At 41.6% G+C, this 72,089-nt stretch overlaps 2 protein-coding genes across 3 annotated transcripts in view; both read right to left on the bottom strand.

Annotated features, from left to right (window-relative positions):
• MAB21L3 (mab-21 like 3) overlaps positions 1–16,485 on the bottom strand; it is a 16,862-nt gene extending 377 nt beyond the window's left edge. Inside the window, exons 1-7 of the mRNA XM_064702674.1 lie at positions 16,365–16,485; positions 11,979–12,119; positions 9,837–9,908; positions 7,158–7,449; positions 4,632–4,813; positions 3,662–3,856; positions 1–896 (exon numbers count right to left, since the gene is read on the bottom strand). The exon at positions 1–896 is cut by the window's left edge and continues 377 nt beyond it. Of these exons, the coding sequence (XP_064558744.1) occupies positions 663–896; positions 3,662–3,856; positions 4,632–4,813; positions 7,158–7,449; positions 9,837–9,908; positions 11,979–12,119; positions 16,365–16,412 (1,164 nt within the window). The 5' untranslated portion in view covers positions 16,413–16,485 and the 3' untranslated portion in view covers positions 1–662. The remainder of the gene's footprint in view (positions 897–3,661; positions 3,857–4,631; positions 4,814–7,157; positions 7,450–9,836; positions 9,909–11,978; positions 12,120–16,364) is intronic.
• An 8,299-nt stretch (positions 16,486–24,784) lies between these two features.
• Positions 24,785–65,774, bottom strand: SLC22A15 (solute carrier family 22 member 15). Of its 2 annotated transcripts, XR_010441611.1 has the most exons (13): positions 65,517–65,774; positions 51,749–51,961; positions 48,516–48,648; positions 47,346–47,510; positions 45,760–45,889; positions 43,788–44,003; positions 42,289–42,429; positions 41,425–41,510; positions 39,868–39,988; positions 38,935–39,007; positions 36,205–36,393; positions 26,190–33,169; positions 24,785–26,135 (listed from the first exon to the last, which is right to left on the bottom strand). XR_010441611.1 is itself a non-coding variant. In XM_064722454.1 (12 exons), exons 1-12 carry the CDS (start codon positions 65,601–65,603, stop codon positions 33,083–33,085), a joined length of 1,641 nt encoding a protein of 546 aa, XP_064578524.1. In that variant the 5' UTR covers positions 65,604–65,774; the 3' UTR covers positions 24,785–33,082. The 2 variants fall into 2 exon arrangements, 1 of the variants encoding a protein (XP_064578524.1); XM_064722454.1 differs by having other exon boundaries at positions 24,785–33,169.
• Positions 65,775–72,089: the final 6,315 nt, after the last annotated feature.

Here is a 72,089-nt window from a genome sequence, read left to right as displayed (position 1 = left end):
TATTTGAAGCAATTGGAAGAAAAATACAAGTGGAGGAGAGAAAAATGAAGAGGCAAACCCCACTGTTCCTCTTTTTGCTTCCATTGAGCTCTTCAACACTAGCAGCATGTTTAAATCCCTACTGGATTCCTACTGGAGCAGGATCTCCCTGAACTGAATTTCCTCTGAGAAAGCTTCCAGCTTCCAGAACACCTCGGAAATGTTCCTCTGCCCGTCTGCAGAGCTGGCCTGTGAGGTAAGCAGGCAATTAAACCCGCTGTCCTTGTGAGAAAGGTGAGTGCAGCAACAATCCATGTGCTGGGTTACAGAGGCAGCAGAGCGAGACTCCTCTGCGCTGCCTTTCAGCTTAGGTGCCACAAGACTGGAGACACAGAACAAGGCAGTTGCCTGCTCTGACTGACACACAAAGTTGGGTTTCACTGGCTGTAGCTTCCAGGCAGGCTGTCACTGTTGAAAGCAAATTAGATCAGCTGGGCATCAAGTGATACCTCCCATCAGTTTTCACCGCCCACCGCTGCCAGCTCCACACTTCTCTTTAGCGCTGCATGTGCCAACTGTCTCACGGAGCCAGCTGCAACACCGACTGGAGGACACAGGGAGCAACCACAGGTGGGGAGAGGAGCTGGGCATCCACTCAGGGCTGGGGCATGACTTTGCCTGCCTTAGTCCAGGCAGAAAACAGGGTTCTCCAAGAAGACTGCCAGCTTGCTGGCCACCAGGTCCAGGTCACTGGTGTTGGCATATTTGAGCAGATTGGTGTTCTTGAGAAAGTAATGCTTGAGGAAGTGCTGGCTTACACACTTGTGCAGCTTCTGTACCAGCCTCAGAAAGGCTTCAGGGAAGCAGCGCCAATCCTTGGTGCGTGGGTATTTTTCACACGTCCAGAATAGCACTGTCTGCAAGAAGCAGATGGGAGAGAAGATGTGTTAGAGGTTCTGTCGAGGGCTCACACAGCTTACTAAGGCACTTTTAGTGCTGGTAAGTGGCTGGCAGCCTTGGAAATCACAGAGACTCACGCTGCTACCTCCCTGTGTTAACGTTTCTGCCATGGAGGGATCCCAGCTGACCAGGAGGAGCAGCTTGGAGGTGCCTGGTGAGGATCTCTCCCCAGAGGAGCCACTCTCCACTGACTGAGCCAGGAGCCCAAGGAAGATTATCTCACTAAAATAATCTTGGCCTATTTGCCATCCTCCAGAAGGAGGCTCTGTAGAAATGCCAGGCATTTTAAGCTTTAGAAAATGGCCTATTATGCAAGGGTAGAAGCCAGTAGATGCAAGGAGGGACAGAGCATAATGAGATCAACATAATTATTTGTTAGCTTCAGCTGTATTTGTGCTGAAGATACATGAAGATCTGCATCCTAAACAGACTGAGATTCCAAGAAGCCATTGCAGGTGCAAGGCTTGCTTTCTAGTCAAATGCTGCCTGGTTTATTCTGACATGTGATATTTCATGTCTTATGTCCTATTCATCTAAAATTATTTTATGCAATTTAACATTTGAGAAATACATAGTTAAAATAACAGAATGCATATGATTATTGCTGTTATAGTATTATTTTTACACCGCCTATGTTGCATTTTCTCAGACTTTCCCATGACTGAGAAGAATTTTCTCGAGGAACTTAGACTTACTGTACTAAAAAAGCCATACTAACTGCCTTGGTCAGCCTGAAATAACTTTTTAAAGTTCAAAATCACCTATTCTGTGTTCAATAATTCTGCTAAGTCCCTTAACTATCCTCTGAATCCCAATTTTATTTTGCAAATTCAGCTACCCAAAAAGAGACCTCAGACATTTTGAGAGGTGACAGAACCACAGCCTTCAACTTGTCTCTTTCTACAGAGGTAGAATTTCACCTGTAGTTGTGAATTTCACTGAATTTCACTGCAGACAAATTTCTTCTCAAACAGTTTTTCAAATGTGAAAAATTTTTTGTTCACAGCTGCAATAACCACAAAGCCTTTTCTTGAATGTCACCAGGGAATAAAGACATAGTAAGGAATTCAAGCTATAACTCTCTGAGAGCTGCTCCTTGAAGACTTGCAGAGCAGTTGCCTTCTGACACACTAAAACTACTTCAGCAGGCAGCAGTTGCAATGGAAGGAAAACAGTGCTGCTTTTTCAGTCAGGAGCCCAAACAAGTGATTTATCCCCAGCATTTATGTCCCTAACTGCCAGCTCTCTACCTACAGCATAGAGTTGGCTTTCAGAATGTACCTAGATATTTTTGAAATTCCAGATCTCAAACTCAATTTCTATGCAGGTAAGCAAAAGAAGGGCAATTATGTGGTCATTTCTGGCTTTCAGAGCTTCTGGGATACAGATTTCCTCTGTGCTAGAGGATCTTGTTTAATCCTAATTGCTGAATTCCTCTGACAGGGGGAACCTGAGGATGTGAAGAAACCTAACACTAAGCCTCTGCTCAACTGCTGGTTTAACCACTGACTGTTTCTCTCATTTTTCTTTTCTTTTTCTCCTGTTTTTCTTTTCAATGTGAGTAATTTTGAAAAGTTCTTTCTGTCTGGTAAACCAATCCTCTCTTGCCGTAAAAGCTGGAACTATAGTTACAGTCAAGAACTGAAGAGCTTCTGAATAGTTTCCTACTTTAATCAAAAGTCCATGCAACAGCCCTTCCTGCACATCTGCTCCTTCAGCCAGGGAAAAAACATTGTTCCCAAGGGTTAAATGGTTTTCCACTTTGTCTTACATATGACAGTTTCCCCACCAGGTTGTTCTTACAGGCACTGAGGAGTTTTGCATTCAGCTAAGCTATAATCAGTGTCATCAAATATTTTTTTACTCCATCTTGACTTAGAGTAGTGCCATGACTGTAACAGCATTTGATGGTCTCCAGCTTTTTCTTTAGGAGGAATCTTAGCATTGCATTTAGTTTTGGACACCAAAAGATCAGTAACTACTGTAGGAACCTAATGGCTTGAGGCTTCAAGGTGGGAAAAGTACAGACTCTCCCTGGCAACTCCAGGAGGAAGAAGTCCCAGAAAACAGGATTTTAAATCTATAATCTAACAAATGGTACTGCCTGTGGCCCATTGGTGTCTGCAGCTGTCAGATGTGGGGACACACTCATAGCAGAGTCTTCTCTCTCTTCTTCACAAATCTTGCTGGAAGTCATCTTGAACCCTGAAATATGTGCAGGGAGGATGCCACTACCCCTTTAACTCTTTCTTCCCTTCCTACCCCAAGTGAAACACCACCAGAACTGTAGTTTGCATCTAATTCATTAATAATGCTTACCTAAGACAGTTTTGTTTGGTGCATATCCATAAAGAAAAAAATCACTATCTTTCACCAGAGAGAGAGGGATGGATATAGATGGATGGGATAGTCAAGAAGCAGGAACTAAGTGTGCAATTACAGACAACAGTATAATGTAAAGTCAGAACAGAGCAGGGGCCTCGATTCCATTTATGTTGCTGCAATCATAATGTTCCTACAGGCCTTAGTTTCTTACTGAAGTTTGGAACACATATTTAGAGAACTCCTTGCCACCACAAAGCAGTGAAAAGGTCAAGCAGTTTTGAGTTACCTTAGAAGTTACACAGGTTCTACACTGATTTACACAACATTCTGGCATTACTGGACGGAAGCCCCTGCAGCAGATCCCATGACTGTAGGTAGGTATCAGGGTGATGCCTACCTGCAGGTGATAAGCTGTGATGACAGGCTTATTGCCAGCACACCAGACATCTTCCTTCATCTGCCTCATGACCCTGAAGCACTTCCTGCGACAGCCACCATCTTCATCAAGTCCCTCCATGAGGATGTGCTCAGCACGGGAGAAGCACAGCTGCCAGTGATAATTAGAGCGGGCTAGGAGGTCGAAACCCAGCGACTGTGGAACGACAGGGGAAGTGGGACAGCAGATCAGAGGCAAACTTCTCCCAGCAATGCAGGTTACAAAAGCATGTGTGACATCTCTCAAAGCCTATTCTAAACAGGGTTAGCAGAGGCAGCAAACATGAGGTGCGCTCCCATCTTAATTCTTAGTTGAATAAACATGCATTTTGCATTGTTTCCTTGTGTGCTGGTATCAGTTACTGCAGGGAGATCCTGTTCCAGAACCATCAAGCACAGTACCAGGAGTGCCACTGAAGCAGAGGTGCAGCTCTCCAGGCACTTTGCTGTGGAGCAGGAGCTTGTGCATAACAGGGGAGCAGGACTGGAAGGTGGAATGGGACCTGCAGGAACTTGGCAGCTGGGGCTGGACTGAAGTGCCAGAATCCAGCCATGAGTGTTGTAGGGAAAGATGGGATTGAGCTGGAAGGAAAACTGCAAGACACCAGCCCATTTGCTGAAGTCTTACATGAGGCAGAGCAAGAATAATGCATGTCAGAGCTGTGTGATGCAGGCAGAACTGTTTGCCAGAGACTCACGCAATAAAAAGCCAACTCAGACTTTTTTTCTATAGAATTCACCACTGTAAGGGGGCAGAAACAAAATCCAAATAAATTTTGACAGAATATTTTGAAACATTGCTTCTCTCTTTAGAGAATACATCTTCTAACCCTACTGCCATCACCATGCAGTTCTTCCTTTGGTAAAACACTGTCAGACACCTGAGAGGTAAGTTCCACCCCAGAGTTAAGGGTGTTTTTTACACTGTTTACCTTGATGCATTGCACTTTTTCCTGAGAAGGCCAACGCTTAAGGCAACGAGGCCACCGGGCTTTCTCAGGCCAGCACGTTGGAATCTCCACAGCAGGGACCAGCTCCACCTCAACCTGGGATTCTGACGTCTCCACAGCCACACGGACCACTGAGCTGAAGCTCTCCAGCACTGTCACTTTACCTGTGAAAGGACAACAAGAGAAAAAAATATAGATAAAAAGGTCCTTTTCCACAAGCCAAGCAAGAGGCTGTCTAGGACCTTGCAGTTCTATTGGTCTGTCTTAACACTTTCTCTTCAATAATGCATGAAGAATATAAGAAAAACCTAAATTAATGTTAGTCTGTCCTGGGGAATGAGAATAGGAAGATGAAAGAACAAAGTTCTTAACTTTACACTCAAAATTATCATGCTTTTTTTCCCCTTTGTTGATCCTCTTAAACCCTAGGATCAGGTTCTTAAAAAAAAAAGCTAGACAAGTAGTGCAACCTAACATTTCTAATGGTACACTACAAGGAGATCACTGCAGATTGGAGAGGACCAGATGAACACTTCCTATCTAAAGATGTTCTTCTTCAGAGAACCTGAGATCAGACCTTTGCCAGATCACACTTAGCACTGCCAGTCATTCAGAATGTTTTGTGGGGTATCTGTAAAGTTTGTTTCTGGAGATGCACTTGCACAGAAGACACTACCAGAATTTATGGTCTGTTGTGCAGAGCAGTCACCCAGAAAAGGCTAACTTATACATCACTGTGAGTGCTGAGTGTTAAGAAAAGTTAGTTCCAAGGTGATTTGGAGGAAAGAAGTTTCCTCAGTGTGAAAGAAGAGTGGCTCATCTCCAGGAACAGCACAATCTAAGAGTCCAGAAAGGAAAGCAAGCTGCAACTAATGGACTTTGTGGGATGTTTCCTGTTAGTCCAGTTGAGTTCATGGATGAAATTTCTGTCCCAGTCACTGAGGGAGAATCATTGTCCCTTCAGCTCTGCCATCTGAGCCAATTGCATGTTCATCCTCTAACCCACTGAAGTGAAAGCCTGAGCAGATGAACATAAGCAGTTTAAAAAGCAGAGTGTTATCCCACCTCATTTTGAGTGGCATGGGCTAAGGAGCAATTCATGGGGTGAATTACCTTGCAAAGAGTAGAGTCCGTCCCAAACAGAGCTTCATAAACCTCAGAAAATCTATGTGCTATTTCCCTGCTGAGCCAAGCCTGGCATCAAAACAGGAACTGTTCTGTTCCCAAGCTCCCGACAAGGATCTCTAGCAGCTGAAAAGTGTTAGAGCAACCACTGTGTCAGGATGTTAATATGTTCATGACTTTTCCAAAAGCATTGCAATGCTTATACCTATTTTTCCCCTAATGAAAAGTGAGACACCTCAAAAACTGATTTTGCTAGTGCTGAAAGAATTAAAAAACAGGGAAGCAAAGAAATCAGTGAAGTTTTTCTGTAACTTTAGCCATACTGTGGGATGAAGGAAGTCCATTCTTCACAGAGACAAACAAAAATGGTAATTGCTTCTCCTGACTTCATCTTAGCCCATCTCCTCCCAGCGGACCTTACAAAAAAGGCATCAGAATAATCAACCTAAACTCCACTCTCTGGGGTCCTTGCAAGTACCTTTCCTGCAACACTCAACTTTCACTCAAGAACTTGATGTGACTGTGAATGTGACTGCTACCCAACACAAAAACGTTCACATAAGTGAAGCCTCAGAAGCAAGCCTGTTCCAGCTGGTCTTTCCAGCCTCAATGGTGAAATTTCACACCTATCCACGTATCCATTCCTATGATAACAAGTATTTCCTGAAAAAAATGCCATTATCTAGCAGAGCTTGACTTAACATTTTTTTTTCTTGTGACTACCATTAAGAGTGTGATTGGATGAGTGGAAATAGCTTCTACTGCTCTGAAATACAGAAGACTCATTAGGCTACTGATGAATAAAGTAATTCTGGAAACATGCCATGGGAAAAAGCACCACAGGAGTAGCTTGGACACTGGAGAAAAGAGCACTTGTCCAACATACTTTGCTTCAGTAGAAGTCCTTCTACTTAGTTCCCACCATCCTATGCTGGAAAGCTGTGGGTAGCTAAGGTTTCCCCAGAGCATTATCTGCCCTACAAATATCTTCAAACATATTCTTCTCAGATGTACACATCTTTCCAGTATACAATTTCCCTATATTACCTTCTTTAATAATTTTAATATATTGCAGGTGCTGTAGTAGAGAAAGATTTTTTCCCCCAACAAACTCCTAAATGTTCTAAAAATCTGGGTTGCCTCTTAGTTGAAGAGGGTGATGTGGCTGGAGACTCTACCCAAATTCCTAAGGAAGGAGTAACACCTTGGTACAAATTGCCCAAGAGCTACTGCATTCTATCTTCAATGCAGGTCTGTGTCTGTCAATGCAATCGCTTGAAGTTTTCCTGGTTTGGGAGAGTTTTGCTCAGCTTCTGACCACACAAGGCAAACACTGTGTGTGTGTGTGATGGATTCCCTCACACCTGTCCCCACCAAACTCACTGGAGAGGTTACAGGAGACAATCGACTTCTCCACCAGCTCCCGGAAGACGATAAGGACCTTGGCTGGAACCAGATCACCCTCGATGTTCACATCCTCTTCATGCCACTGCTGGAGGCTTTTTGAGAACTGCTCCACCTCCAGCCACTGGTGCAGTTCCTCAGGGTCCCGCACGGAGGAGAGGAGCTTGGCTCCGTGCACGGTGTAATAGCGCCAGTGCCGTACCTGGCACTCCCTGTAACCCGTCAGGCCACGCAGAGGAACTGTGATGAGGAACTGGCTGGGTGCTAACACCTGGGAGAGTTCAGAGACATTGAGAGAGGAGACAAGGGCAGATCCATGAGCCAAAGTAAGGAAAACAGGGTTGAGGAAGTACTAGGTCAAAGTGGGGGCATGAAAAAGAAGGACAAACCATGGGACTAACTGAACACAGCCAGGACCTGTCTAAGGGTTACCTTGGAGGCATGCAGACTAAAAGGAAATTGTCTTAGAAGGCATTTGATGTGAAGCTCTTAGAAGATAAGAGCTCACTGGCTGATTTGCCACCACACCTGCCGTGTTTTCCCCTTCTCTTGCTATTTCTAGTCTGCAATTGCATGAGATGTAATAACCAGCAGCTTCCAAGGAGCAGAAAGGCATGAGAGAATATGTTTTGAGATCCAAGGGAAACACAAATAGTGCTAGTTATTTCAGAATTGTTATTTGAGATAAGCCCAGAGTCCAATACTAGTAATAACTGTGGCAAAAAGTGCACCTTTCTGATCTCTTTCAAAATGCTCTACAGACATTAGCAAAATAAGGCTATGGCCCATTAATTTTACAAGTGTTTCACTCTGTTTGACTGACACTTAAAGGGACAGAGACATAAGGCAAGTGACATGCCTGAGCCTACAGAGGCAGCGTCACCCTCAGAAACAAGTCCAGGTCTTGGCCTGCTGTAATGTTTAGAAGTGCATCTCCTGATGAGCATGACAGAAACAGTGTAAGGATGGAGGCAGCAACCAATGGACAAGTAAGCCTTAAACAGGCTTGTTTGCAAGCCAGTTCATTTGCCTCACTTGGGGAGCAACCATTTTCCAATAAGAACAGCTCTGAGACACTATTTGCAAGGAAAGAATGAGGCGACTCAAATACCACAAAACATGATTTGTCTGGCCCAGGGCATAGCCAGACATGTCCAAGTGCTACTTTGGAAGCATCTGGCAGTTGTGGCTCCAGAAGGGGTGTTCAAATTCCTTCAGATTTTTACCATGTTGGCTTAGGAGCTTTTCAAGTCCCCTTGCTACCAAGCCTAGCTTGCACTGGCATAAGTAAAGTGAAGCTGCTGCATGAGCAGGATGTGAAGTGACAGCCACTGCTGTGAGGTGGTTACACCCACGGTGAATGAAACACGCTTGTCACTCTCCTGTAACAATCCAAAACACTCTGGTAGCCTTCCTCAGCTCAGCTCAGCTGATTTAAAGTATTACCACAGAAGTACCAGGCCCCTGAGGGCACTAACAAGCCTTCTTGTCCCTAAGCAGCCTTTCTGGGACTTCTATCCACACCTACTGCCCATGGGTCTGGGCAGAACCCCAGGTTAATAACCCATTTCAGGTTAGCCCTGGGCTCCAGTGAGTGGGGCAGTGGCTTGACCTCAGACCTGACTTACCAGCAGACTTCCCTGATGATGCAGACTCTTGGCTGGCCCAGCTGCCCTCCTTGTGTCTGTCCCACTCAGGGATCACAGGGCAGGGGCTGCCTTGCTACGCTCACCTCCTGCCTCTCTCTCTCTCCCACAGGGAGCAGCTGGTCTTCTCTGCTCCTTGGCAAGAGATTTGGAAAATAAAAGATGGCCAGCCAGAAGCACAGAAATAGCAAGGAAAACACCAGGATGCTGCTCTTTTTTAAAATATAAACCATAAAGGCAGGAGGATGCTGAAAGGATGACATTGAAGATGAAGCTAATTTGCACACATCAGGTCTGGTGGGACTGTGAAATCCTGTGGGCAGCTCAGAAACAGAGCAGTAGGCTCCATAAGGAAAAAATACAATGGCTGTCATGCAGTAACTGCTCCTCTCACTGCCTCAGCCACATTTGCAGGTAAACAACCATTCCCCCCAACCAAAATGCTGTCTTGTGTGCACTGGCCCCCAATAGATTGCAAAGGGAAGAGCTGCACATGTTATGTGAGTGCCTACAAATGCAAGGGTTCTCCACTTGGGGCTTACCAGAAAACAACAGAATGTACAAGGCTGGGATTAGCGCTGTAAAGCTGGGCAGCTGGTGTCTTCTTGGCCTGAACAAATCCCAGTCCCACACCTATGCTCTGTCACACGATGGTCTCACACACCATGTACAGGCCACGGGCCCCAGAAAGTTACAGGCTTGAGCAGGAGTCTCCAGTTCTGGGCTGTGTAACTTGTGGCCACTTCTGCTGTATTAAAATCCTGTCTAGAGTATGCTGGGCAAATTAAATACGACCTCATCCTTGTGAACCTGGTCAGGCTGTTCCAGGGAGACAGAAACAGTAGGTTGGAAAGAAAATAATTATGCTTTGAGGGGAAAAAAAAGCAAGCTCTTGTGCAAAAGACAAAACAGTCATGGAAGGATCAGTTTGGTGGGTGCAGTTGTCTGGAGAAGGGGGTGTGTGAGGAGGAAGCAAGCACAGGGATTGTCAGGCACCAGGAAGGCTTTGTACCTGGATGGAAGGGTGGAATGGGCGCTTCCTCCGAAGCATAGCTGACCACTTGGCCAGTAAAGCTGGCTGATCCTGAGAGAAGCAGAAAGGAAGACAAGTACACAGAACAGAGAGAAAGCATGTGCTAGGTCACTCATTCACAGAGCAAAGCTGCAAGCTTCCCTGGATGCTTGGAGTTTGTTAAAGGAAAATCCCCCCATTGCCCCCACCTTGATTAAACACTTGGCTATGCCACTGGGCAGTACAGTACCAGTGATCAGTCTGGACCTCTTCATTATAACTTTACTGAAGCCTCCACAGCTTTTGCATCAGCCCTGCACAGTTGACAGCTCCAAAAATGGTGGGCCACAACAAAAACAAACACTTAGAACTTTTAAAAATTAAATAATCTGTTTTGTTCTTCTGAATTTTAATTCAGGTTTTTCATTAAAGCACGACTTCTTGTTACATGGGTCACAGGAAAACACTGAATACCTAGAGACTTTTCTTAACCATTCTCCACTCAGTCCTTCATATTTACAAGGGAGCTTGAGGCTTCTCAACAAATCTAGATGTCTCAGCATGTTAAATTGATTTCTTTTAGCCAGAAGCTCAAAGTTCTGAAAAATCCTGTAGATTTAGCCAACAGAAAAAAAAGATGTTGCAAAATGAAACATGGAATAATGAATATATGAATACATTGACTTTCCCTGAACACAAGTCTCCTCTATGTTGAAGTATGTCAGCAACGGTATTAAAGTTTCCAATTTTTGGAGGGAGACAGCCCAAACCAAAATAATTTCTCATCAACTTGTTCTTTGCTTCCCCATACATACAGGACAGTTAGTCAGATCCTCTGAGTGTAACCTCCACAGATTTGTAACACTGGGCTCAGTTAAGCATGAAACAACAGATCTGCCACTTTTAAGGAAACAGATTTTGAGGATTTCTTTCAAGCAGAATTTGTTCAGGTCTGCATATTGTAATACCAAGTTACTGCTCATAATAGATTGCCTTGGTGGTTTTGTTCTGCTTTGCTTTCCAGAACAACAGTTTTACCCTGACCCCGGTCCTGTCAGACCTCATTAGCCAAGCAGGTTTGTTCCAGCACAAGAGGTGGCTGGCAGAGCCTGGCACTCAGGAACTCGTGGACCAGGATGTGGCACTGTTTTACGTCACTGTGGCCATACTTCCTGACAAGACCACATGCTCTGGGATACACGAAATCCCAGCAAAGCTAGGAATCTCAATGTCTTTATCCCAGGGCACAATATTTTGCCTCTACCTCCATACCCTTCCAGCAGCTTCACACAAAGACTTCTTCCCTTTCAGTCCCAGAGAGCTGCAAAAGTTGCCTCGTGCTTTTGTGTATTTGCTGTGTTTTGATCTGTAAATGGCTGTGGTTCAGCATAATGGTTGACATTAGTATTTCAACTAGTTCAGATCAAAAAAATTGTTTTCACCTGAAGTTGTCATTGTTGTGATTGTTTCTTGTGTCTTTTCTAGTTACTTTTGTGGAATGGAGTCACAAGAAATAAGCAGCCTTCTTCTGTCACAGCTGGGACAGGGCATTATTATTTTCATGTCTGAAGGTCTAAAACAGGGAGACATTTCACTTCTCCCACTAATAACCTTTTTTTTTTTTTCCCCAATAAAAAGAAATTCCGATTCATGACAAGGAAAAAACATATTTTTCAGAAGAAGCTTTCTAATGTTCATAGCAGAAGAAGGACTTCTAATTTTTCTTTCTTTTGTTTTAGTGAGTTGACAGCTTTTCCACCTGTGAAAAATACAGATCATAGCTCATGAAGACATGAGCATTTTTTCTTACATTACTGCTGTGTAACTTTCTTTCTGTCTCCCAAAGAGCTTTGGCTTCTGTTTGTGGATTGACAGCTCTGGCAATAGATGCTGTTTGTAAACACAGCAACTCTAAGAGGCTCTGCTTGATTTACCCATCTCTCTTGAATGCTCCTCTGGCTCTGAGATGTCCATGAGTGAGTGCCAATGACCCAATCTCTAGAACTCCACAGTGAAGAGTCAGCACATCGTCTGTGGTGTTTTGGGTGAGGTACCTGCCCATACAAACACTTACATAATGGAGAAATCACTTTCTGGTTGCCTACAGGCTGCCAGAGAGTGCATTAGAGCTCTGGTTCATACCTTAATGTTCTCATTGTGAATGCCAGAGTTGGAGATGGCCTGGAATCGCACGGCCTTGTAGCTGATTTCTGCAGTCAGCTGCTGGATGATTTTCTGCACCTCCTCCACTGCTTTGGAAACCAGGTAATGCCGCCTTTCCACCTGTCAGTTCCAGGAAAGACACTTCATGTTGCAGGTAATTGCAGTCTTTGTCTCCAGTGGGAAGAAGACAAATCAGCTTAAAGCATCCTGAAACATTTGTGCTTGTGCTGCACTGAGAATAAAAATTGTTTCCCTGTGTATTGGAACCAATTTACCATGAGACAGAGCTGCGAACAGCAAAGGGTCAATATTGAGCATTAATTGATATTTCCATGCCAACACCATTGGAGGGAAGGAAAGGGGTTCATTACACAGATAAATTTGTTTTTCAACTACAGCTACAGTCTCAATTCTTTATCCATTTGATGCAGAATACCAGTTACTCCCCTGCATATGGTCACCATTCTCAAAGTCAGGACATGTTCCATTCCAAGAGCTGACAGGACATCAAGAGTTACAGATCTGTCCATTAGTCAGGTGGCAGATGTATGTGGCATCATTTAGATGCCTACCTTATACACTGAAAGTATCCACACTGTCTTTATGGCTGAAGTACAGATGAGACTCTACTCCTAGATAGTGTGAAAGCATCTTTCCAAAGCCGGTCCCATTGGGAACTAGGTGTTTGTGTGGCTTAAAGGGTAATTCTTCAAGAAGTAGTAGCATAATGAATTATTGGAAATTATTTCAGTGAAATGTCTGAGTCTTGGGAGAACTGAAGTGAGGGGTAGACAATTCAGAAAAATATAAGATGAACCTGAACCTTCACTTATGACTAAAAATGAAGCACCATAGGGGGGACCGTCACAATCTGAACAAGGAGATTCAACAGGAAGAATGTGAAGGAACCATGTTAGTAAAGGGCATTTAATATTTCCCAAATATCCTTACACATGTACCAAAGTGAGGTGATTCAGCTACTGTTAATGAAGTTCATTAACATATTTGTCATTACTTATGCAACCAGAATTACTTATGCAGAGTGAAATATTAAGACTGTTTACTGCTCTTTTTTGCATCCTACGCTTCATCTCATTTGGTTGCAGCTTTTGCTTTCTTCTTGGTTTTTCTTTTTCTTCACCATATTCTACTAAACCTTATTGTTTGCAGGCAAGAAAAAAAAATCAGAAACAGAGTTCATCACCCGACTGAAGTGAATGATAAAGCGTAATTGCCAGTCAACATAATTGCTACCGTCTTTTGTTATTATCAAAGACCAAAAGGAAGCAAAAACATAAGTTAAAAATTCTGTACTGTGAGGTGGTGAGGCCTTGGCACAGGCTGCCTGCAGTACAGAAGAGGATGTGGATGCTCCATCCCTGGAGGTGTTCAAGGCCAGGCTGGACAGGGCTTTGAGCCATGGTCCAGTGGAAGGTATCACAGTCCACAGCAGGGAAATTGCACTGTATGATCTTTAAAGGTGCCCTCCAACCCAAACCAACCTATGGCTTTCCAAAATTCCTGTGTCCTCTTCACTCAGCATCTTCTTCAGCACCTAAACAACTCTCTTTTCTCTTTTAAAAATATCACTGAAAAGTACTTCTTTAGAAGTCCTTTTGGACACCTTTATGTCAAATGTTGAACTATCAGCCAAAAACACTCAAGTGTGTTGAAATGTGTCCCCAGGGCCTGGAAGGGGACAAAGAGATTCACTTCTTCACAAAAAGGGACCATTCAATGGGCTAAAGCAAACCAGTGCTTGCCTCACATCCATTAACCATGAACAGCAACTGACTAATACTGAACTTGAAGACAAGCAGAGTTTGAATACCTTCCTCCCTCAGCCAACAAAGTTAAGGGTATTTTTACTAAGCTGAATAGCTGTTGGAAGTGGGAAATACATCAGACAACAGCACCGTACTCCTTTGACTGGGCTCTCATCCACTCTTGACATCCTGCTTCTTTGCTATCTTAACACCATGTAGTCCTTTATGTTTATATAATGCCCTTTAATTTCCCTAGCAGTTCACCCTCCCCCTCATTCCAATTCATCCTTTTCTCTAAGAGCAGTTTTAGATACTTACATGTACTTAAAAAAAAAACCCACTGAAATATTTTAGCCCATATTCATTTTCACCTCTTCATCTCAGATTTCATTTATGGCACTTCTCCATCTGTATCTATACTGTATCTATTTTCTCCACCTTATTTTTGTTCATCCAGAACAACTCCTTAGAAGAGTCCAATAAGCTTGACAAGATACCTAATGGTTTCTCCAGCAAGTGAATGGTGAGTGCCAGAGAAAGTTGTCCATGTCTAAGAGCTTTTAGACTCAAACCAGACTTTTTTTAGACCAAAGAGTGTAAAAAGTATACACAGTGGGTCAGCTCAAAAGACCTAGAGTGCCCTCTGAATGCATTGCTCATGCTCTGTTCTCTCTAAGGGGCACCTGCTGGGAACATTTCTTGCCACCTCCAATATCCAGGGACAATCCATTCAACCCAGCCTGGCCTCATTTAATTCTGCCTTCATCACCTACTGGCTAGGCTACAACAATTGTCATGAATTCTTTATAAGAGTATATACTCAAAAGAACAGTTGAGGGAGTACCACTAAAGTCCACTTTCAATGTGTACTCCCCATCACTGGAGCAGGGATAAAAGAACAATGGGCATGTGACTGACTGAGGCTGCTCACTATAATTAGCTAACCATAATTAGCTCCCTAATCATCCTGTTGGAAAATATAACCTTCCTACAGAAGGGAGGGCAGAAACTCAGAAAAGAGAATGCGAGTCTGAAGAGCCAAGGCATTTATCTCAGATACTTTTACTACCAGCACAGACGCATTGGGAGAAGAGACATTGTAAGGTCTTTGTTGGACAGTCACTTCTGTGACTTACTGGTATTCCCCTTACCAGTCTTAACTCAGGGAATTGTGCTAAAACAAATGTACAAAACCTGAATAATTAAGGTTTTATTAAGGGGGAAGGAAGCAGGATTGGGATTTATTATGAATTGTTAAGAACATTTGGGTTTTCTCTTATTTACCCAGCCACATCCACTCCATACGCATTCGAATTTTTCCCTTGATGAGTGGCTTAAGGATGAAATCCATGGTATTATAGAGATTCATTGCACCAGGTGGTTGACCTGTTTCCAAAAACAGGCAGCATTTGACAAGCTGAACTGCCTGAAGTTGGACAAGAGACTCAGGAGCAGGCAGAAATAAGAATCCATCAGAGCTGGAGGGCTGCTAGAAAACAGACTTCCAGTATAACCTAAAATATTGGCAACTATGAGCCTCACTGAACTACAGTCTGCTTCTGTTCCTTGTACTTATGGCTGTCATATGAGCATTTTCCTGTGCATGGCTTCCCTCTGTTCCCTCCTTTGTAGCTCTTCTTTTTAAATCTTCAGAGAAGCATTCACTGTTATAGCTCACTGAACAGATTCTCATGGAATGATTTTCCTGTGCACAACACCCCATGCCTGAAGAAGGTATATTTCTGGGAGAACCTTCATACTTGCCACTAAAACATTTCCATAGAGAAAACAAACCTTTCTTACTAGCCCCTTCATTGTACCAGAATATGCTATCCTTTACAGAAAATAAAACCTTATACTTTCTGATTTTGAAATTGTCACTTTGGTGTCTTGCATTTTGTTGGGAAAAGCAGACTATAAAACAGGATCTAGCTAAGTACTACCATGAAATATGTCAGCTTTAAAAAATGTTATGGCTCACTTAGAGCTTTTATTAAACAGTACTGTTTCACAGAAGATTTTATTATGTTTTATTTCATTTCATAATGGGGGAAAAATTGAGGGCTGGAATATCTTATAAAATAGAAAATGAGATTCCAGTCTGCATGTGCTAATGAGACATGATATTTTAATCATGGTATATAGAGAAGTATCCTAAGCTGAGGTGACAGACTGATGACTGAATTCTAACAATATTGGTCTGTCTCTGCTGTTCCTACATGAATCTTTCTTAGAGGCAACGCCTGGTGTTGATCTTGTTTCAGTCAAGCCAAGACCACCAGACAGGGAGAGAGGCAAGGACACTTCCTTAGATTTAAATGCTGGCAATTACAGCTCACATCTGGAATTCCAGATCAGGAACAAAAATTCAGGATACCTATAAGAAGAGGACAAGCACCTTGAAAAATTAGACTACCAGCAGATAAGATTCTGCAACAAAAACCTAGAAATCTCATTAGGAATACAGTTCTCATGAAACTTCACCCAGTCTTGTCTCAGAAATGAAGACAGCAGGCGAGCAACTAACTGTCAAATTTGGCACCCTTCAGAATCAACACCTAGTGTGGGAGACAGAAAATCTGGTCAGATAAAGTCTTACCTTGCTCTGGATGTAGATTTCTACATCTTCATCTGTGAAGGGTTTCATGGCAAGATGGTCTTCGCTGCTCTTTAAAGTGTGAATTTACTCCTCACTTGTTCACCTGCCTCTGGAAGTAGAGGAACACTCAGAGAGAGTTGCTCAGAGCCTTCTTGCCCTGTGAAGCTCAAGTCACCTAATATCTCTGTGCTGTGGATGAGTAAGAGAAGAGAGAAGCAAGGAAGCATGCCTATTTTTAATAATTTTCTTTTTCTGGTCTGAGCTACAATGGTGACATCCAGCTCATTCAGAAAACTATCTCCAAATATTATTCTCTAAGTTCAATTGTTATTATTCATTGCATTACTTTTAAATGGTGGATCTTGCATGCAGGCATACACAAAAATACCCCAGCAACTGCTCTGTCTCAGGGCAGGTCTGGAAGTGCTTTTCAGATTGCAGTGCAGCTTCAGTACATTCATGCACAGCATTATTACTCTGCATGCCACAGTTCATCCCTGCCTTGCTAGACCTTCACTACATCCTTTCTTAAATGCTCTCAGTTATTCCTTGTTGACTAATCCACTCTCTTTCCATCTGAAAATGCATGGGTATTTTTACACTCAGATCACTCACTGGGGTTGCAGTCTGCAACCCCTGCTCCCCTCTCCTCCCCTCTCCTTTTATCTCCTCTCTCTCTCTGGCTGTATTGACAGTAAATACTGTGCAGCCTGTCGCCTCCTGTAGCTTGCTTCGCTTTCTTTACAGTAAACAGACAGAAAGCTGCCTCTCGTTTTCTGCCAGCAGCTCAGCTAACAACCCCATATGGATGATTCAGAGGCAAAAACAATTGATCAGGCCTCATTGATCCAGTGAAGCTTGCTGGCTTTTAGAAAGAAGGGTACATCAGCACATGGAAGGGAGTGACAGAGTATAGACATGAGATCCTATGGTGCTAAGCATTCCTTATTAAGAAAGGCACACTCCACTTTTGGGTAAGATCACTATTTCCCCCTGGAAAATGAACTTTGACATCCCTTGACCAATTTACTGCCTCTGCAGCAGCTGGCAAAGGCAGCACCTGGGTGGGCACTGGGTACTACCTCAGGAAAGGCACTGTTGTTGCTAGTTATCCTTCATTATGTCCTTCATTAAGTCAAATAGGAAGTACATTAATTTAAGTGATTGATTGGAGCACAAATACCTGCAGGACATCTGTTTCTCCAGCACCTACAAAGCAAACCTTCCTATGCCAGACAGCTGCCACTGTCTTTTTGCTGAGGGACTTGAGGACTCCTTCACAAAGACATGCAGCCATTTACTTCCCAAACCAGCTTCCACTAGAGTTCAGCGCTGACAAAGATTTTCTTGGTTCCCCAATGTTTAGTGACCCAGGCCACATTCTTGCTCACTTCAAGACTTACTGGCTACCTTTCCTCTGAGGAGCCAGCAGTTTATGTGAACTCTGGTAGGGAAACCAGATAAAATGCAGGGTCTGAAAGAGAGTAAGTGAAAATTACAGGTTGGAACAGAACTTGTAGAGGCAGGTTGGATGGGATTATATCCAAGCTGAGTGTACAAGAGGGGAGAATTAGCCTTTTAAATGGTCAGATTCCATTATAAGCATGCTCCTAAAACATTAAGTGCCCCCTCAGATAGTCAGCTGCACATACAGCAGACAACTTCCTTAACACTCTTGACACCACCACACATTAATACTCAGAACCTTGAATATGTATTATGAAGGAAGAAGAGATTCAGGGGTCTCTCTTTCTTGCACCTGTAAGGTCTCTTCTCATGACAGCTGTCCAGAGACATTGTGCTGGCAGAGAGATGAAGTGGGTTTGGTAATCTTTCTTTTATATAATAAAATACCTTATGCTTATAATCATTATTATTATAATGCAGCCATTATTTCCATCCTGTCAGTAGCACATATTATGCTACTATTTGGCTGACAGTAAATCCTACAACTGATAAAGGCCTTAACACCACCAGCAAAATACAGGTTAGAGTGGTATGGGAGGCAGCAGCCAGTCTTGACCTCACAAGAACTTGTGTTAGTGACATGAGGACCAGATAGCACAGAATGCAGCAGAAAAGTAGAGGCAGATGGCCATGTGTGAAGAGAGAATGTTTCTGTGGGAAAAGCCTGCATCAGAAGGAAAGAGTGAAGAGAAAGGACAGAGCAGAAATCAGAACATCTGCAGAGATAAAAGTGGATGTAGATACAAAGTGGGAAGAATCCAGGCTTCTCCAGTGAGGTCTACTGAGCTGATGTAGAGGTACTGCAGAGAAACCTCCATGAGATGTGTCCTTCTTAGGACCTTCTACCATGACAGTGCTTGTATAAAGTAACACTAAGGTGGAGAAAATCTGAGATGGATCCAAGCTCCAAAAGCTAATAAACAAAATCTCCTGAGAAAATATTTCCTCTGAGCCTACAACAACTTAATTCCCCAGGCACACCTGCAAGAGAGAGTGAAGAATGGCTATTTCTTATTCCTTGCTCTTCAAGAAGCAGAGAAGGAAAGAAGGAGACCATGAAGAGGATGAAGCCAGGCTGTTCTCAGTGGTTTCAAGCATCAGGACAAGAGACAATGGGCAGAAACTGATGCACAGGAAGTTCCACCCGAATATGAGAAAGAACTTCTTGAATGTGGGGCTGATTTAGCACTGGAACAGGTTGCCCAGAGAGGTTGTGGAGTCTCCCTCACTGGAAATATTCCAGAACTGTCTGTATGCAACCCTGTGCCATGTGCTCTGGGATGACCCTGCTTGAGCAGGGAGGTTGGACCAGATGACCCATTCTTTTGTGAAAAGCTCACAACAGCTTCATGGAGATAAAAAGCACTCTGCTGAAGCCAGGCAACCATGTGAAGTTCAAACCACAAAAGGTCTCTTCAGTTCTAGTTAGCTCACAATCCATCAGATATCATGGACATGAACACTGTTGAGAGCTTTTGAACTTGATTAATTTGGCAAATTTAACTCCCAAGTATACTTGTTTCTAAGGAGATTCCCATCCACACTGAGAATGGCTATCTTTTTGACACCTCCGAATCCTTTTCTTTTCTAGTGATTGTTAGAAGTGTCTTAAGTCCCCGCTAGGGTCTGGGCATATTTTTGTGAGAGTTTCTCCAGACAGATCTTGCTGAAGCACTGCAATCTTCCTTCCCTCTTTGGTGGTGTCTCTGAGGAGGTTTTCAGCATCACATATCTAATTAGCCAACTACAGACACCCAAATTCTGCTTGATGACCATCCATTGATTTATACAGCTTCTCTCAAATATTTTCAAGCCACACTTCAATACTTTGGTTTTCTCAAGTCACAGTTCCCTGCCTGCTGATCTGCACAAGAGCATATGGAATGACTCAGGTGTATTACATCACCCCATTTATATTATTTCAGTTCCCATTTCATAGTACCTTGTAATGGAGTTCAGATGGTGGCTAATTTCCTTTCTACCTGCATCTTCATTTACTTAGCAGTACTCTTTTAAGAGGACTTAGAAATTTCCTAGTATCTGCAAAAACACTGAATCTGGGGTATATAATTTTCATTCATGCTGTTGGCAATGTGCAGGACTGAATATGATTTTGGATCTGTGAAACCCTTGTGAAAGTATTCTGTGAATACATGCCTTGAATGGTATTAGATTGGCTCTTGTACGTTCTGAAGATGCCAATTACTGATGCTTTCCATCCTTGCTTGGCTTTCCTTTCTTCACTCTTCAGTTTCACAGATATGACAAAGGCATTTCAAATTTACAATCAAAAGTAATATGAACTGTGAACTGCACAACAATAAAGAAATCACCAACATCTTGTAAATAAGAGCAGCAGTATTAACTGCACAGGGTTGTCCAATGTTGTGCCTTTTTCTGTTGGGCAACTATTTAGAAAAACTATTCATACGGAACAGTGAGCATGTATTAAAAAGCCTCTGCTAAATCACACAAATGAGTCAGACCAATGTACCACTTGTGACTCACAGATGATCTGCAGTGGCAACAAATAAGCCCTGCTGAAGATGCTGCCTTCCAGATGAAATACAACCCTGAATTTCTAGTTGCTAATGATGACCCATCTCTTCTTGCTCTAATTACCGGAGGCATTAAGTCTGTTGCATTAGCTGAAGCATGTACTTGGGTCAAGACAGACTGCTAGACCAAATGATCCCAACAGATTTAATAATCTCTGACAGTTCTCTTGCCTTCTTAAACTGTTGTCCCATTTCTCCCCATTAGTGGATTAAGTGACTGTGCAAAATGAGTAATTGTAGCTTGAATCCCCTATACCATTTATGCTGTGATAGTCGTTAGAACTGCTCAGCCTCCATTCAGAGGATAGCAGCATAACACAATCGGGCTTTTTGGGGGCAAAAGTTCTGGGAATTTATTTGGGTTTTTTTCCACTTTGTCTTTTAACAAGTTGATAAGAGCAAAGGGGATACTTCAATGACAAAAGCCTGGGCTGGACTAGAGGGAAAAGAAAGTCCTGCTAATTCACTGTGACAGCACCAGAATCACATGTGGGTGCCAAATTGAAATGCTTCTCCACTCATTCCCTCCCATTACCAATCAATACTTGGCAGGCTCAAAAATGCTCCAAATGCTTATGCTGCTGTTCTCACTGCCACACATTCTCACATTAGCCTTGGGCCTGCACTTCATATCATGCAAGTTAAAGGTTTATATCTTTTCCAAACTAAGCACAGGATTGGATCAGGTCCAGTCATTTATAAAACCTAGTACCTTTTTCCCATTTGTGGTCATACCAGACACGTCAGAAAAAGGCAGACAGCTTTTGCTAGAAATTAGTTCTCTTAATCTGGGAAGAGATTTTAAACCCCAAATTGTTTACAACCTGAATGTTTTCAGGCTGCAGTCTAATATTTCCAAAGCAAGTGATCACTCCAGGATCACCAGCTGAGGATGTGGGGAATTCTGAAAAATGCTGAGATTATAATGCTGCTACCCACCATTGACCAGCCTCAACTAGGAAATCCATCAGAATCCAGTCCATTTTGCTGCTATTATGCATCAAGCCACTGGGCAACAAATATAAATCACACAGCAGTGCTTCTAGTATTGCCAGCATCACTGGGACCAAGTGTGGTGATGTGCCCAGGGTCTGGAAATTTCCAAGTTTAAAATGGTCAGCTCAGAAGATGGCAGGAGAGACAGGAAGCTGGGAGTCCTGGCTGCATCAGCTCTGAGGCTTCCAGGAGAGTTCACTGAGATGTGGGACAGGAAGACTGGCATTTTGGGCTCTGAATCCATGTACTGTCCTCTGAAAGTTCACTGAAATAGTCTAATTTCAGTGCATCATAATTTAAACATAAAATATTCCACTAGACCATTTCTAAGGATATTTCTCCTCTGTGTTTTATCCATCACTAAACTACAACTACTGTTCTACTGTTTCAATCAGGATGTCCCACCATCTTGAAAACCTACCTGCAGCCAACATCCACAAAAATGAGAGACTTCCAGCACTTTTATTTATATGCCTACATAAATAGCCTGCATGCCAAAAAGGAAATACTTGATACCACTGATTTAAGCACATAGTTAGAAAAACAGCATCTGGAAAAAACATGTTTGGCAGAGCACAGTGCAACTGGGAAAACTTTTAGCACTGGAAGTCTTTCAGGTGAGAAAAAGCTGCCTCACTTTTGATGTCAGCATAGGGTTGCTGGTTTATTTTCAGGTGTCAAAAAAAGGATTTTAAATTTAGGGTCACAGTAACTTGGGACAGAGAGACCAAGTCCAAGATTTAAAAGAGCCACACCAAGAAGCATGCTTGCAAAGATGCTCTTTCAACAAGAGGGGCTGAATGAGACTGGATCACTGCATTTCCAGGAGCTGGTATTTTTTTTTCATGACTGCTCTCAGAGCACAATGTTAGTTTGTATTATTTTTACACTTTGCTGTTGTGTCCAAATTGACCCGATTCAGAACTTATTGCTTGAGTCCACAGCAGTTTGAAGTAAATTGAGTAAATTACCAGTGCTAAGTGAGAACAGTCACTCCAACACAAACTCACTTGGGAAAGAGAAGACTCAGACTGGCATCCCTGTTTATGTGCTTCATCCAGTCACTGACTAATAAAAAATGTACAAGAGTTCACTGGAGCCAGAGCTAGAAACTAGGTCTCATATATCACAGACCAACAATAGCTACACACCCGTTAAGATCTATTGCCTTCTTTTGATCAAAATACAATTACTGCAGAACAAACAGGTCAGCTTGAGCAAGGAAACTGAGAAGGGTCTTCAGGCCCAAAAAAGCCTGGTCCCTGGGAGCTATTTTAGAGTGCTGGAAAAAATACTTGTGTGGGAGGAGTGTGAGATTAAATAAAAAGCTAAACCAAACAAATAAAACAACAAAAAACCCCCCAACAACAATGAAGCAAACCACCCCCATCCTCTCCCACCCAAAACAAACAAAAACCCACAAAAAGCCCCCAGGAGAGTGAAGACAGCTGACAACCACATTCTGTCTGAACCACATGAAAAGCAGATGTGTTTTTGTATGATCTTGCTTAACTGTATTGCCAATCTACTATAAAAGCTGTCTGATCAAACTCCTCAGCTTGCCACCCTATATACAAGGTCAAAGATACCAAACTTCCCAGGTGATCCTTAGGATATGTCAACTTGGACACTGTGTTGTGTCCTGGGGCTAATGTGGCACTGTGGAGAGGACAGAAAGGAGAAGCTGAAGAAGCAGTCAGGATTAAAGGAAGAGTTTACCAATATTCCTGCAGAAGTGTCTCAAGAAAAGCACAGGGGAAGGCCCAGACAACTACATGCTTTGTGTGGGAAGAAAGCAGAGGAGGAGAGTCACTGGGACTCTGCCATGCATGGGCCCAGAGGGTAACAATTCCCATGCAGGAACAATTACTGTACAATAAGAGCACCAACAGAAGTGAGAAATAATTTGCTTTTTATTGGAAGCATGATGTATGTACCATAAAGTAGACCAAGATAATCCGCAAATTAATGAGAACAAGCGTTGTCACAATCTCTACAGAGGTTTCAGGCAGGTATTTTCAGAGAATTTCTAGACAGATCAGATAATGACCTCCATAGCTACACACTCCAGCTTCGCTGGAAGATGAGCTAACACAGCCTCCAGTCCAAGCTAAGTCTGGCTAATACATATGCTATTCTTTTAGTCTATAACTTCTGAAAATGTGTCATCTGAAGAGCAGGTAGCAGGAGAAAGCAAGCAAGCAAGCAATTTAATTCTCAAGCAAACACTTCCTCCTTTATCTCAGACCAATAAAACTATACAGCATCAAGCTAATTCCCATCAGCTGCCCAGCCCTTTCCCCTTTATTGGCTGTTTGTGCAGTCAAAGCCAAACTGCCAAAGGGAGAGGGTCAATCGTTTGTGCTGTATCTGCTCCAGGCAGTGACAGGCCACGGGACTGACATTCAGGGCTAGAACTAGTTAAATGCAGATTAAGGGCACTGAAAACAGGAGTGGGGGAGGAGAAACCATAGTGGAATAAAACCAGAGCAAGTTGCTTGGCCAGGCTAGTGCAGAAAGGAGCAAGCCATCTCTGCTCCTTGGGTTTTCATGGAGGGAAGGAAACAAGCAGATGTGCTTCAAATAGAAAATGGGGTGAATAATGCTACCAGTCATCTGGTGGGACAGGGACAGTTTGGGGCAGGAGGGAAGAACAGCATTCAGAGGAGCACAGAGCTATTCAGTTTCTGCTACCAGGGACTCCATGAACTGCTCTCTAATCAAGCAAAGGCTGGCAGAGAAAACAATCAAATGGCAGTTTAGAACAGAGCAGTGATCCCTATTCCCCTACAGTCACTTTCTCCAGGTTCTGACAATATTTTCTTTGCTACTGGACAGGGGACAGGAAATGCAGTCAAGCTATTTATCACCTCATTGCCAGGTAATGAAGACAAATGTTCAAATTTTGCCATTCCCTGACGAGATGCTTTGGCAGGAGCACTGAGGACAGGGACCACAGCCTTGTGAATCTGCATCCACTTTAAGAAGGGCTGTTTAAGAGACAACTAGAGCTCATGGGAACCCCCCCAGTATGTGTTAGTAACACCACCACAGACATTTGGCTATGCTAAACCCCCCAAAGTGTTTCCAGTCTTTCAACATTAATCAGCACAACTGAAGCCAGTAGTAAATTGATTCTCACATTCCACTGGTGCCAGTTTTTGTTAGAAATGATTTGTGATAGATATGGTGGAATATATTGATTAGTACTGACAGTCCCAGTTTCCCAGGCGCTTTGTAGCACTGCCTTTCCAAAATGACCTGCTTTCCACCTTGTCAATTTTCTTCTGCAGAGTCCAATAGAAATATCTATTCTATTCTGAGAGCTTCATGTCCCTCCAGAAAACAAACAAAAGGGTCAGGCAAGTAAAAAATCGGTACAATAAAATAGGTTTGTGGTGTTGCAAAAGAACTTGTTTTTATTGAGACATTTTCTGTCATGGGAAGAAAAGGCACAAAATAAGTTACAAAGACATTGGATGAACTGTACGAGTCAGAGGCAGTATCAGAGCTGTTACAAATCACCTAAAAGTTTGTTTACTAACATAAGTTAGCCTCTACAAAATTCCTAAAATATATGTATTTAAAATTATTGAAATAATTCAGAAATTAAAAGAGAAAGTAAAGACAACCAATATTAACTTTTTGACTAAATTCACCTGGGCTTACCCATCATCACCCTCTCTTAGCAGACAGATCACTGGAAAATATTTAGTATTACAGAATTATTTTAAAAACTCATTAACACATTCTAAATTAAGAACCTGATATTAACTTTTCGTACCGCCAGTAAAGTACAATACATACAGGTAAGGCAGTATGCATAGGAAATACATTAAGAAAACAGAATAGATAAGTGCAATTATTCTGAATATTTCAACATTTGTTATGGCCCCTCACTATGGCAAAGAACATCTTAAAAAGATGGATCCAACAGCTGTTCACAGAACATATGAATATATCACCATAAAAGGTCTACTGTGGAAAAGCTTACGCTGTCTTCAGTTGTGACTTCTCAGATGAAGTAACAGACTTTCCAGCAGTACAGCTCTGAGTTAACAACAGCACATTAATACAGTTAGAGAAGAGAAAGTACTTCTGAAATACATCAGTCCTCATTTTAACATGGGAATGCTTGTAACACTCAGTATTCCGTTAATCCAAATTAAATACTTAACAGTACACACATCAACTATATACAACTTCATTTTTGAACTGAATCTGCTCTCCCTGCCCCCGTTACCAATTTCCTGTTACTCAGCTCTCAACTGGCAAGGACTTTTGATTGTTAGTTCACATTAAACAGGAATGAGAAAACAATGCAAAAGTCTACAGCATACAGAGAATACATAAAGATTTGTTTTCATGACAATGAAAGGTGGAGCAGCAAAAAAAGTAATTTACCCCTCTGGTCAAGAGGAGGTCTAAGTTCTGTCTTCTGAAATCAGGAAAGATGTAAATGCACACAGACAGAGCTTGGCTACAAATGTCTGTTCATGTCCTTAGGAGTTTCAGTTACTTGACCTAAGACAACAGCAACACAGGAAGGCAAGACAGTACCAGCCACCTGTCAGCCCAGGCCAAGGACTTGACGTGCAAGAAACCCCTGTGGAGTGATGTATGAGCACGGCTGTCAGGGCGTGGGCACGGTGTCCTGTGAGGGAAGACGCCAGGGACTGCCTGTGCTGGTCCCAGACAGCTCAGCAGCAGCCAGCACAGGAATCCCAGAACAGCTGAGGATGGAAGGCACCTCTGGAGGTGGCACCTCTGGTGGTGCCCTCCATCCTCAGAGGAAGGCAGGCACCTCCTCTGCAGGTCACCTGGCCCAACCTCCCAGCTCAAGCAGGGCCAAGCACTAAAGCAGACTGCCTAGGACCATGTCCCAGTGACTCCTGAGTATCTGCACACATGGAGACTCCACAACCTCTCCAGGCAACCTGTGCCAGTGCTCCATCTCCCTGACGTTAAAAAGGTGCTTCCCTGTGTTCAGATGGATCCTCCAGTGTTTCAGGTAGTGGCCACTGCCTCTCAGGCCCAGTGAGCACTGACCCACTGCACTCCAACACTGCCAGAGGAGCTGATGGCACTTGGACAAAAGCATGTTTAAGATAAGGCTCTAAATGCCAAGAAAAAGAGATTACAGTGCTACAACAGGACGAGGAAAAAGGATAAGCCTACATCAGCAGAAGACAAACAGAGAGACAGCTGAGCAGGAGAAACAGCACAGGAAAATCTGGCTGAGCAGAGGCTGAGAGTAGACTCAAAAGGAGCTACAACTCTAAATGGACTGTGGCTGGTGCTGGAACCCACAGGAGAGCAGCAGAACAAGAAACAAAGAGCAGTGAATAAACAGAAGCACAACAGACTGATCCCAGTCTCCTGCGCCGCCTGTTACCTTGCTGAGGGGACTGAGCATGACAAGCAGCCAAGGAACAGGAGGATGGCATGGGGTAGAGAGAAGGAAGACCAGTGTCTGGAGAAAAGCAGCAGTATCTTTCTTAAGTGTTTTCATTATTTTTAATTCCAATACCAAAGCAGTAACATAAAAACGCTAATTGGCAATAAATTAAATTGATTAAAGCCCCCTGACTCAAAACTTACTGTTCCTGAAAAGTCATGCCTTCAGCTGACACTAGTATAGAATTAAAGGCTTTCTGTCCCTTTTAAAGGCAAACAATAGATACAGGAAAGCCATTTCCTAACTGTGTAATTATGAAGATCCTCAGAAGTTTTAAGTCTTTTAATTAAATTTTAAAAAGCCTTTGACAAAACCTTTAAAAGGGAAGGATGACTTGAGGACTAAGTAATGGATTCCCACACAAATAAAAAAAAGGAAATATTTTGTCGTTTCCCCAAAATCAATTAAATACAAAAGTGACAACAAAAAGCTCAACATAAAAGAGGTAGCCTAAAAAATCAAAATACCATTTGATTCAGGAAGCAAAGGTAGTGCAATAAAAATATCCGTATGAAAAACATACTTCTCATTTCCACATTACTCAAATTTTAACAGGAATAAAATAAAATCTGGGTTGGATTTTGAGGAGCAAAAGGGATCAAATACTAGAAACCAGTATTTTAGAGGCCTATTTGAAGTCAAAGCATACACAACTCTCACCACAAATCCTCTAGCAGTTTTTGCTCTGTAACAGTTTTCATCAGTATCTGCAAAACTGAGTTTTCCTACAGACTAACATTAGAAATGCAGAAATGCAAGTCTCCTAATCAGGCTTCCAACATTTAAAAATTTTGTTTGGAAACAGATGTACCAGATACCTCTCCGAGGAGATTTTTTAGTAAATACAACTTTCAATACTGGCAAAGGTTTTCTTACCATCATACTTTTGCCTGGCTCCTGACAAAACAGGTACAAAATGAGCACCTCAGATGTGTTGGTGGGATGCAGAAACATGCATGATAAAGACAGATTTACTCTAGAAACCTTTAGTGAATGAGGGCAGGCAAGTATTTAAACATATTCCATCCTACAATCTTACTGTACACACCCCATGGTCCCCCTTTATTGTGTACACATAGCAGAGAATGGTTTGAAAGAAATAATCTTTCTTCTGGGCCTAGTCAGCCCTCGTTGTATAAAGTTTTATCCACCTGCTTTTTTGCTGACAAATATGCAGCCATTACAAGGCTGACTTGCAGTGAATATTAGTTGTAGTAGGGATTTAAAATCCATATATTATTATTTAGCAATGCCTCAAACAGAGTGTGCATTTTACAAAAACCTGCTAGATCCCAAGAAGCTCCAGGCAAACTGTTTACTAGCAATGCTAATTTGTAAGATTGATGAATGAAATAACAAATTCCAGTGTACAGTTTTTAACCAGGTTTCATCAGTCTAAGAGAGTAAACTTTGACACTTGCAACTCAGAATCAAAACAGGTTCTGCAGATTTCTCTGCAATGGCTACATGGTATAAACTCTGAATGTTCTACAAAAAGAACACTTTAATCCTTCATTTAATTTCTTTGGTTTCTCATAAACAAAAGCTACTTAAGTGAACCAAGCAATGAAAGACAAGCAAACAAAGGTAACTCTCTGTTCCTATAGTTTCAGGGATGCTTGTAAATACCAGTTCTGCGGACCAGTTCTGCATGGATAAAGTCTAAATAAAGGCAGCTCAAACTAGTTTTGGACTATTGCTCTCCAGCAAAAACTGTCTTTGGCACACATATAATCCAATTCTGTGATGCTACTTTACACATAGTCCCATATAAAATTGACGGAGGGAAATTAAAGACTACTTTCACAAAACAGGCACTTCAAATAAGAACAAAAAATTCTGTTCCCTCTTAGGCAATACTGGGATGAGAAAGTTCAGTAAATTCAGACTACCAGGGTAAAAGTTTTACCCAGCTCTACTAGCCTTAAATAACAGTAGCACCTGGAAAATCTGAAGGCTACAACAGACTAGACAAAATTAAAATACATTAAAATACACAGCATGGAAAAATGATGTATAAATTTGTTCACCCTCCAATTCCACATTTAGATCTGCCAGAGAGGTTTTCTTATGTAGATGTCTTTCTACCACATATCTTGCAGCAAGATACAACAAATGAGACTCAAAATACAGCTATACCCTAAGTCTCCTGTTTGGTAAACAGCTGAATATAGACATTTCTGATAGAAACACTGTGTCAGATCAGACTAACTTCCACCATCAAATGACAGCACTGCTCTTGGGCTTTTCTGACATCTTTACTGCAAGGCTCACAGTCTGCAGTCACAGATTCTGCCGTGTCAAAGAGCTGGACCAGAGAAGCGCTCCTGGGGTGGGAAAAAGGATAAACATACAACCTTCAGCTAAAACAAAATACTGCTCACCCAGTCTGCATTCCTGATTATTATCTGCATTGAGAAGACTTTAGAACAAGAGTTTTAGTGCTATTATTCCATTTAACACACTCCAGGAAAATTTCCTCACTTTCCCTTTTTCCTGAGTGCAAGAAAAACATTCTTGCAAACTGCTTTTACATGCTTAGGTGAAATACGCCGTAAAAAGTATGGCTCAACTGCATTCCCCATGGCTCTGTAAATCATGTCCTACTAAGAACATCCACACAGTTTGGAAAAGCTGGCATGGATTGCACACTTTGAGCTAATGAACACTAATGATGGCTCCCACCCTTACTGCCTTGACTGTAACTATGGTGAAAACAAGCTGCAACCTGCTCCATGTTAGCTGGGGGTCTCTGGAGGGGCTCCTCACTCAGCATCCTGACCTGAACACACAGTCACCTCTGGCACTCCTTTAACACAGAGCTTCTGGTATGTCAGGGGGTCTCTGAACTTTCCCAATTCCTAATTAGAGAACACTATCTTTGTTTTCAGGAAAAATTTAAAATTGTATTGTATTAAAGGGTATTTCTACCCAACAGCTGTTCTGTATTTTCACTTACCCTTGCCCTAAGGTGCTACAGTTGAATCCTCCCTTTTTTTTTTTCACTTCTTCCAGCTCATTCTCCTCCATGCTGCCTCACATGACCTGTCACTCTCCTTCACTCTTAGATGTATTCACTTATCACTTGTGAGCTCCCCAGGTAAGTGAGGTATGTTTGGGATTCTGTTCAGACCTGACTAATCAGCACCATGGGAAAAAGCTCTATTCTCTCTAGCATAATCCCACTAAGTGATCTACCTGAAAAAAAAAGAAAAAGAAAAAAAAATCACAGCCAAAGGAATCCAGAGAAGAAATTCCACCTTGGGAAAAGTGGTATCTTAGTGCCTGCACAACATGAAAATGGCTTTACAGTACTGGCTACTCTAGCAAAAAACATGGCAGAAGATTATCACACTGCAGTAAACTATAGCAAGAACCTTAGTCTCAGAGTCCTAGCACTACAACATGTAGTAGAGCGATGTACCCAGTGTTCTACTTTCCAGTAGCTCCTCATGGCAAACTTACTGCTCACACACTGAGATACAACTATCTCAACATTGTAAAGCATTACATATCATGGGTAAGAGGAAAAGTGATCCTATAGGTTTCTGTACCAGAAGGCCAGCTCATACTAAAAATGAATAGCCTCAGAAAGGAAACTTAATGCACCTAATGGATCTGAACTTCAGAACACAAAGCTGGAATGCAAAGTTTAATGCTACATTGCTGAGCTCCTTCTGCAGGGATTTTCTCCTCTAAACTTTCTGAATTAACTGATATGGGAAAGTATCAATGGAAGATTCAGAATTCTTTTTTAAATATTCCCTTTAGAATTTCAAAGGTAAAAGCATGGGACAGATTTAACGTTAATAGAAGAGCAGCAATTCCTATGCAAAAAAGTTGCTAATTTTGTCTTCACTCTTGTTCCTGCAATTTTACATATGTATACCAATACTATAAAGTGCATGAGTGGAGAGGTAAATTTAATTTTTATTTAAAGACTCACAAAATCTAGCTTAGGTCCTGCAGAGAGTAATCTTCTCCTCCTGAACCATTGCAACATCCTACTGTTAATGAAAATTCTGTTGAGGGTCTTGAGGCATTACACAGGGTTGCCAGGGCAGATAATGGAAGCTCCTGACTAGTTCCACCCAACACCCAAAGAGGGACAGAGGCAGCAAACACCTAAAAACAAAGACGTAAAAACACCTTGGCAACATGTTATTACTGCCAGGCTTACTGCTGATTGCCACCAGCAATAAAAAGTCATTTTCCCAGCTGTCCATAAATTAAAGTGTGAGTAAAAAATTTAAAACTATTTGAATAGCTCCAACTTGTCCAACTATTTCTGAGTACCTTATTTGGTGAAATTTCCTTATACACAAAAGGGCCAAATAAGGCAGAAAGACTATCCACCTGGGTTAAAAAGTGCCACATCTACAACAACTACTCAACAGTCTGTGGGGGAAAAAAAAGGGAAGACTATGAGTGAGAATTCTTCCAGTGAAGAATAATACAGGCAAAAAGCACAACAACATCGACAGACTGTTCATAGGGACTGAAGTTTCCAACTTTGCCCACAGTCAACACCTGGATCAAGTTCACACCCCACTGGAATGCTGCGTGTGTCCAACTGCAGACTCTGGGCCGCTCTCTGCACCAACCAGGGCAGTTGCACTTTGCTCAGCATTACAGATCCCAGTGAACAAAGTTCAAGCAGCTGGCTGCAAACGTCAGATGCTGGTTACTTTCACTTCCTTCCAAGTAAAGGAACTTCCCACTCTAACCAGGACATATTCAGCAGACAGCTTTTTGATATTTTTAGACCCACCTTTTTTAATTCTAAGATCTGCAAAAATGACTCATGAGCCTGAAAATATATTTACTGCCATTGTGTGCACTTTGCTAGGAACTCAAAGTAGGAAGACTAACATTTTATGGAAACCAATCTTGACAAAGAGAAAGCCACAGGTTAGAGGATGAAGATGGCAGTGTCATCAAGAAAACTGAATCTCTGTAAGGCCTCATTTTTCTAGTTGGAACATTCCACATGTTTCACACTTCGGGATTCCATATCCCTCTAATGAAGCACCTACAGAAAGTTCAGTGAAACAGGAAAGTGAAGCTGTTTTCCTTAACAAGGTCAAGTAACCAAGTGCTTGAGCAAGCATTGGTCAGAAAACATCAAGTAACCAAAAAGGTCCAAAGAGATTTGCTGTCTTTTTAAATTAAAACCTTAGCTACATGAAAGATTTTAAAATAAACACCAGCAGCTTCCTGATAACAGCACCCAAAATATAAAAGCACTCCACAGTTCCTCTTACCACTTCAGAGTTAAGCCTTTTCCAGAAATAAAGACCCAGACAGGTCCACAAAAGTGAGCTGTACATTCTATCACACCACACACACGGTATGTGATAAATGCCTCACCTTTGTTGCACCCAGGAAACGATATCCATCACAGAATTATTTCACTCCACAGAGAAGTTGCTGAGCTTCAACAGTTACGGCAAAGTGAGGACAAGGTAAAAGTAGGCAAAGCTATAAACAGCCATGCTGAGATGTGGGGAACATGTGGCAAACATACACAAGACCAAGAAAAAGCTTTGTGTATGAAAAGAAGGAAAAAAGTCAGTAACTTCCTGTATGTTGGCAGGCTTTGTGGCCGCTCTTTTGTGCAGTCCTTCCTCCCAACCTTCCATTATCACTAAGTTAAAGCCCAGCTCATGACTAACCACCTGTAGGTGTGCACACAGAAACCTTTTGTTCACAGCTGCCTCTCCTCCACTGAATATGCAAAAGCCATTTAAACATACAATTTCAGCAATTTGTTCCCACTGGAGTAGCACACAGCACATTCTCTGACCACTTTCACCCTTATGGAAAATACAGTGGCTGTTTCCAAGTTCACCAATTTGTACTGAAATAAAATCCACCACTTTGAGAATACAATAGTAACACACACACTGATGATCTGTCCAAATTTGTCTAAACCTAGGTTATTCCTGGGCTTCTGAAATACATCATCTCGTTTCTGCTCTCTCATCTGGCTTCAAATGCAGTCCATGCACTGTATTCTGAACCACAAGAATTGGAATGGCTGCCTCATATGGAGAACATCAGTGATGTCATCAGTCTGAACAGTACCCAAATCCCTCTCCAAGTAAGGAAAAACACAGGCACTTGCCCAATTACATTGCCTGGCAAGCAATACTTGTCATACAGTACAAGTACTTGTCATACAGCTGGACTGACTGGGCAAGAAGAGGCATAAAATAGGCCAGTGTTTCTTCTTTTCATTACTTTATCATGTGAGTCTCTTCATCAGCATCATAAAACTCCTCATCTTCACTTCCACTCCCTGTAGAGCTGTCTTTGTCTCCAGACTAGAAGCAAAAAAGAAGTTGTTAGTTAGACTGAAGCCACTAAATCAATCTCAGCATACATGAGCATGAACCATTACACTTATGTGGAATGCTGGTATAGAAAAAGTAAGAAAACACAGGTCTAACCACTGTATTAAAACTTTATAAATAAAGACATTATGCGAATTCAGATTCAAATCCTTGGTTCCTCAAAATATCTTTAAAAGGCATGGGGTTGTAGTGGATGGACTTTCTCTGCTCCACCAGTACACTAGAGAATATATGCAGGAGAGACTGGCTAGAGTGGTTCTGAAGTGGTAATCTACTAAGTTTTCTTAAATTTAGGCTAAGGTGCCTACTCTGTGGAGAGCTACTGGAAACATAATAGCCTCACCACAGCTCAGAACACATATTACTTATTTAGGTAAAGCTTCTCCATCCCCAATTCATACTTTTCCTTGGCTAGCATGGACATTTTACTGCGCAAGTTGAATTAAAAAGATTCCCCTGCAATACTAATGAAAGTGTTATGGAAAAGGGAAAATCATTATCATGCTGTATGTTCAGAAGGTAAAATCCCTATTATAGGCATACCTACTCCAGTCAGAGTCCTTTCCACAACATAATTTATACCACATACCCAAAATAAAGTCAGCTATTACAGCTAATTGATTTTTATTTGGCCAGTGCAGCATTTTTCCATGGAACTGACACAAACGATTCCAGTTAAAAAGGTTCTCTTGCTAGTACAAGCTCCATCTCATTTGATTATTTAGGATTTTTTCCCCAATATGCTTGCATCCATCCTAAGACCTCTGTCTGCCTAGTCATATGCTAAGAAGGGTGAGAGAGAGGGTGAAAAATAGAGAAATGGAAATAGTGCTCCTGACTGACAGTACCATGCAAGCAAAATCTGTAGCTTTAGATCTCTCTTCAGAGGAGCTTTGCTACGGCAATGAGCGTTAACTGCAAAGGAATTTCAAACAGTTTGAGCACTACGACCTGTCAGAAGATGTAAAGGGAATCGTGTTAGGCTTTTTTTTCCCTAGACTTCTAAAACTATTTGAGGAAAGTCAGGCTATTACTGGATGCTGCCCAACTTGAATATCACATTCATGTATGTTAACAGGAACAAAACCTCCGTTCTGGGCAATCAGAACACGTTATCTTGAAAATGGTACAAAAGGACAATGGATTCCACAGGGGGAATTCAGGGTATGCCAAATAAATTCTAAATCTTTCTCACAACATCTTCATAAGACCTCTCATGGCCTTGTCAATTAGGGTTAATGTTTAACAGCTTCTCATTTTATCAGTACTTTCTTTGTGAGCTTTAAAATAAATCCCTAATGCACTGCAGATATAACTTCACTGAAGTTACAGGATTAGTTAAGGCCTGAACCAATGACTTTTTCATTTGGATTCAGTAATTTTAATCCATCCTGGGCAAAATTTTTCTAAAAACCATTCAGAACAATGTCCCCTTTTGTGGGTCCTGTTCAGGTTGGGATTTTTAAAAAGCCTACAGAAGGACAAGCAAAGAAGATTTAAACTTGAGGGGACTGACTGACATAAGCTAACCAATTTGTGGGAATACTAACAGAAAATACTTGTCACCTCAAAGGGTAACCAACTAATGACTGCAGTTGGTTAAAGAATAAATGAAAAATGTGGCTTCCCACCTGTAAGCTGGAACACCTGCACTGCTTACAAAAATTGCTTTCGTTGCTAAACCATCTGCACAATTAAGACGCAATAATTGTGTAATTACCAAAATAACAGCTGATGTCAACGTATATGATGGATTTGTGTAGTCAGCAAGAACGTGGTGCCATAACACATTACCCAGTATGGTTGAAAATGTTTATAAAATAACCATGTAAAGTAGCTAAAGTATAAAATTAATGGTTACAGGGCTGCCTTTTTCAGCCTTTCTTCAAGGGTGCTTTTGTCACTAAACTGTGCTGTCCTATCAAGAACTATTACAGCTAAACTTGGTAAACAAGGAAACGCATTGAAGCTTCTGACAGGAAGCAAATGTTCCTATTCTAGAAGTATGTGATTTCTGTGAAAATAAATGTAACTACCTGTGAATGTCAGAGTGCTTGACCAACAACTATTCAAATGAAAGTAAAGGTGTTAAAATGATCCTGTCTCATCTCAGCCTGATGCGGCAACTAACATTGTTTGTTACAAGTTTCCCTTCAAGTCGTCTGACCACCTATTCTATTTCTTTAAGTCCCTCCATACTTCAAGTTTTAGGACCAGGATTTAAACTTTACAACTTTACCCAGATTCAAACATCCACTCCCAGCTCTCTAGCCACTTCTTTCTAATCCCACTTCATTCACAGAGAATTAACCATGTCAAAAAACCTCCACGTGAGTGGAAGATACAGGCATCCAGAGAGGTATCCAGGAGTTTAATAAAATAAAGTGATCTGAAAATCACAGTTCAAGGAAACCTCATTGAAAAACATCCTGCTGCCACATTTATTTATGCTTATACCTGGGAGTTCTGTAGTTCCAGTGTTTTCAATGAATCTCATTTCCCAGAGTCAATAGCAGGAGAGATCTCAGAGGTTAGTCTGGCTTTAACCCATTCAGAGCCTGTCTAGGACAGACCTGGTAACTGGCACTGCAGAACAGCTGGAGCAGGTCAGAAGTAGTGTGCTGCCTTTGAGAGCAGCCCTTCACAAACAGGCTTCTGGTTTTGATAACATCTAAGGCTTCTCAAGCTTCAGTGTCCAGCTTTGGCTGAAGCACACTGCAGCAATCAGTCTTTGAGATTAGAGACGCACAGACATCACTTTATCCCAAAGGGAAATGTTGTAAGCTTGTGGCCTTGAAGGGATGAATTAATCCAGCTATATTTCAGCCTGCATTTCCAGAAAACATTTCAGACATGATGGTAGGGCTGCTACACTATCTGTCTTCTCCTTGGGGCCTATCCTCCACAGGCCAAGAATCACTACCCTAATCTATTTAGAGTGGCAGATTCAAGCTGACAGCTGACATAAACACAACAGAAAAGTATCAGGAAAAGAATTAGTGTACCTGTGAGCCATCTAGGGCTTGTAGTGACATGGCTTCATCACCCAACCTCCAGTAGGAGCACACCTGCAGGTCTGAAATAGTTTCCAGCAAAGGACTGTTTAAGGTCTCTGGCAACAACAAGCTTAAGAGCCCAGACAACAGACCAGTTGCTCCAAACACAATATAAGGCAGAGACCACTGAACAGATTTCTGGAAAAAATAACACAGTTAGGTTGAGATTGGTTCCTTGTAGTTCATATTGCATATTAAAGGATTTAGCCTTTACAACCATTCCCTCTGGCAGTGTTTGTGTTCCTATTCAGCACAAAAGTCACCAATCCTTCTGCCATGGGTTTTTTTGTTTGGTTGGTTGGGTTTTTTACCAGTATTGCCAACTGTACCTTGTCAATACTATTAGAACCCCATAGATTTTGTAATGAACTTTAAAAGAAACACCTGCTGAATCTGAACTCAATTCTTGCCTCTAATCTATGTACTTTTAAACAAATGTAACATTCCTCTGTAGAAGGGAATAGATAACCCAGAAACACAAACATGCTCCTTGGAGATCTCTTGTGGTCATCTAGGCCAACCACCTAGTCTAAGCACAATTACAGCCTCAATCAGATAAGGTCAATCACTGCTTCACATAATCAAACAGCAAAAAATCTCCAAGGATGGAGATTTCCCCTCCAAGTAATTGTTCCAGGCTGCATTAAGCCTCTCAAAAACACTATTTTCCAAATTTCTTTGGAAGCCAAAACTTGTGATAAACATACGCTAACAATGTGGGATACTGTCAAAAGCCTTCCCTGCTCTCCTCCCTTTCCCCATCCATACTGCCCTCCATGATGAAATGGCTGACTATCAAATCAAGCTGGCTGAGAAGGAATTGTCCTTAATAAATCCATGTCCACTGATCCCAATTACCTTCCTTGCCTTCACATGCTTATAAACAGATTCTGGGAGGTCATGTCTCAGTCCTCCCACAGACTGAGTTAGAGGTGCTCAGCCTGTCACACCTGGGTTCCACTTTCTGATACTGAAGACACACACAGGATGAGCCTTTCTCCTCCCACAGCACCAGTGATCCTTCACTACAATAGTGGTTTACTACAGATGATGAAAACACTTGCTGCACCATCACAACCATTCTCATGGAATCCTACCCCATGGAACGGAAAGCTTTCAGCTCTAAGTGTTCTTGAACCTATTGCTCCTCCTACTGTTTGCTGGCCTTCTGCTTCCTCAACTGTGCTGACAGGCAGAGTCTTGGAGAGAAGCTTTGTCTATCAAGACTGTAGCACAAGTATTTCAGCTTATTCCATGTCACCCACCAACAGGAAGCCCCTCCCATTCATCCACAGACATATTTTTCTTTAGCTGACAGAATCCCTACTTATGCTCCTGGCTAGTTTTAGCTTCACTGAGTTTTGGCATTCCTGGCATCACCTGTAACAGCCCAAGCAATGTTTACACTTCTCTTTTGATGCTTGTCCCTGTTTTCACAGTAAAGAAGGCTCATTTTAAAACAGGGAAAGAGTTTGGCTGTTTGTTTCAAAAACTCACATCATAGAGAGCAATTCTAAATTCATGAAAATAACTGGCTGTGATCAATTAAAAGAGCAACATTTCATCTCTCATCTCAGCAGTTAACTTCTCCTATTTTTACTATTATGAGATCTCCAGGCAAAAGACACTGAAATTTCTTTAAAATACCGGAAAAAATGGTGAAACACAAAAATTACTGATTATTTTTTCAAATCAGGGTTCATTTGTTATGCAACCAGAGCTACTTTCATTTTCATGGAACCCCTTCAAACATTATGATCCAAGATTTGGGTCTCATGCAGTATCAAATCTCTGGCAGACACAATATAATGAATGCCCCAACTGCTACATAAAAGCTGCCTATTAAATCCACCTGGTAGACTGGCAGCACTCTTGGCTTTGCCTGTTGCTCCCCAGAGGTGTTCACACTCTCACCTGCCCAGTGCTTCGTTCTGCAGATTAAAAGGCTCTCTGTGCTCACCTGCCCTTTTGCTAGCCTTCTGCCTCACATGTAAAATGGCAAATGGCAGAGAGGAATATTAACTGAAATGAGATCTGTCACATTAAAGGAATTGCCATGGGGCCTCAGCAAACAGCTGGGAAAAACTGGCACACTTTTTCCTGCATACACATAACACACTAAGCACAGGAAAATAATGGTATCATCCCCATGTTTTGTTCTTTAGAATCTTTCTTTGCCTTGCCAGTGTATCAGACCTCCACATCACCTTCATTTACTGAAAGGTAAACTGCTTTGCTGATATTTATAACCCATGGATATTTAATGAAGTGTACTGACATTAACTTTTTCTCAAAAATATGAGTTATTTAGAGCCCATATGCCTAATTTTGATGTAGTAGTTCTTTTAACCACATGGGTGTTTTGCTATTGCTTGTGCAGGGTTTAAAATTTGGTATCACCATCTTGGTGATTTGAAATAATTATATTTTAAGGTCCACTAGATAGGTCCCAAAATTCCTACAAAGCTAAAATACATTCTAAATTAAATTATGCTGAGGTTCTGTCTAATCACACAGAAGATACTGCAATTCTTTTGGCCTACCATAATACTGTTAAGACAGGCAATTTATGTATCTTAATTTATAAATGAAATTTATCCCAAACATTCCTATCTCTGCAAGCCTCTGATACACCAGAACCACAAAACAAGAATATATGTAACAGAAGTTCAGACAAACCAATGAAGGGACAAAAGGCGCAATGATGCCACCAACACGGGAAAACATGGAGCAGGCACCCATTCCAACATTCCTATGAAAAAAAACCAAAAAGAATTAATCTTTTGAAAAGTGTTACTGAGCAAGGAAAAAGATTCATCAGTCATTATCCTGAGCACATTAATTGGCAAAGGAAAGTCAAATGTAACTGAAAGCATCTCAAGACAGGAATGAAATGTGGTTTTTGTGATTAAAATGAAGCAAAACCCCCCTTTAGATTCAGAATTTTTACATACATACATAGGCAAAACAAGTATGATTTCAGTTCATGCATTTGGCCTGTGTCTAACACTCTGGCTGAGTTCATTTATTCAAATCCTACTTATCATCAGATTTACCCACTGATGAAAAACACCCCAGTATGGTTTCACTGGTGGCTGACCACCATATGCACCTCTGTGGCAGAAGCTCCTGTCTTCCCTGCCCGCAGAAGCAGGGCGTGCTTCTGCCCCTACTGCTGCTCACACACAGCCTGAGAAGCATCAAGTTACTTCAACAAAGTTTATTAACCAGCCATCTTCAATGCTCCTGGTTAAGCATGTATGATGACAGAGTTGTCTGGTTTTATAAAGCACTCATTAAAAGAAATATCTGCAGTGCTACAGTTATCCTCATTAGCAGAAGGGGAGTTGTGAGCAGGCCAAGCAGATAAGGGTCTATTTTACTGTTACATAAAAATACAGTAAGTCTGAAGAGCACACTGCAAACTTGATGGAAGAGGGAGTGAGAAGATGACAAGGGAAGAAATTTCAGATGTAAAACTACATCTAACCTTATATGTAACTGAAAAAATCAAATTAAAAACTATAGTTAATAGAAAAAAAAAAAAAGAGAAATAAAAATGATCATGTAAGAGAACCAGAAAAATGAAGACTTAAAATTAACTTCTGTTACCTTATGACTGTGGGATAAAGTTCTGATGTGTAGATGTAGACAATATTAAAAGCAGCACTGATTGTCAGTTTTCCCAGCAAGGACAGAGAGCGACTGTTCACCACTGCAAACACTCCAGTATCTGAGAGAGAAAATGTGACCCTGGTAAGGCTTTTGAGCACTCCAATACACCTCCAAGCATTTCAATCACACAATAGTATGGTGTGAAAAGGAATCTAAAAGCTGAATGTACAACAGTATTTTCAGTCTACCACTAATTAAATACTAAATGAGTTCTATCAGAAAGTTCAAGAAGAGTATAACAGATACCTTTTCCAAAAGTGAGTACATTTTTTTTTTAACAAGAGACGTATTCATTGTCATCTCTATAGCATGACAATATTCTTCTATTATTAATTCTTTGAAAGGAAGATGCTGCGAAGAACCATACTAAATTCCCATGCAGCTTAGTTTATCAGAACAGCCAGTGCTTATCTGCTTTTAACAGGCAAATCAGAGCTCATGCCCAGTGAAGACAGGTGCTTGCTTCAGGCCAGTGAGCCCTTTCACTTCCCCAAGCACTTCACCCTTGCCTGATTTGGGCAGTTCAGTACACAGCTGATTTCCTGGGGTCTCATGGTTCTGTCCTCTCTTTTCACATCTTATGTTTGGAATGACATGAAAAAAATACTTGGTGACTGGTACCAGGCAAAGCAGAATATTTCAAAGTGTCCATGCTGGAAAAATTCTGAAAACTTAAGTTGCATCCCTTTTAAAAACCTTTACCTATGAGACCCACTGCCATCTAGGGCAAATTCTGTACTCTGTCATAGATGTTTTATTTCTTGAATCACTCTTCAAGCATTTGAAACATTCTCTTACTTTATGAAAGGTAATATACATCCATAGATCTTACAAGCAAGGTGAATTTATCTATCTGGTTTTAACAAGAAAAATTGCTACATAATCTGAAAATTAACATTAGTGTATCTTCACACAAAAGATGTTTAATTTCACATTTTTTAAAGACTCCCGAATTCAGAAGTTTATCAGAATGCTCTCCTGAGCTGTAAGTTGCGTAGCCACATTACTACTGCCACAACCACACTACTTTTGAATATTACAGAGCAGTGTGGGAAAGATGGGAACTTGCTCCAGCACTCAGTTCTTCACATCTTCTAATACTGATCTTCCACTTGGAAAGCTATATCCAAGTTGCACAGGTACTACTTACACTAACCTGTCATCTAGCTATTGGAGATACCACAAGAACATAATTCATTGGAATTATGTCAAAAACACTGGGAAGGAGCAACTGATGTGAACAGAAGTAAAGGGCAGAATCCAAAGGCAAAAATTCAAATCCAAACCTTACTAACAAGTTTTCTCTAAGGTCTTAGGGAAGTTAATTCTTATTGTTATTTTTCTAATGAGTTGGCTCATTGGAAAAATTAGCTTCTCCAGTGAGACTCACATATGTTATGAGCCTAATCTTCCAGCAGCCATCAAATTGTTATGCTGTAGGATGCTGCTTTGACCAGTTCTTATCACATACTCCAGAAACAAAAAACTACTTACCTCTCTTCTTAGGCAGAAACATGACAATAAGACAGGCCAATCCTCCCAGGAAAAGAAATGCACTCAACGTTCGCTTCCGACCAAACCTGATACACAAAAATAACAAAGGTTTATATTTCTATTCTGCATTAGGTTTGTGGGTTGCAGAGTAATGAATCCTCTGAATTCACACTGACTCTTTCTTTGCAGTTGGGAATTCTGAATTCCATCTTCCACCAACACCTCCTCTCACACCGTTTTTAAACAAGCTTCTGCTGCACACTTAACAAAATGAGTGCCAACTTTATACAGCAACTGGCAATTTCTAGGATTTGGGGTTGCTTCCCGCTGTGTGTGACATTTGTAAACCTCCTCAGGAGACACAGAGCAGAGACTGGGAGGAAATTCTACAAAAACTGAGCGGCATTGGACAATGGCTCTCAGTGTATCATGGTTCAGGAAAAGGCAGAATATCTGCTCTGCTCTCACAGTAGCTCAGAGAGGCACTGCTACTGCAGGAGAGCACAGGACAGCCCGGGCGGAGCGGAGCTGTCTATCTCTATCTCGGGATAGCTCTGTCCCAGCAGGAGGACGGGATCACGGGGCAGCGGTGGGAAGGACGCTCTCTAGTGTCAGCCTGCGGGCAGCGCAGCTTCCTCCCAGCTACATCAACCCCACCCAAGCCACAGGGACGGCTCACCGTGAGCTGTGTGACTGAAAGTAAGTTAAACTGCTATTTGAAACAGACATAAATCAATGGCACTTGCACATCGAAGTGTAAATCCCACACAACAGATACAAGCTAGGAAGTGTGATACACAGAAAACCTATATTTGAGAAAAGTTATAAGGGAGTCCTGAATAGGTTAATAAATTCCATACTTACCATTTTTGGTTAATCAAGTAAATACAGATTGGGTATGCTGGGATTTCTATTAAGCCTGACAGGGCTAAATTGGCATAAATATTTCCTCCTAAGTCACCCACATTAAGGGTAAGACCATAGTAAACCAAGCTGCACACAAACCTGCAAAAGACAGGAGAAAAAAAAAGTGAAATCAGAGCTGACACTTTGCCTGCCAAATTGAAGCACTGGTCTAGCACAATACAATATAAACTATATCTAGTGTTTCAGCAGATAGGTCTAAAATGTTTCCCTTTAAGTGTATAATGCCTTCTAGGCAAATAAACCATTTTGTCCCAGCAAAGACCCAACTCCTGACTTACTGCTGAGTAAAACTTAAAACTACACTCACGAACAACATGCATAAACCAGTATAAAGTAAAAATACAATCATGACTATATTTATTATTTAACTTCTTATCCCTTTTGTTTTTATCAGGTTACACTTTCATCCACACTTTTTCCAATTGTGTCTAAACCAAATTTCTCAAGCAGTTCAAACAACACTTGAACCTTTTTTTAATTTCTACACCCCGGTCCCATTTTATTCATTCATTCTCCAAATCTGTTAACTTTTCTTTTCTAATCCTATTGTCATGTTAATCCCTGTAAAAGGGAGTTGTCTTTACAGAGAGGAAAGAAACTGGTCATGAATTCATTCTGCAGCAAATCAGCAATTCTCATTTAAGGAACAGAACAATCAACTATTTATTCTGCAGTAAGCACTTTGAAAAGCAACATGAAAACAGCGCAGTGCTGTATGCTGGCAAAACCATTTGTTTTATTCTTAATCGATACATCTTTCCCAAATATATGCACTATAAAAGCAACTATATGAGCAGTCATGCCCAAAGACCTGCATACTATGTCACACATAAGGTTTTTATAAAGAAGCAGCAAAAGACCTCAGAGCTGCCAAGATATCTGAAAAAAAAAAAACAACCCAAAAACCAACAGGGAGTTTTGGAGTTGAATTTCTGCTAGTAACTGGAAGGACCATCACGGGCTCCTGCTCCTCACTGCAGCAACAGCAAGCACTTTCTCTTAAGAACTGTTGCCTGCAATGTCTGCTCATTAGACAAGGTAGGCCACCCACCTGCTAATGGGCTCCTTAGACACAAAACAAGAAATAATCCATGAGAAGAGATACTGACAGCTCTGGGCCTAAAGGAGGATGCTGTGACTAATCTCAGCAGCCTTGTGGGTCAGAACAGAAGGGGCAGTTCTCAACTATTTTGAGACTCAAAACACAAGACAGAAATGCAGAGATAAAACACCTCAGAACTGGACTGTAAAAATGGCTTTGTGCTAGCAAGGTACTAAGGAAATACTCTAATAGATACTTAAATACTATAAAGGATCCTTTTTAGGTACAGTGTCCCTAACAATCTGTAGGATGAGGCAATTGCCAGCACCACATCCTCTCAAAGACTTAAAGCGGTCGCAGCAGCACAGCTGGGCCTACAAAGCATTCCCAGTACCAGGTGAACATCATGATCAAGGTGCGTCCCAGGAGAATCCTGTATCGGAACAGGTCCAGAAAGCTGCCAGCCTCTCTGGAGCTCCTCTCTGCTGGCAGTTTTAATGAAAAAGTGCATTTCTGCTTGCGGTTCCTCTTTGCAATGAGGTAGAGGGCATCTTCCGCCTCGTTCAGACGGCCCTGGGAATAGAGCCAGCGGGGGGACTCGGGAATGAATCTGAAACACACACGCACACAGACGCCTTTAGGGGTTTTCTTCTCCATGAGGCTAGACTTGTCTAAAGGAATAAGGCTGAAATGCACTTCAGTATGATAAAGAGTTTTCAAACAACCCTTCAGGTATAAAATTCATGTACTGAAAAAGAAACAAAGCATGTTGAAAGGAAATGTAAGCCGTATATAATTTAGATACCAAAAAATTACACTGACTGCATACATATATACACACATAGAACGACACTACAAGTATGATTTTATACATATATATATATATATATATATACATACACACACACATGTACACACAAGTTCGATTAGGATCCTGTCTTTGGAGAATTCAGAATTAAGGAGGCACACATTACAACAAGTAACACAAGATGCTTTTGTAAGACCCACTAGTTCCGTTTCTCATTTTCCACAAGACCAACTTCCACTTCCCAGTTTTCAGCTTTTTACCAAATTCTCTCCTGTAGACAAGAAGCCAGAAACTGTGCAAAGGTCATGCTCCTTGTGTGCACTCTTCACTTGACAGGTCTGTAACTCCAACAATATCTACTACACACATCTTCTATTATTTTGAGGCTTCCAGAACTAATTTAAACTTTAGCCTTTGGCCAGAAGCTTTTTAAGATTTTTGCCTCAGACCAAAAATTTTATTTTTCCTGTAAGTTTAAAATAATATGATTTTGTGTTTTCACCAAAAAAAAGAGCTTAGAAAGGAACATATTTTCTTCCTCAGGATAAAAATCTGATAGTATTTTCTACATTGAGTAATTTTTAAGCAATGCGGCAGGGAGGCAGTGTGAAATTTGGAATTAAAAAAACCCTCTTCTTACAGGAAAGACAGGCTTCTGAGGACAGCTCTGGAGTCACCAGCATAACTCACTTCAAAAAATTGTACATATCAATCTGAAAGTTAATTTTTTTTCCAAAAGTGCCTATCACCACAAGGTTTTGAAATATCCAAAGTGTCATCTCTGCCTTTCACCTCATAAACAGCCTCAACCCTTTCCTGAGTTCTGATGCTTCCACTGAAAGGGTTGTGCGGATTTTTTGATGAGCAAAAGTTTGATTCAAAGAGTTACTGAAGTAAAATAGATGTTGGAAAAGACCTCAAGTGTAAACAGCAGCTAAAGTAATTTTGCTCTTTTAGTTACTGAGATTTAGATGTCAGAAAGCAAATAAGAAAAGAAGACCACACTGGATCACAGAGCTTTCACGGTTGAAATTCACAAATCCCCTACTATCTCCAAAATGGTCATATTTGAAAAATTAAAGGCAGCTGCCCATTTTTTCTTTTGCATGCTACTTTTAAGACTGGACAGGCAAGCAATTTTGATGCTGTTCCCTCTGTGTAAACACAGGAGAAGCATCATGTTCTCACATAAAGATGAAATCATTCCTGTATCTTTTATCATGTATTCATAGTGCCCCGTAGCACACCAGTTTAGGTCATCTACAGCACACCAGCTAAAGAACAGGACGTGCTTCTCTTCCTCCCTAGAGGCTGTTCCCATCTACAGAATACTGCACACACAGTACAGTGTAGACTTACAGGCTCAGATATTGCAGCACCACTATTTGAAGAAACCACATACCATGTGGGGAGGAGGGGATGTGTACAAGTTGAGAGAAATACCTTATTTACATCATTTCATGCCATCCTAGAGAGGCAACTTGACTTAATAGTTTGGGTACTCTGATTTTTTTTTTTTTGACATCTTTCTTTATGAAACTCAGTTTCAACAACTTACAGAGAGAAGAGAAAGACGACTGCTCCTTCCAGATTAACCACAACAGCCAGAGTCCTCCAGGAACGAACGAAATACCCTAATAAAGCATACTGGGCAATTCCAACAGCAAAGAACAAGCCACCAATAGAACCTAACACACAAGTAAAAACAAAACAAAATATCATCACACTAGTAAATCTCAACAAATGGGATCAGACAAGAACTAACTCTTTACTAGTAAAAATTCATTCAGCAATTCAGGCAAAACTACAATTCTTTGACCAAAGAACACCCTGGCCTTCATTCATGCAGAGCAGAAGTATTACATCTAATTACAAAGATCAATAAAAGCCCCTTCTACATCCTCCACACCCAACAAAGACTTGTGAAAAATGAAGTCATCTAATTCCAAATATAAGTATGTGTATGTATGCAGCATAAGTATGCAACTTTCTATGTGTAAAACAATTACTAAAAAACATTGAAAACCTGGTAGTTTTAGGAATATGCAGCATTCGTTTACAGCTTCCATTATTTATAAGACACTCTATTTTAAAACAGGTTCAGCATAGCACTTTTTGGGTTTTGTAAGTCAGGCCCTGGAGCTCTAGTGATGCCTTAGGTTTTAGCTTTCATATTTTTCTGATTCTGTATTGCTTTAGTGTGTAGCATTCTGAACTCCATATTAAGGAATGGTAAGCTCTCTTCACAGAATAGCTAGACCAAACAATTCTTTTGCTATCTTGGGACCAAGGACCACTGATCCAAATTTCAGGCCCAAGAGCATAAACAACAGTGGACTGAAAAGAGAAAAACAAGATGGGACTTATAACCTAAAGCTATAATTGGACAATGCACTCCAATATGCAAATGGATCAGAACTTATAAAAGTGAGAGACCCCGTGACCGATCATCCATTTTTGTGACCATTTTGGTTCATCTTGGGTGTAGCCCTGGCTGGGTTCTTGTACTGCCCAAGGTGCATCTATTGAGGCCTTTTAATAAACACCTACTTTATTCTTTAACTCCATCTAGCCTCTGCTCTAGATCAGCCTTCACAAGGCATCAGTAGCAGTACAGGTTACACTCATTTCTGAAGGACAGGTCCAACACTAGCAAATCAAGACAGTTAAGGGGGTCTGTATCTTCTAAATTCTAAGGGCAATTACTACATGGTACAACTTTTTAAAATAACATATAAGCAACAGTTTTCTCATCCTCCTATGACATAAGAACACTTCTGATTTCTTTTTAAGAACTGTCAGGAAGGAAAGAATTTATATTTAGTGTACAAACACTTGGCTGTGTTTAGCAGAGTCCAACATTCTGATTAGTAGAGTTCAGTTGTGACAAACCTTGGATGAGTATTTAGCTAGTAACATTCATGGGAGAGGTTTCAGCTGCATCTTTGTCAACTTGAGTGATGCAGAGATCTGAATGGCCCCAAGTCATCTGCCCTACTTGAACAAGGTTCATATTAAATAAGCAGAGTTCAAAGGCTGTGATCACAGATATGCTCAAGCAGAGCTAAATTTGCAACTGCTTTGTGTGCCTCAAGTGGTGTGTGAGATTGAAAACTATGAATTCTGACAATAAAGGCAGTTTACCTGCTAATGCCCAGTAGGCTGTACCCACACACTCATTGAGCAGAACAAAGGCTACCAGGGACATCCCACCATTCATCATCCCTACCAAGAATCGGGAAACGGCAAAGAACTCATACGAGGGTGAGAATCCGTTTGCAATGGCAAACAAGATGTCAAGTGCAAAACCTGGAAAACAAAGCAAAAAGTTTCATGTTAGAAGGGTACCTAAATAAACAGAAGCAGTTACTGGTATCTTTACTTGATGCCCAGTGGCATCTGTCCTGAGCCATCACAGTAAACACCACCACCACAAGTTTGGAAAGAAATTTAAATACCTAGAGTCAATATCCAAAAGGAGGGGACACAGAAGGAGTGCTTTTCTGATACACAGTTTGCAGTTTGAACCTTTAAATTCAGTTCATAGCACACAGTTTTTTTATACAGCCAGAACCACTGTCTGACTCCTGTTAAATATGGCTTTAAATTTATCTCTAATACAGAAGCCATAGGTTAAGTATATAACCAAATATCCCCCTCATTTTTAGAGAGCCGTGTATAGAAACCAGAGAAGAGAAACATTGCCAGGGAACAATACATGATGGGTTTGCAGAGAGCAGGCCCACCTTTTTGTGCTTTGAATGAGTGCTGTTCCTTCAAAGAAAAACAAAAAGCATAAAACATTTATTTAAACTTTACGTGCTCATGCATTGACACAACTTTATACATACACAAAACATGCAGTTTTAAATGCTGTTTCATCCGGGGACAGTTAGAAAGCTTATGAGCTTCAAAACAGTATGAGGATCACAAATATATAAAAATTAAATCATGCAGACAGGGGACAAAACATGCAACAAATTCCTAACAGGTTATACAGGTAAGAATGCTGTTATAAAACTACTAAACATACTAATTGCAACTTGTAGAGATCCCATGAGCACAACATTGCACGAGTGAAAGCCTTTTACGGCGTGATGCACAAACCCAGAACACCTCGCAGAAATCCAAATGGTGACTGAACAGTGAAATACTGATTTGTCATCTCATCTTCTATGATACAAGTATATTGGAATGCCAAAACAAAGCCACAGCACATGATTTTCAGCTGCATATCAAGCTCTCAGCAGAAACTGGGCTGCTGATCTTCAGGGACACGACACCTTCATGCCATTCATGCTGTCGAGGGGTTACCTGTGAGATAGACTTTCTTCCTCCCGAAGCGATCGGACAGCTGCCCAAAGGAGATGGCTCCAACAAACACACCGCTGAAGTAGAAAGAACTGGCAGCACTGACTTTGTACGATGCATTGCCAATTAAAAACCACTGGATGGAGGGGGAGGAAAAACCAGAAACAACAAACCAGCAAAAAGGCAAATTAATCAGAATCTGAACAGTTCACCAACAGCTAATAGCTGGAGGGGATGTTACAAATTTTAAAGAAGATCAAACTCTTCATAAATCTCCTAAGCATCATATTCAGTAAATCACCAGTCCCCACTGCTGTCTCCCAAACTCCTTGCAGGATACTAACAATTGCAGTTCCCCCAGACCAAATGCAGTCTTTGGTTCTGAAATCAAGAACAGATTCCTCACAATACTCTAATTTTCACAGCTTTCTTCCACTTTCCTCCTTCTTCTTTTACATAAAGCTGTTTACCTAAACCGATTCAGATCTACCTATTGACATGTGTCACTGCAGTGTGTAGAACACACATCCTGAAAAAATAGTTGTGGTTTATGTCTGAAGATACTCCTGCACATGCTCCTCTTTATGAACTGTCTTGTCCCTGAGCAATACTTTGGTAGCAGGCTAGTCAGGTTTTCTGCACACACTCATCTTTTTTACAGCGTACTTCATCACTTCTAGTTCTCTTCAATTCCAATACAAATACATCTTGAAATGTTTGATTCTTAGAGACTTAAAGTCTCAAGTTGAACCTGGCAAAATTTTTTGGCCCACAGAAGTGCAGAATGAAAATACGCCATGCTCTCAATGTACAAAAGTTATTTTCTTTTGTATTCTAAACACTCCACATCTTCTGTTCTTTTCTTTTACTATTCCTCCTGCACCTTGAGATAATGTTTCCTTTTAGTGACAACCAACTCTTCTTCCTGTGCTGGTAAGCTGGTGATTATGTCATTATCCCTGCAATAACTCTCTAATCTTCTCCTCATAATCTCCTCTTCCTCTACCAAAATCTCATTAAATATCCTCTCTAGCAAAGCTTATATTATTTCAAAGCTCAGTTATAAACTACCTCATCATGAGAACAGAGCCATGCAATTAAACCTCACAAAGATTAGGATGCTAACAAAACATCATTCATAAGCTCCAAGAAAATAACTTGCTTACTTTCTCTATCTGCTTCATTTTGAATTGTTACTTTAACAGGAAGGTAGTTACTGATAATAGTAGGAAATGCATCCATAAAGTGTCAAGACTGACAAAATTCAACTGAAACCAACCATATGACCATAAATCAGCTTTTGAAACTTCTGCAGACTTCAAAAACAATTGCCAGAAAAATGCATTTGTAAAACAATTGCATATGAGATTAATTTTATCCTGGAATAACATGGTCAGTTTGTTTTATAACAGCTACAAGAATCATGCTGTAAATTTTGGCATAAAAATTAAAAAAGCTGCCAATATGAAAAATGTTGACGTGAGACACTTTCTGAATCATTCAGGGATTAAGGGATAATTTGGTTGTAAAGCAAAATTTCTTCTCAAGATTTATCTCAATGTCTAAGCCCTTTAGAGAGCTCAAGGCTTTTCTACATAAAAACATGCTACATATATGGTTATTCAGAAATCACGCTTTTTACAATCTTTTTCAGTGTAAATTTGTAATGGTCATGCTATCGATGCCACAAGGTTAAGCACTGACACGTCCTCTTTCAATGTAGGAAAAAACTTCTTTACAATCAGTCATGAAATTAGATTAATAATGAATTAGTGGTGAAATATTCTCCAGCTATGTATGTTCTCTCTCAAAATGCTTGTGCTTAGCACATAACCTCCAAATACACCAAATATTTAGCTAAAAATTCATAAAAACTGTACTTTAATAGAGGGAAACAGAAGAGGTATGAAGATTTTATTCAAATGGGCCTCTACTGAAACATATGCTAAAGAACTAGAAAGCAGACTCTACACAAGTTGCCTTGAGGTTGGGGTTTTTTGGTTTTTTTTAGGTTGGGGAGATTTTTAGGGTTTTTTCTTGCTCAAGCAGGCTTTGTTCTTTATCTGCATTTCTTAATTATGCAACCAAAATGTATAAAGATCAGTATAAAAGCTATATCATATGGGAGGCTCTACAAGCATGTCTGACTCGTCAAGTTTAAGAGAGTAAAAGATTCTTGGGCAAGTTAAAAAAAAAAAAAACAAAAAAGAAAAACCCCAGAGAAAATTTAAAAACCTTACTGAGTTTTAAATAATGCTTAAGAAATCCACCATCCATTAAAATTTTAATTTAAATGGTATCATAAGTACTCATATCCTCTTTACTGAGAGAATAAGAAGCAATGCCTTTTGTACACAAAGACTTGGTACTATTCCAAAGCTGGCCATTTTTATTAATATGCTCCTAACCAATAAACTGCTTTACAGGAGTAATTTGGATAGCATTAATATCTCAGGATAATAGCCACAAACTATCAAGTGGTATTACACTTGACTCCACAGTTCAGCTCTACATTCAGGCCTTGTAACCAATGCACTCAGGGCTCTCGTAAAGAGAAATTTGACATTAACAGATACTGACAGACCCAGGAAGGGCAGGTGTTGCACACATCAATGCAGAGTCTGGAATCATTCCTGTAGGGACTATGGCTAGACCATGAAAGAAATCACTTAAAAAACACAGAGGTCGTGCCAACAAAGCCAAAGCCTGTTTTGGAATAGAATGTGAGGGATCTGCTTTGTCCACCTGACTCCCCACTGCCCATGTTCTTGCATGCGGAGCTGCAAAAACTGCAGGAGCCACTTCCTCTCCAGTTCCTCCAGTGCTTGCTAACTGCATGATGGATGCACTACATGCACTGGAGCTCAGCAAGGGCATGGCCAGAAAGAGCTCAGAGTCCATAAAGGATTTTGAGCAAATTAGTAAAATGAATGTCATGATTCCAGCTCAAATGTGGAACCAGGCTGCAGGATGCAAAATGCAACCTCCACACAGAAATGGTGGAAGTTTTGGAGCAGAACACTGATCAAGACCTGCATAGCAACATAAAGCTAGCTTTTGTTGCCAGTAAAGACATGAGCACATTACCTGGGCTCTAGCTGGAGGTAGCACATTTCATTTGCTAATCAAAACATGCATTAGTATGCAAGAAAAAAGCAGTACAAAGAGACCCCTGAAACCATCTCAGTAAGATTTACTACTCACACACGAGACTGCAAAGCACATTTCAGACTCACCTCAGAGACAATGGATGTGAAGTTGCTGCTGAAGTGTACGTGCTTGCGCACCTCGCTGCTGTTGGCAGTCAGAAGCCATTCCCCAAAAGCTCCCTGCTCGCTCACTGAGTGGTTGCCATGGCTCTCATTAGCTGAGAGCCCCTGGAGATCCCACTGGTAGGGAGGAGTTGCACCCACCAATGCGATGAGGATGGCTTCAGTGGCCACATAGAGCTAGTGTGAAAGACAAAAAACATCAGAGATGCTCAGCTTGAATCCACGTAATGTCTCCTCCATAGCTGTGTGAAAAATGCCAATTGCTTGGTTTAAAATTTTAAAAGTTTAATAGTAATAAAATGGTTATAAAAATAGTAATACAATTAGAGTCATAATAATTTGGGCAATTTGATTTAGGACAATATGAGACAATAGAAACAAAGAGTTACAGATGCCCAGGTACCTTTTTCGGGGCAGCATAAGTCTGAAAAGGACACACGTTAACAGAGGATTAACTCTTAAAAGCAACAGCCTGTTGCATATTCATACACTTCATACATGATGCATAAATTCCATCCAAACACAGGATTCTGTCTGGTCATCATGAACTTTTTCCTCATAATCCTAACAGCGTGATCCTGCCCGAGCGAGGCGGGAAGAAGTTCATTTCTCCTGACAATGGAGCAATAAATTCCCTTTCTCTGAAAGACTTAGGTGTCTTGTGACTGTTATCTCAGTGCGAGTCCTTTCTTTAAAAAAAAGTATCCTACATAGCATAGTTTCTATTTTAGCATTTTGTTATAACCTAAAACTGTATTTAATACACTACTTAAGAGCATTAATACAGCATTACTTTCTAACACAACACATATAACATTCATTTTAATATTTGCAAAAAGCCAATCACAAAATATGCATTTGTCACAGCCAGATCGAATCAGTATTAAAAGCATTCCTACTTTTGTATTTGTCTTCTGCCACTATTAGATGTCATGAATAGCCCTTGTCTACCAAACAGCACACACTGAAGAACCACAGCTTTAACACAGTGGTTCTTGCACTTTTTATGTGTGGGATATTTGAGAGAAGTTTCCCTCCTGACACCTTTCCCTCAGTCAGAGAGCCCCAACTCCCACCCACAGCAGGTACAGATCATGGATGGAGGAAAAGCTGTTTGGTGTAGGGTCTCCTCAAGCCAGGTCTTATAGGCTCTTGGAGATTTGTATCACACCTGAGATAGCTCAGCTACCTCACATGGCATAAAATCAGCAGGATGGCTGCTGTGGCTGTGTTGGAAACAGAAAAGTTTTAATGAAAGGCAAAATAACAAAGCTTTTTACAAAGAAAAATTGAGCCAGGACAAGAGGTTCTTGCTCTTGGTAAAACACCTCACAAAAGTGGTAAGTTCCTTTGTTCTCTTCTTTTTCTAGTAAATTACTTAGGCGGGACTTTAGGGCTTCTGTCCAATTTGCTATCCTTAAGTTTGAGGTGAAGTCCCCAAGGTCCTATGAGGTGTCTTTCTACCTAATTGAGGAAAGAAACGTCTGGGCTTTTTTCCTTTTTTAGGAGACAAAGGATAGTTTTGTCACTCCGTCAACAGGGGGCACATTCCTACAGCTACCAGACGTGCTAAGGAGGAGAAACCCGCTATTCTTTAATGCAACGTATTACTCTTCTGTCCTCTCCTTCCACCTGTGCAGTTCACTCCTGTAATTTGGTATTTGGGCTAGATCTCCTCACCATGTTTTTATATCTAATCCTTCCCAGTTTTGACAAAATGAATTTTTTGCTGGCTTTCTAACTTCTGCGGACCTGTTTTACTTTTAGAAGAGACAGGAACAATACACATGCTTTTTTAATATACCTAAATAATAACAGATACACACAAGGTCTAAATAGTGATCAAGTCGCTTTTGTTTAGGAAAGAATAAATAAAACTGTCAGAAACCCAGACATTTCAATTCTGGTCCAGAGCTGGGTTGCTGCTGTTTGCTGAGAAGAATATTCATAGGTCACATTACAACTACAGCTTAAAATCCCATGGTTCGAGACCTGTTTGAATATAGAAGTGGCATAAATTCTGCCAGAGAAGATGGATCATAAAGTCTTCAGAGAGACAAAAGGCATTGTTAGTAACAGCCCCTCTCTCTCCAAATAAAACTGCTTCATCTCAAGCCCTCATTGAGGAACTGTACTCGGCACAGTGGTTCCTGATAAAACAAACAAACCCCTATCTCCCAAAAAACTCTCATTCATGCCTCTCCAACCTTCAAACCCTACTTGGGTACCTCCTGAACAGTCCTTGCTCTGCTCCCAGCATCTCCTCCCCATGTTCTTGGGAAGAACGTACCCACAGGACGTGTGTTCTCTCAGAAGGCTGCTTCACAAAATAATCCACAAAACTGGGAGAACCATGGGTACAAAAAAGCAGCCTGAGGACCTCTGAATTCTGATGCAAGCAACTCCAGATAATACTGTTCTGTTCAACAGCTGAGCAGCTGGAGTTACACCCAGATCTAAGTGAGAATTATTACTAAACTAAAACAGAGCCCCGAGTTATTATCTGAAAGCAATTTTTCCCATTAGCTCATCTTTGTATTCTACTTGATAAACTGCTACTTTAATGGCAGGAGGTAGATAAATATTTTTTTAAATAATTCTCTTTCAATTTTCCATTTTCAGAAGAAATTTGGAAAAACAAACAGTTAACTGTTATTATTTAAATTTGAGAACAGCTTCTAGATTGACAACAATGAAAAGTAAAAGAGCTCATCTGGGAAAGAAGGCAATGACTAAGATCACATGCGAAAAGAGGTTTTAAAAAGCTGAGTGACCATGTTGCTAGGGATGTGTGGATACAGGACTCTCAAGAACAACTTGAAATTACTGAGAAATGAGAATTACAGGTCATGATGTGTGGTGCATCCCCCTACACTGACTCACTCAGACAATTATGTGCCATGGCTAAGTGATAACATCCTTGCTTTTGTTCCTGTGAAATAATAAGCATATTTTTGAAGTAGGTCAAGAAGATAAATCCTCAAGACATTTGGTTTCAAGAAGGAAAACATAACATTTTCCATTTTTACATGAGGTGAAACCAGCTACAGAAAACTGAATAGAAAAATAAGTGATTGCAGGCACATGCAGAAACACTACAGGGTTTTTCAATAAAAAAACCCCAACAATCAGCCTCTGACATCCTAGTGGGTGCAGCAACTAAGGATATCACAAAGACAGAAACACTTTCAATTGATTTGTGCACTCAGCAAACCACATGAAGATGGAGATGTGTTTTGATATTATCAAATAGTATTGTTCTATACTCAAGTTCACTGAATCACTGCTGACACAAAACTCTCTTTCCTAATGGGCACCTGCCTTGTATTCTGGAAAAGAGGTACAGTAAACCCTATTAATCTCATCGTGGAAACAAAACAAAGCCCACAAAACACCCCCCAAAATTCACTGACAATTCTCAAGGTCAGAAGCATTTTCTAGAAGTGATTTTAAAAACACGATGAAGGAAACTCTAGACTTAATAAAAACAAAGCTTTCATTTAAGTAAGAGTTGTGTTAATGAATCTGAAGATTTCTCCCTTAAGAACTCTAAATGCTTGCATTTAGTATTAGTAACATACTTGTGCAGACTGGTGAACAACACAAAACAGTAACAAATCAAATAGAAATGTTATATAACAACTGTAAAATATAAAATGACTGCATAATATGCATTGTGGCAAACAAAGCCCTTGATTTTTCATTTGTTCTATAACCTAAATCAAATCAATGTCATTTAGCGTATAGTTCCCATTCATAAAATGTTTTAATTGGCTCTATATGGATATTAACAGTTCCCTATTAAATTCCCTCCATTGATCTGTATTAATCAGGATGAATACCAAGTACAGGGGGAAAGGCACCAGCTCCCAGTCACTGATGATGAGATGCTTGGAGTTCTATTAGTTGAAGTTTCTCCTATTTGTCAATATTCTATTTAGGTTAAAATTTTATAGTCTGCCTAAATTAGAAGACTGTGGTGTAAGGGAATTTATTAAAAGGCAATGCCCTAATAACCTGTAAACTTTCATGTTCCCTGCTAAGTAGAAGGGATTTTAGTTAGCCAGTTCAAGCTATTTCACTAATAGGCTTTGAAATTAACTTAAAATTATTATTAAGAGAAGTGACCAGTTTTCCAGATGTTTGTTTTCATAATAAATTACATCCAAGAAACATGTAGAACCTCCAATAAGACTAGCAAGGAAGGGGGAGAATGAATTTAAAGTCTCATTTGTGTATAGTGAAATGAGCACAAAAATAATTTAAGAAACTCTTTTAGACCTCATAATTTACCCATTATGAAGCACAAATGAAAAACAAAAGCAAGACTTCGATTCTAGGAAGAATAGCTTTCAACATTTTTTAGTCAGCTCATCAGCAATTCTCAACTAGCCTGGTCATTCTAGACAAGTATCAGCGGAAGCATTCATTGCTGAACAAAATAATGAGTAAGACGGTAACTTCTGACCTTTCCAATACAGAAACATTAAAACTGCACCCTAAGGAAAGACAGAAATTAAGGAAGAACAATGAATGACCTTGCTCTGGCAGAAGCTTTTGATAGAGAGATGGTTACAGTTCAGGATTAGAGTAATTTCTTCCAAACCCATGACAAGCAGCTGAAAAGCTGGAGGGCAACCTCATTTTTGAAAATATGATGATGTCATCTTCTCCAAGTCATCTCCAAAGGGTGATCTGGCTTTAAATCCACGTTATTTTTTCTCCTCAACAACTCCTATGTAGAAAAGCCTTACAACGTCTTCATGCCTCAGAATTATTCTTTGCTGCTGACAACACATTCCTCCAGGAAAGTATCCTTCCCTTCCTGGTGGCATGGTAAGAGGGAGAACACAGTAAGACAGAGGAAAAGCTGTAGTTAAAGTGAAGAATCACCATGTGCAGAAGAACATGACATCTCAGTTCCTTACCAAGGCCAGACCCATTCTGACAGGAAACACTGCCCATGCAGAATGCAACCATTGTTGGTTGTTATAACCTGTGACTTACCAACGACAGAGCAGACATGTATTTTGAAAGACCTTAGGGTTTCTGCAGACAAACAGAGAAAACCTACACAGTTTAGAGTTTTTAAGCCTGAAACTGCTGGCCTCCAGAATCCACAGCAAAAAGTCCAAAATCTGTCCAAAACCTTACATAACTTCAACCTAGAAATTCTTTGACATCCACAATGGAGACAAATACTGCACAGCAGACCACAACTCTTAGAGCCTCACTGCTGAAAGGTTTGTGGAAAATGCCCCTCAAGCTTCCCCCTCCTGTTCCAAATATCCCAACACACCCCTCTCAGCTCTGTTTCATTCTCAGTGTTATTTTGGTGGGCAGTGGCAGCAGCAGGGGTTTGCTGCTCCTGCTCAGCCTGGGTGCCCAAGAGCCAGGTGACTGCTGCCATACACAGACAAGGGCTGCTTTTCTTTCCATGGGCAAACACTGGAGTCTGAAGAACAAACACCTTCATTGTACAAGCTCTCTGCAACATCTCCTGTGTCCACACCTTTGTCTGACAGGGCCATGGGAACACAGCACCCTCACTCACATCACAGGCTCACACATCTCTGAACATGAATGATGAAGTTATTTTTCTGCCTTTAGACACACAAGGCGAAAAGAAAGCTCACAGACTGCTAAGTTGAAGAACCAAGGCAACACAGAAGAATCAAAAGCACTATCAATACTATCTCTGCTTCAATAGGAAAATTCAAGGAAGGCAAACTACATTAATGTGCAATCAAGTGCCACAATTCCTCAGTCAAGTACCAGCTACATAGTTCCACCAATATCACATCAAAGGTGCCACTCCACTCTTCTAATGAGGAAAAGGACTTAGAAAAGAACAAAGCAAAGAAGTAGTATAAGTTCCTATTCCAGTTTATGAATATAATGCAAAGGCCAGGAGTGGACTATCCCAATGGTATTACAGGGTAACATGAAAAATAGTCAGCAACTGCTGGCAAAAAAAGCAGGAACTGTGGGCTGACAAGTACCAGGCAGGGTTTAGTCCTGCTTCCACAAGCATGATTATTCTTTTGTCTGCATTTCACGTTTGCCCCTCTTTCTCTCCATACTTTGCAGCCGGTGTTGGCTATAAACTTACCTGAGTCACAGGCACTATTTTAAGAGATCAAAGTCCTCACCTATGCATGACAATTTGGGACACTGCCAAGGAATACTGGGTGAGCATCCTGCTCTCAGAAAGGCAGTTCTGCTAAGACTATAAGAAAAGCACATTCTTGGCTCAAGCATTTAACTTGGTAATTCAGTGATTACTTCCAAAGTTCTTGTTTAAGTATCCAGACTAAAAGACAATGCTGACATTTGTATAAGCTACTTTCATTTATTTATTCATTTTAAGGACCTGCATGAGGACAAGCAATTAGATCTACTTGTGTTTTGTTTATGGGTTTTTTTAAACTGAAAATGTCTTCTGTTTACTACTATTTCAGAGCATGAAATAGTAGTATGATGCTCCAGAACTGAAAAAATATGTTTTTCCAGTTTCACTGTGGAACTTGCTAAACCATTAATTTTCAGCTTAGAGCCTACAGGCCTAAGAATTCACTGAATTACTTCTTAAAAGTGCTCAGAAAAATAATTAAGAATTACAAAACTGTTTCAGCACTCTTAAATTTACTGTAAAAAGGCATAACCTCTTCAGGAAGAAGTCTGTCAAGGGTCTACAAATTGAAAGATATTAAATATATAAATATTTTTAAGACATCACTAACTAAACATCACACCACAAAGTTTTGTAAGCTACACACACACAACTCACTCCATCCTTCCTTATATGAGGATCTCAAAACCTTCCAAGCCTTCCAAGGCAAATTCTTTACACCCTTTCACCCTGAGCCCACCACAACTGGAAAAAAGACCAGGTAAACACTACGTTTAACCAGATTACACTGCAAACTTAGTCAGAGATCATATTGTAAACAGACAAGACCTAGAAAACAGATGTTATTGCTCCAGAGGGACTCCAGTCCCACTGGACTAACACTTGGAAAAAGCAAACAGGTTTTGCTTAATGTAAACAATACACAAGAAGCACTGTCTTAAAGAAGTAGTTATATTAACTCTTCCAGTTAAAATAAGAAAGACATTCGAAAACACAAAACTTTATCAAAAATAAAGAGCAAGTATCTCATGCAAGTGGCAAACAACTATTCTGAGTTCAATTACACACCTACTATTTCTCTCACCCAAGAGGAAAGGAATTTAGAGCCTCTAAAATGGAGACGTGTCAGTGAGGAGTGCCTTGATATTGCTAGTGGAAAAACACAAGTAATTTACTGCCTACAAAACATGGCAAGTCAGAGACTGTGTGTACACAGGGGCAGAAAAGAAGGACGGGGAGATAATGTGTCATAATACAAATATTTTTAACCCATAGTGTTTGCTACCCAGTAGAATTATGCCTGTTAACTCCCAGGCTGTTCTTCCAAGGGTGCTTAGAGGACAGACTGGCTGGATGGATTGCAGTTTGCCAGACTGAAAGGCAAGTAGCAGAAGATGGGATTGCTTCAGCAAGTCCAAATATGATCCCATTGCACCAAATATTCTATATAATAACAACTTTATTATTAATCAACTGAAAACATCTCCCCTTAGGTACCCACAGAACATACAAAGATGACAATCACTATTGACACTGTGCCTGCAGGCACCTTCCATTCCCTGCTGTTGAAAAGACTTTGTAAAAATCAAGGCATTCAGCCACAGCTCCAGCAAAGAGCCCCAGAACAAACTCCTTCTGACAACTTCACTCTACACACCATGTAGCAACCTTTCTACTTTTTTAAAAAAAAAAAGAAAGCTGGATTTTGGTTTGCTTTTGGGGTTGCTTTTTTTTTTTTAACAGGCAGAATACTCTACTACATTCCCTCTGTTGGTAAGCTTTCAGCTCGCCTGCTCTGTGCCTCTCCCAAAACTCACACTTCCTGCTACACCCATCAGCAGTAGTTCTACTAAGGTCTTCACAACAGCACACTGAACAGGCATCTTCTTGGGATGAAGTCAGCCTTGTAAGTTAAATTACAGAAGCTGAGCAGAGGCGTTTATACAGGTAGAAACCACACAGAATGTGTGGTTTAGTGTCAGAGTGAATGTTGTGATCATTAGAAGAGCAAGAACATCCAGCAGCTGGCACTTAAAAACACCTAAATTGCATGTGCTTTGCAGTTCAGATACAGCTAAAGAAGGAAAGGTCTTGAAGTCACAGCTCACATTTCTTCTCTCCTCGAGCTTGCTCTGCTCATACTCTTGCAGATAAATGTAAAGCAGATAAATGTATGTGAATGATGCGCTGGTTTGATTAATACACAACATATCTTTAGGGGAAGATGAAGGCGTAGGCAGCTGATTACATGTTCCTAACTTCCCTCCACTAGGGATTCTCTTTTAAAAAAACAAACATAAGCAAGTTAGCTTTTTAAATTTAATCAGTAAGGAGACAACTGTTAGCATCCAGACTTCTGCACTCTATCTGAGAGTTAAGGACCCCACTGCTAATAAGGCATGTCACAGCCCAGTATGGTTATTTTAGGTTATCTTCAGAAAATACTACAATGTCTGCATCAGCTGCATTCATATTTTTAAGGTTATAAATATAATAACATTAAAGGCAGGTGATTGTCTCTCTTAAGTAAGTTAGTTATGGATCTGAAAGAAGGACAAAGAGACCAAGGATTGTTGGCTAGCACCACTGAAATCAAATGTCATGTGTGAACCAGGAACTACCTTTTTTTCTTGAAAGACTCCCCCCACCCAATTGAAGTAAATGGTAGGATCTGTCTTCACTTAGCAGTTTCATCAGTCTTCAGATGGAAATATTCTTAGCTAAATCAGTAGCAGCACATCTTTATGCATCAATAGCTTACATACTCACACCCACCTCATTTACTTGTCCTCCCAAAGAGGAGTATGCTATACCAGAACAAGGATTTATATTCAGCGATGCAAGTACTCTAAAAGCCTTCATCATATTTACATGGAAAGCAACACCATCCTTCAGAATAAGCATGCTCTGACTAGGATACAATGCACAAAAATATGAGAGAATACAAAGCTTTCCTTAACATTTGGGTCCCTACATTTTATGTTTGTATTCATGCCACATTTGAAGCCTCTCCTCCACGGAAGTGGCTGCACATGTCTGACACACATTCTGCAACTGCTTTATTGAGAATCAGACAGACTTAAACCTCATACTTCTCCCACATACAGAAAACAAAACAAACATTGAGGAAATCAAACTCAAAAAAGATTGCATAGAAATTCTGAAAATCCTTTTTATATCTGCCACCTTGCTCACTTACCTTACAGACACCTGTACTTGAACTGTGTCCAAGTTACAGTGCAAGTAACTTTGGGTAAACACTGTCCCTGTCATGGTGCCCCTGGAACAACAGCAGCACACTATACCAGAGTTGTAATGCAATTTGTGAAATATGCCTCTCCTTTCTTAATTTTAAATTGTTCATTACATTTCCAGTTTGTTTTGCTCTTCCTATTTAGATAAGTTCAAATAGTATATATCATCAAGGACTGGGAATAAGTTGTTCAATGTACAGTTGTTCAGTTCTGGCTGGTTCAAAGAAAAGTTTAAAAGATTCAAGCAAATGTAAGTATTAAAAGAAGATTCATGGACCAAGTATTTCATTACTGTCATTGCAACTATAGAGTGATGCCTCATGCCATTAAAAGAGGTAGAGTATGTACAGGGCATAAATAAGAAATGTCAAGAATCAGGCAAGGCTACATAGGGGATCACATCTGCATCCTGTCTGAAGACAGACACTATTCCTTCTGAATTATTTCTAGATATTTGGAATGTACTTAAGCCACATGCCCCAGAATGCGCTTTCCCTCAAAACATTTGTGCAGATGATTAAAGACCATCTTTCTGCACTGGGATATTGTAACGACATAAGTCACACATGATATTGTTGTCATTAGTAAATTGATGTGAGCAACACCACTCATTACAGCTGCACTGCATCACAAGCAGTTTAAGGCAAAGGTGTTATTCAAGCCACTTGATGTAACTATCTTAACTGTTTTTCCATCCTCCTCTCAGTTAGGAAGAAGTTCCCAAGATGGACGGGAACAACCACCCTTGGTAATTATCCATATTACTGGGCAAAGCACATTCCTCAAGGCAAAGGCTTTTTCAGCTGTGCAAACAAGAACTCCCTCCTGAATTTTAACATGTTTTTTAAAGCCTTTTAGTGGAGACACAGTAAGAGCACATCTCCATTCTGTTTGGGCAATCCTGTAGCTCCAACTCACTGGCACAGACCAGACTCATTCAACCAGGTATGCTGAACCACTAGAGACAAAAAAACTTTTTATTTTTAAGTATGTTTGTGTGCTCTCAAGTATCTGATCATGGTGTGGGATTTTGCTCACATTGCTACACACACTAAACACCAAAAGACTATTCTTTAATAATACTTCAGTATAATTTCTTCAAAACGTTGTGACAACCTTTCCAGTAATCAACAGGCATTGAGTACTTACTTTAAACTCAAAATAAAGTCCTAAGTATTTTAAGAGTTAATCAGCTCCCTTTGTTTCTTCCTCACTTTCTTAAAGATACACTAGCTAAGCAAGACTAATCCAGCCTTAATGTCACATCATTAGTCATTCTTCACATTCTTCAGGTAAGTCTGGTGTTTCTGTAACTCCATGTTATTTGGAAAAACATTTCTCTGTTGTCAGTCCATTATAAAGTCAGCAACTATTGCTATAGAATACACCTAAAAATCTTCCAAATTCCTATTAACTTGGTAGTGAATAAGCCAGACATACCTTCCTATAATAACAGCTCAGCAGGTTAATCAGTAACAGCAGCAGGTAGCAGAGGATAATAGAAATCAGGGAGGATGAAAGAAGGAGCCCACAAGACTCACACTTAATCTAGTTTTACACTGATAATACAGAAAAACATTTTTCTAATTAGAAGCAACCTGGAGGTTTTTGCCAGAATGTCAGTAAGCTCATTCCACATATCAAGTATCAGTTCACTCAAGCTCACCTAAAATTGACTCATGTGGAAAGTCTCACCCCTGCAGACAGAGGTGTTTGGTAGAGCTTGACACAAAGAAGGTATGTGAACTAAGCTATGTCTGTAATTAGAATTCAGAGACCAGATACACTGGTGTATCACTAAGGCTAGCTGGTGGAAGTAGCTTACTGTAGAAATTTATATTTAAAAAACCCACTAAAATGAAGGAAAGTACTTATAAAGTATGAAACTCAAAGAGATTAATAACATGTATAGATGAAAAAGCATAAAAGCCTACAACGAAAGCAAGTGCACCTGCGGGGAATCTTACTGGGAAGGGAAAGCAGAGTGTAAACTCTGGACATTGGCTACAATGATGAAAGGACTTGACACAGCAGACAAATATTTTCACACATTGGGTGTTCTTACCTTTAAGAATGTAAAAATATTTTTTATCCCAACAGGCCAACATAAAAATGTAGGCCAGCTGAGGGAGCACATGGAAGGGGACAGGGAAACTAGCAACAAAATGGAATAATCATGGCACAGCCAGTGATATAGACTACCAAGAATTCTCATTTTGCTGCCATATGCTGCATCTAATCCACTACAGGAGCCCACGATTTCCTAGATCTACATTCTACATCACACACACGAGATACATCACTTACCTTTGGGTAATCCTCCAAAGGCTGATGACAAACCAGACAAAAGATTAACACCAGTCGTGGAGCCTGCCTTCAGCCTCGCTCCTGCACCTCCCAGTGCCACATTATGTAACTTGGCACCAATAAAGGAACACAAAGAGCAATCAACCACCCAAGCAGGAACCAGATGAATAAGTCCAAATCTACCAATGAACTGAAAGACAACAAGCTTCACATCTAAACTCCTTACAGACTCCTATGCCTGCATGATCTGAAGTAAAGAAAGCCTACGAGTTGGAGGATGATACTCAATTGGTACAGTTTAAGAATTAAAGATAACAAGAGAAGAAAAAAAGCAGATCTGCAAACCTGCTATCCTTCTTTATTTATTCTGAATTAGTTCCAGGATTTGTAAAGACTTTTCTGTTTACTTGTCCCATGAGAAATGCAAGTTAATCCATTAAAAAAAAAAACAAACGAACACAAACATTATGGAACAGATGACCCATACTAAAAATTCTGGAAATTGACAGAGCACTTGTCATGGTTTGCAGTTCATTCCAGAACCTGACCAGCACTGGACAAAGAAGTAACGACTGCCTCCTTAATTCTTAATCTTCAGTGAACATATACATTTACTAGCCAGCTGGCCAGCAGAATAAGCAATGTCTAATTTCGAGAATTTATCAGCTAAATCAGTGTAAATGAAAGAAAGAAAGAAAAAAAAACAGTACAAGGAAATAGAAACCTACAAAGCTTTTGCTGTTTATCATCAAAACTTTGCAACCCAGTATAGAGCTCCCATCCAACAGGACTGGGTATCTTAATCTTCTTTGGTCATCTCATAAAGCATCTTAATATTTTGGTCAGTCTAGGGGAAGTACGGGTCGCCACGAAAAGACCTCTTCAGTCTCACAGCTCATGACTGCAGTTCTTGATTAGTACAAAATGGGTCAGCAGAGGAGGGAGGACACATTCCCCTCTTCCTTCCTGCAACTATTAAATTGCCACAGTGGAAGTAACCCAGCACATATCAGCCTAGCTGAATTCATGACAACGAAGTTTTTGGAGCTAACATGGGGTAAACCAGACTTCTCTCAGATTCAAACCATACTTCAGTCCTACGCCTGACTGTGACAGTTCATGTATTATTCTTGTCTTCCTTTCCTGTCCTCACAGGAAAATGCACAAAGATGAAACGAAATTGAAAGGTGACAAACATGGCTGCAGAGCACATCAGTTGTACATACAGGCTCTGAAACTCTCTCTCCAGAGAGCCTGTCTCTTCTAGAGCACTAGAAGAGAGTTCTCTCCTCTAGCACTCTACTGTTATTTTGGACTCCACTTCTATCACGAAACTCAAGAGAGTTCCAGCTTTGTATCTCGCAAACCTGACCACCCAAAATGCAGGGCCTCATCCAATACCTAATGGAGAGACACTGCCCCGGTACTCTAAGAGTTAAGTCAGGGAAAATCAAAGCACCATAAGCAATCATCACCTGTCAGCTGGTTACACGAGAGCTTCTGCATACAGAGGTATCAGTGGCCACCTGCCACTTTATCAGTGACAATCAAGCCCCACGCAACCTAGAAATTCCAGCCTAGCCCATAAACTCCAGGTTGCGCAGGATTCCCAGCAGAGCCTCTTACAGAACTCCACGTCTTCCAGTCCAGGTCACGGAAACCTCCGTTTAACCTCAGCCAGCCCTTCACCTGACCAGCTCCTGAAGTGCTCCCCGAGTGGCACAAGGCGTACCCGCCCAGGAAATGCGGCGCAGACAGCATCAGCTGCCTGCCCCAAATTCTCTGCCTTTCGGCAGAGCTCACCTGTGTCCCAGGAGCGCAGCAGCTGCTGCAGGACAGACCCAGAGGAGAGGACGTGTCAGTGCCACAGCAGCCCCCAGCAGAAGCCCTCCCACAGCAGCCTTCGCAGCGGGCAGCACTCCCCGCAGGGACATCCAGCCAACACTTAGAGAACAGGTGTTCACCGCAGCCAGAGCATCCCCCTCCCGGCACTGCTTCCCCCTCGGGACAGGAGCGGGCGGGAAGGGCGGCCTCTCACCTGGAGGAGCACGGCCAGCAGGACGCACAGATACACCTGGTAAGGGCCCATCAGCCCCACCAGCGGGAACGCCTCCTCCACCTCCATCCCGCTCCCCGCCCGCCGCGCAGCTCCTTCGAGCGGCCGCCGAGCAGCGCATTCCCGGGGCGGGGCGGGGCGCGGAGCGGCGGCCGGGCCCTCGCGGAGCTGGAGCAGAAGGAGAGGGAGGAGGAGGAGGGAAAGGAGGGAAGGGCGGGAGGCGCGATGCGGCGCTCATGCGCAGGCTCCGGGGAGAGCAGCCGGGATGCGGCCGCCTCCCTCCTTCCCGGGCGCCCGGCGGGGAAGCGGAAACGCGCGCCGCCTCAGCGCAGGCGCGCGGGCCGGGATTCAGCGGTTTGGGATGGGGCGTGAGGGGCGGCGGGCGGCGGCAGCGCCTCGGGCCGGGCCCTCACAGTGAGCTCGGCACTGGGGGCTGTGCCTCCTGCCGTCACACCTGGGCACAGCTCTTGGCAAGGGGAAAGGGCACAGAGGTGTTGCCTCCGCACCCTTGCTTAGACCAGGGCAGCACGCTGGGCGAGAAGGCTGCCCTGGGTCCGTGCTGGCGAGGTGTTCCCGGTTTTATGGCGTTGTCCACGTAGCAGCTGCGCTCCCGCCGTCCAGGGTCATCCAGGAAGGCACAGCGGAGTCCCAATGTGCGCTCAGCGGCTTTGCACCATGGGGAGCTGTACCCACAGAGTTAACTTCTGTCAGTTCACAGCGGACCCCAAAATGCTGACACACCTCAGCTGTGGAAATCACTGCAATGATGCTTCATAGCCTACCTGCCGATAGTTGGGGGGGAAAAAAAAAACCCGAATCTGACATTCTGCCATAAGGCTATTGTGTAGGTGCCACTAGAGGTCAGTTCAGCACCCACACAAATCTTGCTGTTCTTGATTTAATGCCTGGTGAGGACGTGCCTCTCTGTTGCACCAGTTTTAACAAAACTGTAGTTGTAGTGTGTTTTATGGAAAAAAATTTGAGAGCCCACATGGGGTAGAAGTTCTCACTTAAGACATGGGACTGGTTTGGGAAGGAGCATGAACTCTACTGCACAGAGAAGGGAAGGGAGATAAATACAAGTGAAATAGGCATCTTGCAAAATGGCAATGATCTTTTCATGGTCCATTTTCATTACACCTTTACAATATAGCTCCAGAAACACAAAACAACTTACATTGTTGAGAATTTTTTAACGTAGCGGTACCGAGAAGCAGCAGCAACATCTTTATGCTTGTAGCTTTTATTGTATGAACAATAGAAAGGAAGAGAGTTGTCATGAGCTATGACCTTTAGGACCATGCCAGAAGCCTGGGATATAATACCATTTCTGTGCTGAAAAAATCTTGGCAAATCGACAATCATCAAAGCAATTTACTCTTAAAATGAAATTCACCTTTGCCCTAAGCACTTCTTTTCATATTTGAGGCTTAGTACAGATTGATTAAAGGCAAAACAGCAAAGGATTTCTGAAATGTCAGGACCTTTTTGCTGTTCACCCAACTGCACTTGTCTCATTTTATTGCTCAGCTAAGATGTGGAGGACATGTCCTTGTGTTTGGGAGTTCTGCACTCATCTCCCCTGCATCCTTCCCATTCTTGCCAGTTCAGCCACACGTTGTGGCAACCACAGCTTTATTCCAGCTTGTCCAGTAACAGGGAGCTTTACCATCAACACCCAGCTCCTCCCTGGCTCTTGAGCCAAGGTGAACAGACCCTGGGGAAGGATGTGGTACGTGTCAGGACTGTACTGCCCCCCGAGTGCACCCTGCATTCCCCGGCACTTCTCATCTTTGTCTCACTTGGGACCTCCAGCCCTCCTGCCTGGAGGTTTTCCTCCCTATGCTCCCTGCTTGCTTACACGCACCCAAGCTCCAGGCTCTGCCTGCTATAGGGGCAGCAATTAAGAACAGTCAGCTTTCTGAATTCACCTCCATAGGGTGCTGCCTTCCAGATGGTGCCTCTGCTCTGCTCCTGCCACGCCTCTGCTGAAATAACACCTCTGATTCAGCTTCCAGGCCCGACCATAGTGAAGTTACAGTGTTGGCCTTGCACATATCAACACTGTGCAGCAATGCCCTGTGCCTGGGGAAAACAGCTGTCAGGGAGCTGTCTCCTCTGGTGCTGCTGCTTCCCAAACTGAGTCCAGCAGAGAGCCATGAAGGGGATTAAGGGACTGGAGCATCTGTCATGAAAGGCAAGGCCAAGAGATGGTACTGTCTAGCCTAAAGCTAAGAAGGCTCAGGGAAGAACTTCACAATGTGTGTAGATAACGTGATGGAAAGGAATGAAGAGGAGGAGCCCAGGCTCTTCTCAGTGCTGCCTTCCAACAGGACAAGAGCCAATGGGGACAAGTTAAGAAAAACTCACTGGCAATGAAAGGCCAGTGTCCCATGAGGCCAGTGGTTTTGGAGATGATTGGATGCAATATTTAGAGGTTTCAGTCAACAATAGTACTGCACTCCACTTAGCCAATGATCTGCCCTTGCTGGAGCCCTCAGATCTTCCCAGAGAATTACTGTCTGTGAAGTTCATTAATGTACAATTTGCTCCCTCCTCCTCCTCATTAATAACTATGTCAAATAAGACTACTCTTAATAATCCTGTCTGTGGGGAATTTTTTCTTTTAATGAGAGCAAATCAGACTTCTTACTCAACCATAAATGTGGTGCCCTCTAGGTTTTTCCACATTGCTCCCAACCCTTTCTCTGTTACTACTGCTTCATGGGTTTGTTCCATTAGAGGCTTACAGATGAAATTCATCTGGGCAACCCAAAACTGAGACAGCTGCATGGCTTCTTTTCAGCCTTTCTGAAATAATAGTTCCAGATATATTCTGCCCTTTTCTGTCTGTATGTAATGATGACCCAGAGCGTTCAAAGTACTAGATATATGTAAATGCAAAGGGATAACCCTAAGCTATGCTCCTCTCTGGGAAACAAACAAACAAAAATTTAAAGCAAAAAAGGGAAATTCATTATCTTAGAGTTCTTAGAGTTTTAGAGCTAAAACCTCATTCTGGTTCACTGATGTTGTGTTTCCAGATTTGCTATATTCATTTGTAGTAGATTCTGATAATGGCCAGTCATTTTTCTTTGGAAACACAATCAATAGTAGTTTTAAAAAAGACCTTAAAAGAACTTCTGATGTTCCCACCTTCTGGCTGGGGATTGCTTACCCATTCAAAGGTGTCCACACAAATTGTTGATTCAGCAGTTGGCACAGGTGAGATCTAAAGAAGTTCTGTTCCTGATGGAGGAAGTTTCAGGTCATCCATGAGTGGATAGTGTGAGTTAGATATGAAACTCTGCAGCTAGGCTGCTGTAGATGACAGAAGATAAGTGGGTTCAAGTGAAGGATCAGCAAGTAGTAAACAGTACAAAATTCCTCTGAGGTTTATCTAAAAAAGGAATCATCTTTGGCTCTGAAAAGTCGCCAGGAGACAAATTGTTCAAAGCAGACATCTGAAGGAAATATTTGCCTTCTCTTGTGATACTCCTATGTAGGCATTAGCTTTGGACCACAGCAAGAGACAGCATTTGGGCCAGAAAGGACATTTGCAGTCCTGCTGCCACTTGTGCAATCTTGCACTTCATCAGGTTCCCATCTCCTCATGGCCTCCACCCCCACCTCACAGGAGGTTTCCACCACATCAGCTGTGCTGAATGCTGAACACTGAATGGCAAAAGAACTGAGGTCTGACTGCAGCTGTGAGAATGGCAGTGAGAATGGGAAGAGTGGTGGAAATCTCTTCCACAGGAATATAAAAGGGTTGTGGTTCACAAAACCTGTTACTATTAAACAAGTCCAGGGCTAAGAAGGGGTCCCTCCTTTAGGATGAAAATAAAGCAGAGGTTCTCTTGATCTCTTAACTTCATCTGGTCCACAGCACGATGACAGGAGCAGTCAGAGGGTTGACAGTATCTGCCAGAATGCTTGCCTTTGCTGGCCCCCTGTTACAGAAAATGAAGATTTTTTCCAACCAGACTAATCAGCTGCTCGTTGCAGCTGGCTTACCCCATAATACTATGCAAAGCTAGCATATGGCTCATTACAATATACCCTGACTAAGTGTGCAGCCAAACAATCCACCAAGGCATTTTTGCTTCTCTGATGTGTTGTTTGCACTTTTTGCAAACAAAGCAACAAACAATTCCTTTGGAGGCACTTTTCAATTTTAGATGAGGCTTGGGGATACTGAATTTCTGTCTGAACTGCGAATGATGTTAAAAGCTGATTCCCTGTCCCTTCCTAGACGGACAGTTGTCTGTTGCAAAACAGATCCAGTTCAGGTTCCTGAGAAATCTGAGCTTGCTCACATATCATGTATCTCTGACAGGAGATAGTTGCTCTCAGGATGTCTCCCCTGGTCACACCCCAAAGTGCACATCTGTGACCAACACCTTCTTGGCCAGAAGCTGCTGTAACTCTCAATCCTGCTCAGTTTCCCATCACTTACACATTGCCCAGTGTCCATCCTGGGGTGGGAGCTCTGCTTTCATCACAAAAGGGGGTTTCAGGTTTGAGAGGGGTTTCAGGTGGAGCAAAGGAGTTTATGAAGCCCACCTCTGTGCTTAAACATAGTAAAATCTTAGACATTAAAAAAAACAAAACAACAGGGTAGTCTTAAGAAGCAGGATTGGCCTCTGTGGCCTCCCAGCACTGACTGAGACAGAGATGACAATGTTGAACATAAAGGTGAATGCTTGTACCTCTAAATGTCTCTGTTGAACAGTTGAGCCACACTGCCTTTGAGAAAACCCATGTGTTCTCTGTAGGTTCTTTTCTTTCCAAGCAGTCATCATTTGGCTGCAGTACTGCTCATAATCTTGACATTTACACCATTCATTCTCTGCCATATCACCAGCATGCAAAAGACTTGTTTGGACCATGCCTCGCTCTGGAGACTGATGAAGATCCCAGAGAAGTAAGCAGAAGCACTTACAGGTGGTTTGTCTGGCAGAGGCAACAGCACTCTGCATTTGGAGGCAGAGAGGGCATTCGGCAAGTGATAGCTTTTTCACAATTCCCTCAAAATGCAAAAATTAAGGATAACCTCATGGATTTCAGCAGCTATTTCTATCCCAGGTGTGCCATGTAGTGCAGTACTGGTATTCTGCTCAGTATGTTTGACCCCCCCATTAAATTTCTTAATCATCTCTGCTGCAGGTTATCAAAGGGGTAATTTACTTTAAACAGCAGCTCCAAGCTGAAAAAATTTTGTTCCTGTCCTGCTCTTACAAAAGAAGTGTGATAATTTAGGAGCACCCCTCAAAAAGGAAGGTGTAAAGTCAGCCAGACACCAGGCAAGTGTTGCTAAGTATAAGGTAGAAGCTCATAGTCAAAATTATCAGAAGTTTGGAGACCTAGGAGCACTGTGGCAGCACCATGGAAAGTCTGATGAGGACCTGCTTGTTGGACCTGGTGGGCAGGCACAGACTGTGTTATATGGACTGCAGTCTCTGCCTGGCACTAGCTCAGGGCTATCCAAAGTATGATCTACGGAAACATGTAGATGTACCTTAGGCTTCTGCACAAAACAGGGGAAGCATGCGGGGATTATGGGATTCTGTATATCTAGCTCTAGACATGGGAGGTGGGGGATACTCATTATGGGAATAAACAGAATTCCACAAAGAGGTTTTTTATAGGTAGTTATAGGACATTTCTCCAGCAAACAGATTTGCACCTTGGGAGAGTTCCAAAATCACAAAGGTCTTGTGGACTTTGTTTCTCCAAAGAACTGTAGTTCTCAAAGTGATCTTGTAGAGCATCTACAAAAGATGTCGGTGAGAGAAGACCCTCACTCAATAATACCAGGAAGGGACAGTAACACAATCTGGGTTTTGCAGCAAAGAAGTCTTTTGAAATTTATGCATCTAGGCAGTGGAAGAAGATAATGCCAGGTGCTTCCCTTGCTACCCAAGGAAAAAGGAGGTTTCAAGTCATCCTTGTGTTCTGACATCGCAGTTAATTTATGGGTTAAAAAAAGACACACAGGGCACAGTTTCATAGCATCATATAATTGTTAAGGTTTGGAAAAGACCTCTGAGATCATTGATTCCAGCCATTAGCCCAGCACTGCCATCTTCACCACAAGGCCATGTCCCCAAAGTGCCACTTCTGGATGGTTTTGAGCATTTCCAGGTCCCTGTGCAGCCAGTTGCAATGTCTGACCGCCCTTCCAGTGAAGAAATTTTTCCTGATATCCAATCTAAACCTACCCCGATGCCACGTTTCTCATGTTTCTGCTCGGCACCCTCAGCAATTGGCAGTTAGGGTAAAAGAGCAGGATGGGAAGGAGGCAAAAGCGAGCCCTTCTGTGGTCAGAGGCTCCCTCCCGGCCCCCAACTCTGGCCCGACGCGGGTGGAACAAACGGGAGGGCGGAACCCTTCCACCCAACAGAAGGCAGGAGCCGAGGAAGATGCCTAAATCTCTTTTCAGTTCGGGACAAAACCCATCAATAAGTGACCAGCTGGCGGCGGTTCCTGCGCGCCGCGAACAAAGAGCGGCTGCGGCGCCGGCGGGGGCCGGCAGGGGGCGGGCGAGCGCTG

The sequence above is a fragment of the Zonotrichia leucophrys genome, chromosome 1 (assembly GCF_028769735.1).
Source record: "Zonotrichia leucophrys gambelii isolate GWCS_2022_RI chromosome 1, RI_Zleu_2.0, whole genome shotgun sequence".
In the NCBI taxonomy this organism is placed as follows: domain Eukaryota; kingdom Metazoa; phylum Chordata; class Aves; order Passeriformes; family Passerellidae; genus Zonotrichia; species Zonotrichia leucophrys.
This window is presented reverse-complemented; position numbering and strand designations above follow the sequence as displayed.

What these genes read in the sequence shown, in the direction of transcription:
- SLC22A15 (XM_064722454.1), bottom strand. Translation starts at nt 65,603, where the DNA reads ATGGAGGTGGAGGAGGCGTTCCCGCTGGTGGGGCTGATGGGCCCTTAC. An exon ending in GAAGAAAGTCTATCTCACAG is followed by an intron (nt 47,511 to 48,515) that starts GTAACCCCTCGA and finishes TTTGTTTTCCAG; the next exon opens with GTTTTGCACTTGACATCTTG. An exon ending in AGCCTACTGGGCATTAGCAG is followed by an intron (nt 45,890 to 47,345) that starts GTAAACTGCCTT and finishes CTTGTGTGTTAG; the next exon opens with GTTCTATTGGTGGCTTGTTC.